This window comes from Daucus carota, chromosome 7, assembly GCF_001625215.2.
Source record: "Daucus carota subsp. sativus chromosome 7, DH1 v3.0, whole genome shotgun sequence".
Classification (NCBI taxonomy): Eukaryota; Viridiplantae; Streptophyta; class Magnoliopsida; order Apiales; family Apiaceae; genus Daucus; species Daucus carota.
Window position 1 is genome coordinate 22,327,197 of NC_030387.2, and position 60,270 is coordinate 22,387,466.

General features: G+C 33.2%; 7 protein-coding genes and 1 long non-coding RNA gene across 8 annotated transcripts in view; 6 read left to right on the top strand and 2 right to left on the bottom strand.

Annotated features, from left to right (window-relative positions):
• LOC108196266 (serine/threonine-protein kinase PBS1) overlaps positions 1 to 8,040 on the bottom strand; it is an 8,482-nt gene extending 442 nt beyond the window's left edge. The window contains exons 1-5 of the mRNA XM_017363474.2: positions 7,598 to 8,040; positions 6,981 to 7,186; positions 4,181 to 4,370; positions 619 to 1,010; positions 1 to 523 (exon numbers count right to left, since the gene is read on the bottom strand). The exon at positions 1 to 523 is cut by the window's left edge and continues 442 nt beyond it. Coding sequence (XP_017218963.1) covers positions 44 to 523; positions 619 to 1,010; positions 4,181 to 4,370; positions 6,981 to 7,186; positions 7,598 to 7,721 — 1,392 coding nt within the window. The 5' untranslated portion in view covers positions 7,722 to 8,040 and the 3' untranslated portion in view covers positions 1 to 43. The remainder of the gene's footprint in view (positions 524 to 618; positions 1,011 to 4,180; positions 4,371 to 6,980; positions 7,187 to 7,597) is intronic.
• Positions 8,041 to 14,936: 6,896 nt separating this feature from the next.
• Positions 14,937 to 17,274, top strand: LOC108195599 (exocyst complex component EXO70C1). Its single transcript, XM_017362579.2, has one exon. It carries the CDS (start codon positions 15,270 to 15,272, stop codon positions 17,148 to 17,150), a length of 1,881 nt encoding a protein of 626 aa, XP_017218068.1. The 5' UTR covers positions 14,937 to 15,269; the 3' UTR covers positions 17,151 to 17,274.
• An 11,918-nt stretch (positions 17,275 to 29,192) lies between these two features.
• LOC108194728 (uncharacterized) lies at positions 29,193 to 31,580 on the top strand. The gene has a single exon (XM_017361672.1). The coding sequence runs from the start codon at positions 29,193 to 29,195 to the stop codon at positions 31,578 to 31,580; it is 2,388 nt and encodes a 795-aa protein (XP_017217161.1).
• An 8,365-nt stretch (positions 31,581 to 39,945) lies between these two features.
• Positions 39,946 to 40,681, top strand: LOC108195541 (glutaredoxin-C5-like). The gene has a single exon (XM_017362513.2). It carries the CDS (start codon positions 40,013 to 40,015, stop codon positions 40,433 to 40,435), a length of 423 nt encoding a protein of 140 aa, XP_017218002.1. The 5' UTR covers positions 39,946 to 40,012; the 3' UTR covers positions 40,436 to 40,681.
• Positions 40,682 to 40,847: 166 nt separating this feature from the next.
• LOC108195419 (leucine-rich repeat extensin-like protein 4) lies at positions 40,848 to 42,538 on the top strand. The gene is made up of 2 exons (XM_017362380.2): positions 40,848 to 41,490; positions 41,574 to 42,538. The coding sequence occupies exons 1-2, from the start codon at positions 41,247 to 41,249 to the stop codon at positions 42,341 to 42,343; spliced, it is 1,014 nt and encodes a 337-aa protein (XP_017217869.1). The 5' UTR covers positions 40,848 to 41,246; the 3' UTR covers positions 42,344 to 42,538.
• Positions 42,539 to 43,731: 1,193 nt separating this feature from the next.
• LOC108194729 (auxin-responsive protein SAUR36) lies at positions 43,732 to 45,069 on the top strand. The gene has a single exon (XM_017361673.2). The coding sequence runs from the start codon at positions 44,406 to 44,408 to the stop codon at positions 44,865 to 44,867; it is 462 nt and encodes a 153-aa protein (XP_017217162.1). The 5' UTR covers positions 43,732 to 44,405; the 3' UTR covers positions 44,868 to 45,069.
• A 919-nt stretch (positions 45,070 to 45,988) lies between these two features.
• Positions 45,989 to 51,699, top strand: LOC108196694 (uncharacterized). Its single transcript, XM_017364097.2, has 10 exons — positions 45,989 to 46,359; positions 46,546 to 46,718; positions 46,851 to 47,009; positions 47,296 to 47,445; positions 48,975 to 49,118; positions 49,645 to 49,801; positions 50,252 to 50,424; positions 50,911 to 50,966; positions 51,144 to 51,246; positions 51,421 to 51,699. Exons 1-10 carry the CDS (start codon positions 46,125 to 46,127, stop codon positions 51,508 to 51,510), a joined length of 1,440 nt encoding a protein of 479 aa, XP_017219586.1. The 5' UTR covers positions 45,989 to 46,124; the 3' UTR covers positions 51,511 to 51,699.
• A 1,185-nt stretch (positions 51,700 to 52,884) lies between these two features.
• Positions 52,885 to 56,176, bottom strand: LOC135147768 (uncharacterized). Its single transcript, XR_010285581.1, has 3 exons — positions 55,888 to 56,176; positions 54,199 to 54,456; positions 52,885 to 53,085 (listed from the first exon to the last, which is right to left on the bottom strand). It is a non-coding gene; the product is annotated as an uncharacterized LOC135147768 (long non-coding RNA).
• Positions 56,177 to 60,270: the final 4,094 nt, after the last annotated feature.

Consider the following 60,270-nt stretch of genomic DNA (forward strand, 5'->3'; position numbering starts at 1 on the left):
AAGAAAATACAAACAAGAATTACAATTCATTGTACAACAGATGCTACCCGTTATTAGCATCAAAACTGCCTTGTGCGCTTTGCCTTCTTTTGTCTCTCAAATTCTCTCCCCACATTTTAGCCTCTGCGACAGCTCGTTCCCTTTCCAAGTCCCGGTTTAGCATCCGGGCAGTTTCTCTTGGTGAGTCATCCTTCTCAGAACCTTCCAAGTCCCATTTGCGGCCTGATCCTCCACCAACATCATTCCTTAAAAATCTTCCACTACCTCTAATATTTTTCTCATCCTTATCTCCATTTAGCCTGTAGCCATTTCCAGGACCTGAGCTAGGGTCATATGCCTGGTTTGCAAGATAAGATAAAGCAGTTACCACATCCCCAATAAGAGGACGGGCAGCTGCCTGTTCCTGGATACACATGGAGGCCACAGCTAGTGCCTGGTATAGCCCTCGCATTGGATACTGACCTTGGAGCCTCGGATCGGCCAATTTCGCAAACTTTCTGCGGTCATTGAACAGAGGTCTGGCCTGCAGTTACATCACATTGATAACATAAATATACATCCTTATTCACACAAAGAGAACAAAAAGGTTATACTTGAAGCCTTTATTATATGGATTACCCATGTGACAAGGTTCTGCTGTCCTTGTGGTTGAGTACTGTCAATAGCTTTACGTCCGGTTATAAGCTCCAAGAATACTACACCAAAACTGTAGACATCAGATTTTACTGTCAGTTGTCCAGTCATGGCATACTCAGGAGCACAGTAACCGTAGGTTCCCATCACCCTGGTGGAAACATGAGACTTGTCTCCGGTAGGGCCAAGTTTTGCAAGTCCAAAGTCAGAAAGCTTAGGGTGAAATTCTTCCTCCAATAATATATTGGACGATTTGAAGTCCCTATAGATGACTGGAGGACTTGCCTTGTCATGGAGAAACTCTAACCCTCTGGCTGCACCAGCTGCAATCTTCATCCGTGTGTTCCAGTCTAAAGATTCTTTCTCTGGCGGAAGATCTGCACAAAATTTAGGAATTCAAGGTGAAGTTTTCGTAATAAATAGCAGGCGGCACTTTTTTAACATAATCTAGAATGGAACAATCTGTTCACAGATATGAAACAGCATGGTAAAGTCTTCAACCAACAAGTTAATGCAAAACAATAAATGTCGATATCCCCTTCTTAATCTATTTTTAGGCTGCAGGACAGGAAAGGGAAGTATTTCATCCGGTATATACAAGTAATGGGCAGTGATGAGATGAGATTTGGAAGTTATCCTTCCCATTTCTTTTGTTTATTGGAAACCAATACGGAGCAAATAGAATAGTTACATGTCCACTCACAAATAGTAGTAGGCTAATAGCTAAACAATGATTGTGATTGGTGAAGATCACAGACATGTCTTTTACCAGCAGGATATCAATGTGTGTTCATTTCTGAAACAATCTGAAGTTATGATGCTAAAAAATAGCACTCCTTCAAAGAATGGTCCATTTTAGCACAAATGAACCCCATGTGACGCTTGCACATGGTTAGTCAAATTCATACTTGTAAAAAGTAAAAAGTGCGCCGAAGTGCAAAGGGCTTCCTGGGGCTTAAGCGAAAAGCGTATGCTTTTTTGGAGAGAAGCTCACAACATATATATAATTAATATATAGCTTAAAGACAATATAGAAACACGAATACTAGGATATTAAGTTATGTCATATTTTTAAGCACCATCTTCTTCGCAAGAAATCTCAAAATCATCATCATAATTTGTATTTGGATGGTTTTTCTCCACAAATTCAATCTCTTCCTCCTTATCCTCCTCGCAATTATCGTATCTTATCAAGTCGCCTAGTAGATTATGATCTTGCATTTTCTACACTTAAATTTGATTGTGACCTAAAGGAGTAGCAAGATTCTCCATACTTCTTTCCATGTTATATTATCAATTTCAAGGTATAAAAGCTCCTTATCTTCGTAATATTCATCTGAATCACCATCAAGCTTTCTGATCAATTATTCAGTACAATCATCAATATTGTTCAACAAAATACAAAAACTTAAGATGAGTCTTCTCTTCTTAATATTCTTTATTGATAAACCCTAATTCCTTGGTGGCTATGAATGTGAGCCAAAAAAGTCTAGTTTCAATTATAAAAATTACAGTTAGCCAAGCCTTTAAATCCCCATTTAATTATAAAATCTATTGTTTCCTGCTTCTTTGCAAAAGGTCACTCTTCGGTGATCTCGTTTTAGACCTTTTTTGAGCTCAAGCCTAGTTTATTGAAATCCGCTTATATCTTATGAAATAAAGCTCTAACTCAAGGCTTCATTATAAAAATGTGGTATAACTAAGAGGCCTAGAAGCATAACAAGATTATAATTGAAACATGATAACATAAGTCAAAAACACATTACATTGCTAGACTTTATCTACCACTCATTTCTTAAACTGCAACTCACACATATTAACTACAACTATAACATAGTACAACCGACTGCTCGTTCTCATACCTCCTCACTTCTCATTCATTTTGATTAATAAAATTTCAAATTTCAAAAATAATTAATTTTTATAATTGAAAATATATACTCCCTCCGTCCCACAATACATGTCTCTTTTGGAAAAAATTTTTGTCCCACAATACATGTCTACTTTTAGTTTCCAATGCAAATATATTGCAAATATTTCAAAATTACCCTTCTTGAAAGTTGTATAACAATTAATGTAGGTTGAATAAGAGTCTACATTCATGCATTTATTAGGGGTAGAGGTGAGAAAATTTTATCTAATCAATGCTTTCTTAATATGCGTAATTTTTTCAAAAGAGACATGTATTGTGGGACGGAGGGAGTAATATGTGTAATACTAATTTTAATATCATTTACTCAGAACATCTTGTTTCAAATAATAACAACCGCAAGATACCTAAACATCAAATTTAAACCATAATCGCAAATTCCAAACTACGAAAATATATCATTGAAAATGTTAAAACTAATTCTTCGAACCTCAAAATAACAAATAATGGTAAGTATAAGTTGTAACTATAAAATTGAGAAGCGCGCGCACACACACACACACATATATATTATCATACTCCAGAAGTACAAAAGTTATCTCGTTAATATATACATTCAAATATTATTTGAATTAAATTAAGATACTATTTTAAATAATATAGTTTCTACATGAGTAGGCATAGCCACAAGATTAATCTAGTATGATATATAATTGTACATAGATGGACAACATACAATATGTGGAGGTTGTGTACTCTAATGTTCCCTTCTCTTACTCCCGTCCCTCCCTTCCCTCATTCAATGTAGTCAATAAGTCATCCATTCATCATATTGCACCGCAGAAAGTATCCAAAATTAAAATTTTGGGTCTTGGACAGGAACAAATATATGAATTTTAATAGAAAATCAAAACAAAGCCCCTATCTGCACTTGAGGCCACAGTTTTCCATGTTAAAGATTAGTCCTATCTGACTCAAATCTATGTCAGTCAACACCATCAGATTTTAAATCTCAGTGGTCCATTTGGTCCTTGTTCATAGTCAGGCGGCGTTTGGCTAAACTTATTTTCCAGAAATAAGGGCTTATTTCTGAAAAAAGGTACATATAACTCTACTTTTTTTCTAAAATAAGCTCTTATTATTTTGCTAGATATCAAAAATATAAAACACATTCTTAATATTTATATCTAAAAAAATTATAAAAATATACACTTTTAAAAATAAATAAGCCCTTAAATTTTTCAAAATAAGTGTGCCCAAACAGGGCCAATATCTGAGTGTACTTGTGAGCGTGATAATTGCCTAAATAGATAGCAACTCATGTTACTTGTGTTTCTGCGGGAGCCCATTTCGAGGGCGCAGTACCTTGATGGAGCACTCGCTTGTGGGGGTATTTTTGAGCAGCACCCCTGGAAGGAAGTTTAGTCTAGTTTCTTCTTCTATAAACATTCTCTTGTAAAACCTTATAGGAAAAATCATCAAAATTGTGCAGTTGGGGAGCACGGATCCACATATTCATGTCAAGTTATTGTTTTGTCTATTTGTTTATTATTTCTAATTCCGCCTTGATTTTGTGTTCACTCTTTTAGCAACAACATGTTAAGCACAAATTATTCCATCCAACAACCTAATGAAAAAAGATTAGAATGAACAAAATATAATACATTAAGGTTTTACCATGAAGGTGATCTTCCAGCGATCCTAGTGGCATAAACTCATACACAAGAAGCCGTTGATCCCCGTCAGCACAGTATCCAATCAGATTGACAAGGTTAGGATGATGCAGAAGGCTCAGCATCAGCACTTCGACAAGAAATTCCCTGTTACCCTGAAGCCCATTTCTATCCAACTGTTTCACAGCTACAACCTGTAAAGGAAATTCACGTTTCTTTCAGTAAAAAGCCATTGTAAGATGATACAATTGAATTGCATGCACCTTAATGATCAGAATAAGATCAAGCATACGGGTTAATAATTATGTGAATAAGGCCAGCTTTAACAAAAAGTTAAGGAATAAAGTTATAAATGAGTCATGAGAAGTTCAGTGTATAAAACATCCTAGCAGTAATTAGCTAGCAATAAATAAAGAAATTCTGGCAATGCACAGTATTGTTATCCAATTACTATTCTGGATACACACAGTGTAAAGAACTGATAACAGTTATAATGTCCTTGATAACACTAGATGTTTTAATATATATGATAAAGCTTAGTGCACAAGAACAGATAAAGCACAAATAGTTGCACTTGCATGGTTGTGACTCCTAAGCTTGAGAAATTGAGCAATTTACAGATTCTGCTAATTAACTAAAAAATAATGTCAAATCCATATAGGACTAGACCTGGCAATTCGGATAATTAGATCGGTTTCGGATTGGATCCACTTCGGATAGGGTCAAATTTCAGTTATCATATATTTTGATACAGTTCAGATCTGATATAATTCGGTGCGGGTCTAATTTCGCTTATGCATGAACCCGTTTTAGTTTCGGGTCTAATTTGAACAAAAATCAGATAAATCTTGGATTAAGATCAGATCAAATCCGGTTTGGATCTTTTTTATAATTTTCTTACTTTTAATCATTTATTCTCGAATCAGAAGTTGATTTGAGTTAATATTACAATAATCTTGACTTATCAACATATTGAAATAAAGGTCGTTAATACGTTTGTCAAAATATAGTTATACCTCAAAATATTACCCAATAAAGTTATAACCACAATCAACCAATAAATTTTTTTAATATTGAATTGGCAAATAAGATAAATATTATGGCTAAAAAGTTTAGTGAAAATATTTAGAAAAAATCCTTACGGTTAACATCTACTAAATTTCAAATGAACATCAGCATATGAATTATATAATATTTATTTTTAAATTAATATTTATTTCTTTTTAGATTACAATATTTTCCAATGCCTGCAAAATTCAAATCAAATGTCATTCTTAATTTGTTATCATTACGCCATGTAACTATGTAAGGCAACATTAATAAAGTAGCGCTAACTTAGAGGTATTTAAACCAATTTAGGTAAAATATAAAATACTAATTAAAGATGAAATTATATTTTATATATGACTGATCTAAGTCAATTAAGATAGTTTGATGGTAATCAGGTTCAACAATGTTAAAACATCAAATATAAAATACAATACTTCCATTCTAGTACAATTATTAAACTAAAAAATCACCCAAAAAAAAACATGTACTTCAATTCATATTCGATTGGGATAAACTTATCAGTTTCGGGTCATCATCGGATATAGTATTTTGGATTAATTTCGGTTTGATTCGGATCAGATTAAATCATTTTCTGGTCATTTTTGGATTGGACTATATTGAGCGAATATCGGATTATATTGTTTCGGATTCGGTTAAATTTTGAATTATCAAATTCAAATACAAATTCAGATCTTGATTCCATATATTTCGGTTTGGTTTTTCCAATCCATGCCCATTTTGTCGGGTATAGACAGGACTAAAGTAGTGGTGATAGTGTAAATTATAGGACTGACACGACCTAGCATACCTACACAGAAAGTACTCATAAATCAAAATGCAAAAAGGGAAACATATTGCAACTACATCTAGAAAGTAGACCTATACGTTAGGGTCAGAATACCAGGTGAGTGTAGTCTCTTATTTCCATTATCATTCAATTAGATAACAACTAAAATGCCTTCTCAGTGGCACTTAACTAAAAGAAATGCACTATCTAACATTTCATGTCATGTCTTAATGATTAAATTGTTTGAAGGTGGTACTCATATGAGATAAGTTGATGAGAACCTTTATGGGATCCCAAAAGTACAAAAAGAAATAAGCACATGATAACAAGGCCTCGCAAGTGAGGCTGGTTTCCTACCGATTTGCTTAAGCCAATCAACACAAATTTTAAAATTAATTGTTTTCAAAATGTATAACATCTTTAGCACTAAACATTCTGAGATAAAATCCCCTTTCACATTACAGGGTGACTCAATTTTATCTAAAGTGAACCGAATATAATAGCAGAAAAGCATACACAACTAAGCAAGTAGAGAATCCTTTTCATTGCTGACAAACACTAGTAGAAAAAAGACTTTCCGCGTCGCTCTTTTAGCGTCGGTTAAAGACAGAACCGACGCTGTCTCCTACATTTGCTACGCCACTTAACCGACGCCTTAGGGGTTATTTGACCGACGCTGAAAGTCCAGTTTGTACTAGTGAAAATTTATTGGACAACAACAAAAACGGAAAGTAAGTGCAACAGGCAGGAGAACAGAACCAGTACTAGAGGATATAGATTGTAAAATGGAGACAAAAACTATTTTTGTTTGATCATATAATACAAGAGTTGTAACAGTAACGTAAATTTAATGCTAAAGGATATTCCATTAATGGCACAGATTGCTCATACATGTATAGTGAGTGATCTTTAAAAGAAGATATTCAAGGTCTGTAAGACGTTAATTACCCACTACAAAGGAGTTTACCTGACCCGTGCTTTGAAGCCTTCCTTTATAGACACGGCCAAATCCTCCTTCCCCAATAAAGGACTCAGGTCTGAAATTGTTTGTTGCAGCTGCAAGCTCACGGAAAGTAAATGTTTGTGCTGCAATTTGAGCATCAGCTAGTTCCTTGATACCATTTTGTTCCCTCTTCGCACCAACATTACTTCTAGACTTAAGCCTATCAGCTCCTGAAAGTTCCAACAATCTAAGTAGTAAAGATCCAATTGGGAATACAATTAAGATGCCGGCACAGTTGGCCTGTATCCAAATAGGCACGTCGTGTATCTAAAATCAATATTCAACTCACATCGAAGTTAATGAAGCTGAGTAAGAATCTAACACAAGCTATAATCTTAATAGCCCAGAAATCCTTTGCAGTTAAACAGATAGTTAATATAATAGGCCTATAAGTCAATACTGATCACTAGGGATTTAATCACACAAATAAAATCAATTGGGTGATCAATTAAAATGACATACCAAAATCACTGAAAAACCCAACAAGTAATCAGAAAAAATCAAAATAGCAGATCAGATCAATCAACAAAACACACACATAAACACACAATCAAACTCACAATCACAAAATGAAGACTAACCAGAAGATAATCTAGAGATGTTGGTGGGTTGTGTTGGGTGACCATCTTTAAGACCATTTGCCTGCTGTTTTTGAGGATTCAACGTCTCCTCTTCCTTTGAATCAAAGCAAGGAAAACAACCCATCTTCCAACAACGTTGTATATATCTACTATATCTATATATTACAACAACTCCAAGTCCCGGATTAATCAAGAACAAGACAAAGATTCTTTCTTTAGCAATACTTATGAGCAATCCTTATACTTGTGTACTAAATAAAAAGCGATGAGCAGCACAATACAACAAGTAGTTGATTACATTTAACAGAGTAGATCAAAGAATTGAGAGCAAAGTAATAACGCAACACCGCAAAATTTATGAGATTTAAGTGCTACAGAGCTCAAGCCGGCTTTGCTTTGATTTGTTTTCATTACATCTACATATTTATATCTCACACATGTATGTCTGTATTCCTCTCCTGCTACAATCTACATACATACATTTCACAAAATGTATTTTCAGATTTTCCTATAATTATAATATTATATCATAAATAAATTAGATACTAATAAGAGGCTAAATATGTATAAATCCATTATACGATATAGCATTCTATAATTTTTTAATAATGCGCTTGGGCTAAAATATAATTATATATATATATTTATTAACATGTATGTAATTATTATTAGTTTTAAATTATTAAAACTGAGTATAAATACTAATTATCAATCAATCATAATATTTAAAAATTTATGAAAACAAAATTCAAAGAATACTATAAAAACGACATAAAACATTGCAACGTTTGTATTTTCATTTTCTTCCGAATGTGAAAAATATTAGAATAGTAATAAATTTTGATATATATTAATTTTACTAACTTCAAAACAAAGCTATATAATATTAAACAAAATAATATTAATATCAAAAATATTACACTTAACTATTAAAACATCGAATAAAATTTTAACTTTGAAAAGAAAGTGATACATAATTAATAAAGAATCATAATTATATATTAATTATAATGAAGCACATATGTGTCAAAAATTATATAATTTAATTCACAAAAATTAACATGATTATATATATGTTCTAATCTATTTTTGATATTATATATATATTTTTAACTTTTACGTGTATATAAGAGTATATAAGACATCAAAAAATAGTGTTCAGATTTCAATTTTTGATACATAAAAGTATATGATAAATTTAGTGTCGGCTATGCGTTTTCATTTTATATACATGAAAATACACGATATAAATATATTTTTAAATAAATAAGTATATTTTCATTAAAAATTATTACATATATAATATATATACATGTATAAATTTTATATACAATTGTATGTAAGTATAAAGATTTAATATATATTTCATAAAAATGTATTTTTAAAATATATTATGATTAATTTTATTATTATATATACTCTCTCTTCCCCTCAATTCTTTACGTGACTTTTTGGCACGCTCTTTAAAACTCATTTAATATGTAGTTCTTTTATATATTATTAAAAAAAATTCCTTAATAAAAGTTTGATATTTGAATTTTTATTCAAAAAAAAGTTGAAAAATGTTATAAAACTATGCTTTAGAAGAGTCTCAAAATATGTACAAACAGTGAATTACATGGAAGGATGGAGGGAATATATAATTTCTTACACAACACTTTGCGAAACGGAATGAGTTCGAGATTAGTTACACAATTTTCAAACAGATCAAATAAGAGTTTCTTTTTCCAGATACATGAAACACAAAATACACAAAACGACACAACACGTGATAGGTGTATTCAAAAAGAATAATATGATTATGGTGATATTCTTGATAATTAATCTGAAAAGTGATATTCTTGTATAAATATATAAAATGTTGAAGGTATGATATTTTCATCATTATTCATATTAATAATCTATATTATACTATAATAAGCCAACATGGTATAATTTGTCGTCGTACAAAATTTTGATTTGGTCATGTTGGTTTGGTGATTCACTTTATAACTAAAAGTCTGCTACACTTAGGGTTCTCATAGTCTTACATCTCTAAACAGTTTGATATACTACACGATAAAAACTCCACCATTATTCTTTTAAATATAATTAATAATTAGTTAAAAAATAAAAAAATAAATTAACTCTCATTAATATATATTACTATCATATAATAATTAATAATTAGTTTAAAATTATATAGCCGCCCATGCTTTGCACTGGTTTAAGGCTAGTTTATTAAAATTTAATCTCATGCCAATACCGTGTACTTCCTCTTGTCTATTTTAACTAGTGAGTTGAATTGCTTCGAAAAATAAGTAAAAAAAAGGCAGAAATCTTTTAAGACAGATCACATAGAATACGGGCCGTTTGGCTGAATTTAAAAAAAATAACTTATTTTTTAATGTAAAGAAGTGGATTATAAGCGAAAAGTTAATGTGAATTTAAATTTATAAGTTATTAGAATTGTTTGAATACCGTGATTTATAAGTTAAGTATTTCTATTAGAAGAAGTTGTGGTCTAGAGAAAAAACTAGCTTTTCTCACTTTTTTTTTGAGAGCTTTTAAGCCTCAGTATAAGTGCTTCTATTGATGTGTCAAACAGTTTCGATTAAGCAGAAGCTAACTTCTATGTTGAAAAAGCCCAGAAGTTAGCTAGCCAACACCCACTACGTCATAACAAGATCAACTGTAGATTCGATATCCCCATCAGTGATTCAAGATTATGCGCCCGTCTGTTTAATAGAAGCTGCTTCTAATTTCGGTTTTTATTTGACCTTGTTAATAAGTAGAAGCACTATTAAGAAATTGAGAATGTTAGTATTTTTTTTCAGAATTTCTACTTGTTTTCCAAACATTTTATTAATTTATTTATTCCTCATTTCTAATTCATTTATTTATTTTAAGCAAGAAGTCGTTATTTTTAAACTCCTCTGCCCCTAGATTCAAACAACCAGGCTCATTATCTGAGACATGAATGATTGTTGAATGTGGACCAGGTTTACAATTAGCATATGGTGATATCTTGATGGAAAATGGAAGTGTGAATGCATGTATATTGTTGGGGCATAATGGCCACTTGAATAAGGGATTACCAATCCTGGCCACATAATTCTACTCCTGCGTAATACGTTACGTGTACACGGACGTGTATTGTACTGATAATCCGCTCAACCTCCTCACCGCTCGCACTGCCCGTCACCGAATCGCTTTCTACAGATAACTAGTTGAGAAGCCGCGCGTTGCGGCGGCCTATAAAAATTATATTAATAATTTAATATTAATATTTGTAGAATAAAATAATTTTGTGGATGTCTACAAAAGCTATATTAACGTTTCAAAATTAATATTTGTAGGATAAAATAAATTTTATATTATAAAAATCTTGATGTAATACCAATACTAATGTATAAAATTGCAAAATTGGACTATAATTCATGATGAAAAATTAAAAATAAATTTATACACGTAATTAACAATTTAAAGCACGACGAAACTTAATTTTATTTGTGTGTTTTTTTTTTTGAAAAGTAATCATGTTCTTACATTGTCCCCTTCCGCCAATTTTTTTTGATTGATTGTGCACAAAAACATCTAAATTAAATCCGTAAGGTTGTAGTATTGAGAGGGAGGAGGTTGTGTTTAGATGATCTAAAACTTTACGATCTATAGGGGTATTTATAGGTGCAGAGAGACGTGTGTGCTACTCTTTCTCATAATTAAATAATCCGAAACAAAACCAGATTAAAACTTTCAAGCTACTATATTCCATAAATAATCTGAAACAAAATCAGATTCTGAAACTTGCTTCTAATATACCCAAAACTAAAAAAGGTAGTTCTAACTTTTGATATTTTTCATCCAAAAATTCCAGAAAATTAGAAAAATAGAACGGAGCGATGTGAGAGGTGCCACCTACACGCACGTCGCTTCTCCACCATATTTTTCTGTATACAAAGTAAATCATATAAAAATTAATAACAAACATGTCCGATGAACAAAACAAATATTATAAAAGAATAACCAACACACATACATCACTAATAGTTATTTATTGGTATCATCCATCAATATCATGTCAAGACTATATTTCTTTCCCGTGTTTGAATTTGTCGGTATTGAGAGAGAGGAACTTGTGTTGAGATGATCCAAAACCCTACAATCTATAGGCGTATTTATAAGTGCAGACAGACTTGTGTGCTACTCTTTCCCATTATTAAATAATCTCAAACAAAATCAGATTAAAATTTTCAAACTACTATATTCCATAAATAATCTGAAACAAAATCAGATTCTGAAACTTACTTCTAATATAACCGAAAGTAAAAAAGGTAGTTCTAATTTTTGATATTTTTCATCCAAAAATTCCAGAAAATTAGAAAAATAGAACGGAGCGGTGTGAGAGGCGCCACCTACACGCCCCTCGCTTCTCCTTTATATAAGTATATTGATATATTGATTGTAAAATACGAATGGATTAGAAATTGAATTTTTATTAACCGCTTATTTATATATTAATCGTGGGTTTGATTTTAAATATGACTAGAATGTTAGGAGTTGTCCCACATCAGTTGTGTGAGGGACATAAAACTAGAATATAAGCAGTTTGAACAACTCCAATAGTACAAGGCTTTTTTGGAGGTGCCCAAAAACAAAGTCGTGCGGGCTAAGCCCAAAGCGGACAATATCGTACTATTGTGGAGTTAGGCTCACTTAGCAGCCAGACAAGTGGTATGAGAGCCAAGTTAATAAGTTGATCTTGAGGTTGCGGTCTGTAATTGTGTGATGCGGGGGAGGCTCTCCAGAACTATGATTAGAGGTCTTGGACGGCTTGTGTCGAAAGTCTTTCCGACAAAGGTGGTCGGACGGTGTGTCCCCGCAAGATGAGGAACCGATAAGTAGCGGCGGTATAAGAGTCACAAGATTGGTGGTTCTTGGAAGGAGGAGTTGTTAGGAGTTGTCCCACATCGGTTGTGGGAGGGGCATAAAGCTAGAATATAAGTAGCTAGAACAACTCCAATTAGTACAAGTCCTTTTGGGAGGTGCCCAAAAACAAAGCTGTGCGAGCTCGGCCCAAAGCGGACAATATCGTACTATTGTGGAATTAAGGCTCGCTTAGCTAGCCCAACAAGTGGTATTAGAATTCAGAGCTAGGTTGGAACGGTCCGTGACAATCTCACATGAACTCCAGAAAGGGCCTACGAAAAGGCAGAGGGGCTGCCCAGAATGGGCTAACGATGAGGCAGGTGGGCCTTTCCAGTTTGGGCCTAGGGGAAGCCAGTTAGCTAGACGGACTTCCAGTATGGGTTTAAGGGGGAGCCCGATCGCACATCAGGAGGCGTAATTCGACAAGTGTCGAGCCCGATGTGTGAGGGGGGAGATTGTTAGGAGTTGTCCCACATCGGTTGTGGGAGGGGCATAAAGCTAGAATATAAGCAGCTAGAACAACTCCAATAGTACAAGGCCTTTTGAGAGGTGTCCAAAAACAAAGCCGTGCGAGTTAGGCCCAAAGCGGACAATATTATACTATTGTGGAGTTAGGCTCTCTTAGCAGCCCAACATAGAATTGAATCACAATACAAAATATATAATATACAATTTATTTTACATGATTTTATAAATATAAAATAATTATATTAGTAGCTTATTGGTAATATTGATTTACATTATATCAATTACACTTAATTCGTATACATTTTTTGCACTTGACTCGGAGCATGTTTAAGATCTCCGTTGTTAGATTTAAGTCCGTCGGAGTCATACGCGACGGGAGGTGTATGATAAAATTATACTATCATTTTTATTGTCAGGTCTACATACACGTAAATAAATCGTATTTCGGGATATAATAACCGCTACAAGAGATTTCATTCATCAAAAAAGATTATCATCCAACTGAAAGACGTGCAAGATATCTCCGGCGTTTAGATAATAATATTTTAATATTTGAGAGAAAAAAAGCCATAAAAATCTTTACCAAAGATCCTAAAAAAACAAACGAAACAAGAAGAACATAAATTCATATATAAACTTATATACATTATACAAATTATAAAAGATAATATATCCAAAAATAAATTAATTCTAAAAATGTGTGTATATATTTTCTAAAATAAAAAATAAAATAAAATCTCAAACAAAGGAAGATCTTTGATTAGACACTAAAATAACCAAAATAAATAATTGCTTCTTAGAAGCCGAACGTCATCACTTATGGTCACCTATGGATGGTACAAATACGCCTCAAACAATGCACAATTAAAATTTAAATCGTTTAAAATCATCAATAATGATCACCATAAAATGTTACTAAATATTCATAAAGAATATTTATGCAAGAGATTTAAAAAATCACAATTATCTGTGGCAAAAAAAAAATCACAATTATCCATAATATTAACACATGAGACAAAAAATATCAAAATAAACGGTAAATTATCAAAGTCTAATACCTAAACATACCAAATTAGGTCAAAACATATTCCTATAAAAATTAACCAAATAATTTGATTCCTTCCAATTTGAAAAAATATTGCACATAAATAAACATAATATAAAAACAAAGTCATAATTAAAAATTATATTCAAATCATAATAAATTAGTCATCAAAAGAAACATGCACCTAAAGATGTTAAAAACTAAAACATGTTAAAATTATATCATTAGTTTTTATAAAAAGTTTATTTTTCAGAAGACTTGATACATATATAGTTGAATCAAATTACATGAATCACGACTTCGCATTAGAAATTTATTCAATAAAGCACAATCACTTTTTGATCGCGGTTGAGAATTTCATTAGTGGATTGATTGAGATTTTAGATTTTAGTACTCTTTCCGTTTCAATTTACATGTACACTTTCAAGAAAATTTTTTGTTTCAAATTATTTGTTCACTTCAATTTTCAATGCAAAATCATATTTTCAAAGTTAATTCTACTCCACATATCTCTTATTTATATTTCCTAGATCAATTTCACTCCACTTATTTTGATCATTTAATGTAATTAATTTGTGAAAATCCACTTTTTTTAAACTGTATAATTTTTTTAAAGTGGACATCAAATTTAAAACGGAGGGAATACTAATAATCTCACTCCGCCCCAAACTAAATCGCATGGACTCACTGAGTGCTCCACTCAGAATTCAGAACTTCCAAGCTACAAAAACAAAATCGAATTTTCTATGGTGTGCCAAAGGGCACACAATAATCACTAACTCCCATGAGAATTCTAGCTTTTGATTGGTGGATAGATAATAAATGTAAATGGCCCCCTGCATTCACATCAATTTCACCGATCAAAACAAGCCATTTTCATGAAAGTTGGTGCTTATCGTGTGTCTTTGGGCACACTAGAAAGAACGAAACAAAATAGCTTCTCTCATTTTCAAAAGTATCTGATCAGTTCCCAAAACCACAAATGCGATATTTTCGATGACCAATGTAATGTCCCCCGAAAAAGAAAACGAAGCTTGAGAACCGGGTCCTCGCTCAATCAACGCCTGTAATATATCCCGACGTAAACAAACAAAAAATTCATGCACACTATTCCTTACCTTGACAGCCACAGGAAAACAGACAAACACAATCCATCAACTTCACAATCCAAATTCCATCCATTTCTCATCCCTCTCGATCTCGATACGATCCTTCTAATCCCTCTCGTCACCTGGTCACTTTTTAAAAATCATGGAGAAGAACCAGTCTGGAAAATTCGGTAGTTTTACTCGCATTAACGGATACAAAAAAAATGATTTCGCTCTCAGCCCGAAAACTCCTTCCCCCAGGAACCATTCGGCTCAAGACGATGAAATCCTCCAAGAATCACATACTCATACTGAAATCGTCGATACCGAGGATTTTCGAGGCAATGTCCAGCAGCTTTCTGCGGAAATCGATGAGTTTCTCGATGCTCTATCCAGTTCTCCCCCGCCTGATGTCCCTGACTCTGTCGAGGCCTTATCGAAACTCGTCGAATCTCGCATTGCATTGTACACAACTTCTCGTCATAAATTTGGACTAACCACGACTCACGAAGGAGAAGAAGAGGCTTTTATTGCATCCGTGAAGCAAATTTATAAATTAACCAACGCATTCACTGAATTCTCCTCTGACGACACCAACACGTCCCTGAATCGGACGAGCGCCGTTCTGCAGAAGGCGATGATGTTCATCGAAGACGCGTTTTGGAACCTGCTAGAAGATTCCAGGAAGGACTGCTGCTTGATTTCGAAAGCGGAGGAGGATAATATCGAGAAAAAACAGATGGAGAAGCTCTACATTTTGGCGAATACCATGGTCTGTTCAGGATACGAAACAGAGTGCCAGCAAGTCTACACGCTCGAAAGGCGAACCGTTTTTAAAGATGAATTAGAAAAACTCGGGTTCGAGAAATATAACATAGAACACATTCAGAAGATGAATTGGGACCTTCTAGAAGGAGAAATTGCGCGGTGGTCAACTGTGGTCAAGCATTGCTCCACAGATTTGTTACCAAGAGAACGTAAGCTCGTTGATTCCGTCTTCTCAGATTATCCTTCTATTAGTTGGAACCTTTTCGCGAACCTTGCGAGGACGGTCTTGATTCAGCTCCTTGGTTTTGCTGAGGCTGTGGCTATAACGAAAAGCTCAACTGACAAGCTGTTTAAATTTCTTGACATGTACGAAACTCTACGTGATCTTATTCCCGCGGTTAGTAGTGATTCTGGAGAGGAATCGGAGAATGAGCTCAAGTCTGAGATTGAGAATGCCAGAGATAGGATTGGCCAGGCTGCTGTCAATAGTTTTACTGATCTTGAGAACTCAATTAAGAACGATGTCGCGAAAACCCCTGTCCCGGGGGGTGCAGTGCACCCCTTGACACGTTACGTCATGAATTATCTGAAATATGCATGCGAATTCAATGATGCTCTCAAAGACATATTCGAGAAGCACACAAAATTCGACAGCAGCGCTAGCGATGAATCATCAGGCAGTACCTCGCCTTTTTCTCAACGGCTGGTGCAAGTCATGGATTTATTGGATGCGAACCTGGAGGCCAAATCAAAGCTCTACAAAGATCCGTCCCTGTGCTACATTTTTCTAATGAACAACGGAAGATATATATTGCAGAAGGCCAAGGGCACGGCCGAGATCCACCTAGTGATGGGCGATACCTGGTGCCGAAAAAGATCAACAGTGGTTAGACATTATCACAAAAGCTATCAAAGAGATACATGGGGCAGGCTATTGCAGTGCATCAGTCTTGAGGGGCTGCAACAGGGGAATGGCAGGGTCTCGAAGACGGTTCTGAAAGAAAAGTTCAAAAATTTTAACACCATGTTTGATGAGATTCACAAGACTCAGAGCACTTGGATTGTAAGCGATGAGCAGCTTCTGTCTGAGCTGAGGGCTTCCATATCAGCAGTCGTAACTCCGGCATACCGATCATTTCTGGGAAGGTATAGGCATGTATTGGATGGCTCACGATCACATGTAGAAAAATATATAAAGTATCAACCAGAAGACATTGAGACATTGATAGAGGAGCTTTTTGAAGGCAATGCTTTGTCCATGGCAAGAAGGAGATAATGAATTAGTACTAATCATCGTCGAGCAAGCTGGTGTTTTTCGGACATTATGCTAACTTGGCTTACACTGAGTACATACATCCATCTATATGTTCATTGTAATTTGTTAACCTGTTTCAATATATATAGAACCAAGCAATCAGAAACAACCTGTGTTATACTCAGTTTGAATGAAATATCAATTTGATTTGAAGAGGTGCTAACAAAAGATAGATTGTATGACTCCTACAAATTCGTCAAGTAATCAGTCATCTAAAATCTCAACTAAATCTTATTTTTTTTCAGCAATCTCCTTGTTCATGAGATTGAACAACAAACATAATTACCGGGGATATATTAATACTAATATTTAAATTTAAAATATTTAAATGATTCGTTTCCGATTAACTATGAAATATTTTTTTTTATAAATATGACCAAATCCTTTTAGTCCATGTAGTCGGAAACATTATTGATAACGACTTTCAAGTTTCATGACTACGATTTAACAGGGTTTAGACTATTTCAGAATGGTCTAAAATCACGTCTTCGTATATTTGATGAACACTGACCGTCTTCTATCTTACGCAAAAAGACACAAAAATATACACGTATACTCACCGAAACTCACCTTCAATAACACAATACACAATCAATTTATGCTTAATAATCAACAAATTAAATCCTAACACATACATACATTAAAGTTTCGGATTAATTATCAAACTCATCACTGAAGTGGATAAATGGTATCAAACTCATCACTGATCTCCACGGGTCTCAAGTGGCTCACTAAAGTCGCTTAATGATATCAAACTCATCACTGCCGTTAAAAAAACTAACGGATGTTTAGACGGAATGACACATTGGCTGTAGGCCTGCCACATAAGTTTACATGGAAATAAAGTATGCAATTTTTTTATTAAATTATTTTTAGGATATAATTATCTAAATAAATGCATGGAACTAAATTTTAATATATAATTAACTAAACAATTAAGATTAACTTTTATGTTTTTTATTAAAATTATAATTATTTTTGAATAATATTGAAATGTTTTCTCTTTTAATAATTATAATTATTATTGTTGGCAAAAAAATATTTTTAAATTTTCTTTTGGAGTTTCTTGTACCAAACAAAAATATGAAAATAAAAATATATGTAAATTTAACATATGAAGCAGCATACATTGTTCGAATTTCCAAAAACAACCCATAATGTTTAAAGGTTAAATGAAAGATGGATCCAAAAACAAACATTGTTCAAGCTCAATTAATTAAAATGTTAATCGAATGAACACAAGTCTAAGAAATATCAGTGAACCTAGAATTAAAATGTTAAACTTGTCCTGCAGTTTCTCCATTGTTATGCTCTCCAAGTTGTCCCATAGTCATATTTTTTTGACATTTGTTCTTTCGCTCTCAATGTTGTTGACGCTTCGTCTCTTCTCCCGTGTGAAGCAGCAGTGCGTGTCTATGTATGTAGCTACTGTTGACATATGTTTCACTCTTGTTTACTTTCTTTCTTTCTATTTTCTACTTTTTCTTTTTTCTTTTTTCTTTTCTTTCATTTGTTTTTCTTCGGTCTTTTTTATTAACGTGCCACGTCAACCGCCAATGTGTCATTCCGTCTAAACCTCCGTTAGGTTTTTTAACGGCAGTGATGAGTTTGATACCATTAAGCGATTTTAGTGAGTCTTCAGTGATGAGTTTGATACCATTTGTTCACTTCAGTGATGAGTTTGATAATTAACCTTTAAAGTTTCATGTGCATGTGCATGTGCATGTGTAACACCTTTGTGTCGATGTGACAACGAATAACCTCGGCTAACTTCAATCTATCTCTTCTCTCGTCCAAACACAATTATCTTCTTTCGGTAAAGATAGTTTTGATTATCCCGGTAGAGTCTAAAATCACGTTTTCACATTTAATGAACACCTCTATCCCACCCTCTTCTCTCTTATGCACAAAGACACAAAGAAAGATATGCATAAACACTAAGAAACTCTTTCGAACTCGCCGAAATTCATCTTCAATAACAACACAATACACAATCAATCTATTCTTAAAAATTAACAAATTAAATCCCAACATAAACATACATATGTATATACATACATACCAGTTTTATATGCATGCATAACACCATCGTGATGACGTGGCCATCGACAACCTCCACTAATTTCAACCTCTCTTCTCCGATCGAAACACACTTATCTTCTGCAATATTTGTTTTCTCAACTACATGCATATTAATAAACACTTGAACAACAACATAATGCACACCACTAAATCTCCTTTATAACAACACCTAAAACATTCGAATTTCATCACCAACAGCATCTCTTCCTATATTTTAGAAAATTCATCTCGAACAATCTTTAAATCCCTCATATTTACTTCCCGAATCACATATATAAGCTTTAAGTTCATAAAATATTTAGGCTAGTGGCTAGCAACATGAAAATACTTGCCACATAGGTTGTCATATAATTATATACTAGAATAGTAAGAAAATGCAACAAAAAAGCACTACACAAATATGTTAGGAATAATTTCTAAAATATAAAAAGGTGTGTTAAGTGTGTGAATATATTTTGATGGATTCATGTTAATTTTTTTTAGATTGTTTGTGTTAGACTGAGACTTTGATATACAGTTTATGGGACCTTACCGTAAACAAAGCTTAAATTTTTCGAGAATATTAATTTAGATGGTGAAAGTATTGATTTAGTTATTATCATTTTATAAAAATAAGTATAATATACTTTCACCTTTTATATATTTTGAATAAATTTAAATTAACTTATAATGTTTTAATAATTAAGATCTTAGAGTATTGCTTATTAAGTGAGAGGGTTACATTGTAATTTGGTCACTCAACTGATCGAAAATTTGAAATTAGGACATCCAACTCAAAAAACTTTCAGTCACATCATTTTACATTTTAAAATTTTCATTCGGGTTATTGATTGTTACACTCAGTTAAAAATTTGAGGGAAAACTGACTAAGCTTGGTGACTTGACTTGAATACATCTATTGTGTCATGTACAGTCAGATCAAGCAGCATTTTGGTCACTCAACTAACTACAAACTTGCAATTGGGTCATCAAAATCAAGAAACTTTCCTTTAGGTTACTGATCACAATATTCCTTTAAATTGAAAAAAATAAACGAACAAAGAGCTATCCAACAACGGTGAGTGACCTGAATGAAATTTTTTAAGCATATAAAGATATTACTGAAAGTTTTTTGAGTTGGATAACCCAATTGCAAATTTCTAACTAGTTGAAAATTTATTTTCATGAATGATGTGATGAAATAATGTTGCATATATATTAAACAAAATACACAAAAGCTAAGCATGACGTCTTTTATTTTTTAGTTAAAATTAAGATTAAATAAATATCTAATTCAAAGTCAAATAAGAGTTTCATGATTGAAACGGTCAAGATTGACCACAAGATATGCAATCTGCGAACCACATTTTTGTGGAAGATATCATATAAATTTTTAATAAAATAAAAAAAGGTAAGCATAAATCTTTAAAAAAATCAAAAAAATTCCATTTACGCTAAACGAAATTGTAACTGTCGCTTAATTTTATATTCTGAACTCCATATATATAGTCTAGTTAGCAATAGCTTCATATATATAGTCGTTTTAACGAGAGTTTATTTATCTGGTGATCACTGTTTTTTTTGTCAGATTTAGTAATCACTATTATTTAAAAAAATAATTATGAATTTTTGAGTTTTATATATCGCATACATGTTTTACATATTGAAATCAAAATAATTTTTTTTATTGCCGAACGTTATCATTTACAACATGATGGATTGACATGATATCTAACGCACATACATATAATTTGAATTTTTGATAATAATCAGGTGAAGATATTATAAGAGTTCAAGCACTGGAGTGTTGTTCTGATACTCAGGTAGAATGTACGCCAGGAAGTTACTCAGAAGAAAGTTGTAATCAAACGTGTGTGGACATGTGTGATGCTATAGAAGGAAAATGCAGGATTGATGGCGGTGTGCAGTATTGTCATTGTATTTGTAACTGATATTATGATTATTATAAGATAATAATGATGATGATGTGCGGTGTCATCGAAAAAAAATACAAGATGTAATTGTTTTTATTATGCAGAATAAAGAGACTATATTATCAAAATTATAAGCTCATGGAATCATAACTTTAATAATATTTATTATTCTTTAGGATATTTTATAATGTAACATTATTTAAGAAAAGGTAACTATTAAGAATTCTATATCAAAGATAATTACGGGGGGCAAATTTACTGAGTAATAGGTAAAATTGAGTAACTTAAAAATAAAAGATCAAGTCATTTATATAGAAATCGATGCATAAGATTAAATTAGGTATACACCCTTAACATTGATAATGAATAGTTAAAGAATTGACGTGACACATCTTAATATATATATATATATATATATATATATATATATATATATATATATATATATATATATATATATAGAGAGAGAGAGAGAGAGAGAGAGAGAGAGAGAGAGTTAAGTTCTATGGAGTACATAAAAACATTGGAGTATTGTAGTACAAATCATAATTTTTTAGTTTGATCCTATATAATATCTTTGATTATCCAAATTTTGATATAATCTATCATTTATAAGTTGTCTTACACATAATTGTCAATTAATCATTAATATCTTTCAACTTTAACAAGTATTAAGATTATTATTCTGCTTATTAGATATATTGCAGAACATAGAGTCCTATGATTTATAAAAGTAATTATTCTACCATTTGATCACGATGTTTATGTTGTAGAAGATAATGTGCAGGTTGTCAAATATTTACAAATATTATTGGACAAAAAAAATTGAAATTTAGATGACTAGATTACATTTTATCAAACTTTGTACTCCAATACTCCAATTTTTTTGTACTCCATAGAACTTATATATATATATATATATATATATATATATGGCATTACTCAAAACAGAACACCTTTACAAGAAGATCAAAGAAGAACACTTAAGAATCGAATATAGAATCTCATCTAAAACTTGAATTAAATTCTAATTTTAAGCTAATCAATCTTTTATTATGAATAACTATAGTATCTAACATGTTTACCAATAAATATGGATTAAAAATAACATGATTCTATGTAATATTAATCGTCTAAAATATATATATATATATATATATATGATTTTATTCTGGATTCTTTTATAGATTCTATTATAGATTCTATAATATTTTATATTAATAATTTGGATGAGTTTGGATGTTTGATTTCATATATCAAGTTTAATTGGTGTTTAACTATGCGATTATGATCTTGACAAATAATTTTTTATGAAAAATAAAGTGTTATGATAGTGTTCTGTGTTGTTCTTTTTTTAAAGTAGTCTGTGTGGAGTGCAACCCTATATATATATAAAAGAAATATCCATATGTATAAAATTTCATTTCCCCTACCCACTAGCCCAAAAAATAATTTTGTTTTGAAAATTCATCAAACTAAAATAAGATATAAAAATTTATTTCTCCTTTTTAGAAAAATAATTAACATAATAATAAAATAGTTTTTAAAAATCCTGATTATTCAATAGTACTTTTAGCATCTTTATTACTTTAGGCTAGTGATCAAATACAAACTAAAAACATGTTTCAAATTCACTATTTACAGCTACAGGAGTCACTAGTTTATGCTGCATTAATTACTACTTTATATAATAAAATTTGTAATTTTTATTTTTTATAATTGAAAAAATCTACTTATCTTAACTATTAGTTGTCGACTATTGATGATCAATTATGATAATAGGAGGTCCATGATGGTAGGAAGTGATGAGAGGAGGCGTGTGATGGTAATAAGTAGTCGCTAATTATAGTAAGTTATGGTGGTAAGCGGTCGCGACTAATCGATAGTGATGGTACCCGGTGGTATCCAATCATAAAAAATGCTGGTAATGATAACAGGACGTCCCTCATTGTAGTACGGGTGAAGATGATGATAATATACGTTGTATAAATGTGCATGTATGTATATATAATTTATTAGTCGCGAGATATGCTTTATAAATTAGTGACTTGTGATGTATAAATTGTGATTTATGTAGTTTAAAATGACTAGATACTCAGTTGGATCAAGGTTGCTAATTTTTCATTTTATGTTCTTCATGATTTTATATGCTAATTATCATCGTATTTATGCGTGTTACAGAAAAAGTTTTGTTTGCTGCATTATCATCATTTGTTTATTCCCAACAAATCTTTGTTTGGCGAATGCACTCATTTGATTATATTAAAATATTCATATAGTAATATATATAATATATAAATATTCTTTACGAAAATATAATTCAAATATTTTTAACATGTAGTTTGTCAAGATTGATCGAAAAGTGTTAAATATATATGAAATTTATTTTCATGAATGATGTGATGGAATAATGTTGCATATATATTAAACAAAATAGACAAAAGCTAAGCATGACGTCTTTTATTTTTTAGTTAAAATTAAGATTAAATAAATATCTAATTCAAAGTCAAATAAGAGTTTCATGATTGAAACGGTCAAGATTGACCACAAGATATGCAATCTGCGAACCACATTTTTGTGGAAGATATCATATAGATTTTTAATAAAATAAAAAAAGGTAAGCATAAATCTTTAAAATATCAAAAAAATTCTATTTACGGTAAACGAAATTGTAACTGTCGCTTAATTTTATATTCTGAACTCCATATATATAGTCTAGTTAGCAATAATTTCATCATAAAAATTCATACAAAACAAACAAATATGCAGATAACAAGATTGCAAATTGCATCATCGTTATTCATGGCTTATCTTATATTCTTCACAGGTTTATGCTAATTATTACTCCCTCTGTCCCTCTAGATTGTTTACACTTTCCTCTTTGGGATGTCCCTCTCATTTCTTTACATTACAAAACTTTCCTAAAATAGTTAATGGGTCCCACCATTTTCCCACTTTTTCTTCCTTTTCACACTACTTTTACTCCACTATCTCCCTTTTATATATTAAAAACAATAGGTCCTACCACTTTACCCACTTTTCTTTCACTTTTCTACTACTTTATACATATTTCTTAACCTCCGTGCCCAAACTCAATGTAAACTATTGAGAGGAACGGAGGGAGTATCATTTTGTGTGTTAAGTTAATAGTACCATTTGTTACATTTTCACTTATTTGCATAATCAATATTTAGTTAACCTTTATTCTTTATATAGTATAAGTTCCATTATAAAATTCATTTTTGTTAAAATAAACTGAAATCTTGTAGCTGATATATTTCTTTTGTATAGACACTTTCTACGTTTTAACGAGAGTTTATTTATCTGGTGATCACTGTTTTTTTGTCAGATTTAGTAATCACTATTATTTAAAAAATAATTGTGAATTTTTGAGTTTTATGTATCGCACACATGTTTTACATATTGAAATCAAAATAAAGTTTTTTTTTTATTGTCGAACGTTTATCATTTACAACATGATGGGTTGACATGATATCTAACGCGCATACATATAATTTGAATTTTTGATGATAATCAGGTGAAGATATTATAAGAGTTCAAGCACTGGAGTGTTATTCTGATACTCAGGTAGAATGTACGCCAGGAAGTTACTCAGAAGAAAGTTGTAATCAAACGTGTGTAGACATGTGTGGTGCTATAGAAGGAAAATGCAGGATTGATGGCAGTGTGCAGTATTGTCATTGTATTTGTAATTGATATTCTGATTGTTATAAGTTAATAATGATGATGATGTGCGGTGTCATCGAAAGAAAATGCAAGATGTAATTGTTTTTATTATGCAGAAGTAAGAGACTATATTATCAAAATTATAAGCTCATGGAATCATAACTTTAATAATATTTATTATTCTTTATGATATTTTATAATGTAACATTATTTAAGGAAAGGTAACTATTAAGAATTCTATATCAAAGATAATTATGGGGGGCAAATTTACTGAGTAATAGGTAAAATTGAGTAACTTAAAAATAAAAGATCATGTCATTTATATAGAAATCGATGCATAAGATAAAATAGGTATACGCCCTTAACATTGATCATAAATAGTTAAAGAATTGACGTGACACATCTTAATATATATATATATATATATAAAAATATAAAAGAAATATCCATATGTATAAACTTTCATTTTCCCTACCCACTAACCCAAAAAATAATTTTTTTTTGAAAATTCATCAAACTGAAATAAGATATAAAAATTTATTTCTCCTTTTTAGAAAAATAATTAACATAATAATAAAATAGTTGTTAAAAATCCTGATTATTCAATAGTACTTTTAGCATCTTTATTATTTTAGGCTAGTGATCAAATACAAATCAAATCTTAAATACAGCGGCGGACGTACACTATGGCTGGCAGTGGCCGTGGCCCCCGCTAGGGTCTCAGCATAACCTCTAATATATATATATATATATATATATATATATATATATATATATATATATCTATTTAAATTATAAATCCTACTACACTTTTGGGTACAAATTGTCTACTTTGTCCCTCTGTTTTTTGTGTATCTTCAGTATATTGCCACTCTATACGGCCTCATTATACGGTATAAACACGTGGACACTGCTCAGCCACACAATTTCTCATCTGCACAGCTCATCTACACAGATTCTCTGCTTACCACTACAGTTACGTTTCAAAATTCAAAACATTGTGCTCTAACCTCTCCCGCGTGCGCTGCGATTATTTCCGCCGTCTCGCCCTTTTCACGCATCTTGGCAGCTGTTCTCCACCTTCTTCTCCGAGGCTTGGTTTTATTCAAATTTGAATCCCGCTGTGTGTATCTATCTCTATCCCTCCTTACTCTCATATATTCATCTCTCTCATATTGTAGTATATATTTATTGATGATTGATTGTTTTTGCAGAAGCTTGATTCAAGGATATTTTGAAGAGTATAGATTTATGATTTGAAGCGCAGCTGTTAAATCAATTCTCCGATTTTATCTCTCTCTCGCAGGAGTTGGTAATCGCCCTACCCCTCTCTCTTTGTTAGTATTTTGTTCGAATATATATTTTTGGTTTTTTTTTTCTTTTTCAATTTGATGTTGTTTGATATGGCGAGTTTATTTTGAGATGGATTATTGTGTTTTATTTGTGGAGAACAACTATTTGATATAAGTTCTGAGAGAAACTTTAACTATTTTTTCTGAATTTTAGATTTTGAGTTATATAGAGATATATGTTAGTTTTGTACACATAGATGTTGTGACGCTTTATTCACTAGGTGTTTGACAAAATGTGCCAGAGAATTTTTAGATTTTGAATTTCCATTTCATATATTTTTCTTATGAACTTAATTTCGTTTAATATTGTGCAGTTTGTGTGTTATTCATATGTGTTTTAGGATAATCTTATGTTATGATTTATGTTATGATGTGTCTGAGGAAGAAGCAGAGAAGAAGGTTAGTTCCTGTGATTGAGTTCGAGAATTATATTTTTACTCTTAACTACTTAAAGTGTTTTTGGTAATATAGAACTAAAAGTTTTATTTGATCATTTTTCTTTCCAGGCAATGACTGAAAAGATTGACCGCATGGAACTTGATTTTAAATCCCGAGACAAGGCAACTGGATTTTTATCACATTCTATATGCTACTATATGATTATCTTTTAGAAAATTGATTGTGTATAAGATTTATCAACAATTTATCAGCAATTCTGAATATACTATATACTATAAAATTAGTTCATATTTACTTTCTTTTTATGTCTGAAAATATAGTATGCATTTTCTGTTGATGCAGGGGATTTTCTACTTGGTTGAAATATGTACTTGGTATGGCATTTAGAAGAGACGACGAGCCTTTCAAGGTTTGTTTACTTCTGTAAAATTGGAATCTGATGATATATCGGGATATGCAATTTTTGTAATTTGTTTAATGATATTAAAATAAATGAAAGTTCCAATGCAAGGATTCACCGAAAAATTGTCTGCATGATGATGTCCAAATAATTGTTTAAGCCTCAGGGTGGCCCAATTATAATGTCTCAGTTCATCTTTAATAATGAAGGAATTGTGTTATTGTGTAGATGCGTTCTAATATTAATTTGCTTTCATTAGACATAGTCTAATAGTTTAATTATATGTGGGATCAATTTGTAGTTAAGGATATTTAGAAGATGCCATAGTTCCTGAGTAGGAGCACTTGATTGGAAGAATCAAATACTAACTACAAGAGGAATGACTGTTCAGACTGTTAATTATAAAATCGAGTATTTTAATAATCGTAGTCTACACGAAGCACAGTAACATGTTGGGCATCATGAGGCATGGTGTAAGCTGGCACAATCCAACCATAACGGCTTAACATGTTTGAGACTTTGAATTCATTGTGTAGGCTATGATTTTTCGGAGAGAATTCATTGTAATTTTTGGCACAGATATTGATGGCTAATTTCAAATTTTTAAAACAACTCATTTTTTATTTTATAATGAAAAACAACTAATATTTGGGTCTTGCATTACTTATTTTAAAATACAATATAAATGTTTATACTATTTTTTGTACCATTTTATTTCTATAAATTAAATTTATAGTTATATATATTTGGCCATTTGGGTCAAACATATCGTACCAAAAATTGAAATAACGAGATTATCTCTATTATCAGATATTTTTCAGCTTAGGATTTAATAGATCAGAACAAGAAATAGAAAAAATAAATATAAAATAATTTCTATCCAAAAACATAAAACATCAACTCTAATCAAATACAAATTTAAGCAAACATATTTTTTTGAAAAACATTAATTTAGAACGCCCATGCGGAGCGGGCAAACATACTAGTATATATATATAGGCAAGTGCTCAAATACAAACTCCTTAGTGTACAAACGTACAAACAATCACTAAATGACTTGAACAGAATCACTAAATGATTGAACAGAATCACTAAATCTAGTGGGGGGGGGGGTCTGATGGAGAGATAAGGGGAGGGGAGCACTTACGGGGCGGCATAGCCGAGTGGTGGTGCAGCGCGGCCGGCGGCAGCCGCGACGCCGACGCGAGAGCAGTGCTAGAAACACGATTGAGGGAGATGAGAAAAGCAGTGGTGAATGTGTGTGTTTGTGTGTGTATAGCACTAATCGGTGAGCGAACAACCAGAGAGAGAGAGCCGCTGGCAGTGGTGGTGGTGGTTGGTGGTGGGTGGTGGTGAGAGAGAGGCGTTGGGCAGTGGTGGATGGTGGAGAGAGAGAGAGAGAGAGTGGCGCTGGGCAATCGCGGTGGGTGGTGGTGGGTGGGGTGGTCGTGGTGGTGGTGATTGGAGGTGATTGTGGTGGCGGTGGTGATGGATGTATGTGTATTTGTTAAATTAAAATCTGCTAATCACTAAATATTAGTGTCATAATCACTGGTTTGTACGTTTGTACAGTAAGGAGTTTGTACTGGAGTAAGACCCTATATATATATATATATATATATATATATATATATATATATATATAGCCTTTACTTGGTTAATATAGTTTATCAGCCCCCCCCCCCCCTGTTTGAATTATGTAAAAGAATAGTTGGCCCGATAAGCAAAAATAGAGGCCTAATATATACATAAAAGACCAAGCCCTATATTCTTTAAATCAAAATATAAGTAAAAGAATGAATTATAAAAATTAGAAAAGCTATAAAAAACTCCCTGACTCCCGAGGCTCTGCTTCAGTGCTTGTGCTTCCGTCTGGCGTCTGGTAACTCAAATCGGTGACTACACAACAGATTCTCAGTACTTTTACATCTCTACATCTACATCATCACCAGGTAAAACTTGACATACTAATTTTGATATTTTGATTGGAGTGATTATTAATGAATTGCTTGAATGGTATTAGTTCAATTTGATAATTTTTGCTCGTTATATTATATTTGTGTAGTATGTGAAAATTGTGATAATATAATCTAAAATTGCAAGGTTGTTGTCTTGTTGAATTGATAGCATATAATTTGGTGTTATTTTCTTATCTTTCCCGGTTTAATAAATGGGAAAACCCCCAACTATTGAAAGATTTTTCAAGAGGAAAAATTCTGAGCCTGAGGTTAATAATCAGGAGACTCAGGCTTCAAATAGTCCTCTTAATTCCAATACTCCCATTGCTGTGACTGTTGAAAGTCAATCTAGAAAATCTCCAAGAATCGAAACATGTGTCAATTCATTAGAGCGAGATCCTGGATTACGACCTCCAATATGGGATTATCCTGTTGATAAGCGTGATGAAATTAGAAGAGCTTATATCAAGGCTGGCCCATATCAAATTATTCTTTCAAAATATCCAAAATCCAAAGAAAAGCATCCGCGAAGTTTCCAATCATCATGGTTTAAGTTATTTCCTTCATGGTTAGAATACTCTCCCGAAAAAGATGCTGCATTTTGTCTACCTTGTTACTTGTTTCGTCCACAAGGAGGGCCTTCTAATATTGGTGCATTTTCGATTAATGGATTTCAATCATGGAAGAAAGTAAAAAATGGAAAAAATTGTGCGCTTTTGACCCATGTTGGAAAGGATTTGAATTCTTCTCATCGCAATGCAGAACGAGCATGTGATGATCTTATGAATCAAGAAATCCATATTGCTCAAAGGTTAGAGAAATTCACATCTCAACAAGTTCAAGATAATCGACTCCGCTTGCAAGTTTCAATTAGTGTTGCTAGGTGGCTAGCATTTCAAGCTATGGCGTTTGGAGGTCATGATGAGACCAAAGATTCATTGAATGGTGGAAACTTCAATGAATTAGTTAGTTTCATAGCCTCTTATAATGACAAAGTAGAAGAAGTGGTGTCAAATGCTCCAAAAAATACGACATATACATCACCAAGAGTGCAAAAAAAAATTTTAAATGTCTTTTCTACTAAAGTGAAGAATGCTATTCGTGAAGAAATTGGTGATGCAAAATTTTGTTTGATTGTTGACGAAGCTCGAGATGAGTCTAAAAGAGAACAAATGTCTATAGTGCTGAGATTTGTCGACAAAAATGGTCACGTTCGAAAGCGATTCTTTGGCCTTGTACATGTTAAAGACACTGCAGCACTGACATTAAAAGATGGAATTTGTTCTATTTTATCTCATCACAGTCTTGATATACAAAATATAAGGGGACAAGGTTATGATGGTGCAAGTAACATGCGAGGAGAATGGAATGGGTTGCACGCCTTATTTCTGCGTGAATGCCCTTATGCATACTATGTTCATTATATGGCTCATCGTTTACAATTGGCACTAGTTGCTGCATCAAGGGAAATTATTCCTATCGAACGATTCTTTTCCAAGTTGAATGTAATCATCAATATTGTCGGCTCCTCATGTAAGCGCAGTGACCAATTAAAAGATGCTCATGCTTCAAATATTGCCTATTTACTTTCAATTGATGAGCTTGACAGTGGTAAAGGTAAAAATCAAATTGGTACTTTACAAAGAGCCGGTGATACTCGTTGGAGGTCTCATTTAAAATCTGTTTCAAGTTTGTTAAATATGTATAGTGCTACATGTGAAGTTTTATTGAATATTATTGATGATGGAGTCACATCTGCTCAACGAGGAGATGCAGATGCTGCATATGAGGCACTGAACTCATTTGAGTTTGTTCTCATTTTGCATATTATGAAGAAAATTCTTGAGATAAGTGATTTACTTTGTCAAGCTTTGCAGCATAAATCTCAAGATATTTTAAATGCAATGCAGCTTGTTTCTTCAACTAAGTTGCTAATCCAGAACTTGCGAAATGAAGGATGGGATGGGCTACTTTCGGATGTGAAGTCATTCTGTGAGAAGGTTAGTATACCACTTCCAAATATGAGTGATAGGTATGTTGGAAGGAATGGAAGGGCTCGTCATCAACAAGATCATTTTACGGTTGAGCATCATTACAAGATTGATATTTTTCTTGCTGTGATAGACACTCAATTGCAAGAGTTGAACGATAAGTTCAATGAGAAAACAATGGAGTTGCTTGTGCTTAGCTCAGCGTTAGATCCAAAGGAGATGCGTATATCAATGAGGATTGATGATATATACAAGTTGGTACAAAAATTCTATCCACAAGATTTTGCAGAATATGAGATGGCTCAACTAAAGATGCAATTTGAGCATTTCAGTCATGAACGTCAACATCCAATGTTTGAATCATTGTCTACCATTTCTGATTTGTGTGAATGGTTGGTAAAGACACGAAAAGCAGACGTATATCCTCTTGTATATAGAGTGGTGACTCTTATTCTAACACTTCTTGTTTCTACGGCAACAACGGAACGATCATTTTCAGCTATGAGTCTTGTGAAAAATAGACTTAGAAACAAAATGGAAGATGAATATCTCTCATATTGTTTGATATTGTATATTGAGAAAGATATATTGCTCGTAGTATTAGTTTAGATGCTATTATAGATGATTTTCGTGACTTAAAAGAGCGACGCTCTCAATTTTAATGTATCGGAACATATTTTTATTTTTATGTAATTTCTTTTGGCCCCCCTGGAGACACTTTCTGCGTCCACCCCTAATTAAATACAAACTAAAAACATGTTTCAAATTCACTATTTACAGCTACAGGAGTCACTAGTTTATACTGCATTAATTACTGCTTTATATAATAAAATTTGTAATTTTTATTTTTTATAATTGAAAAAATCTACTTATCTTAACTATTAGTTGTCGACTATTGATGATCAATTATGATAATAGGAGGTCCATGATGGTAGGAAGTAGTGATGAGAGGAGGCGTGTGATGGTAATAAGTAGTCGCTAATTATAGTAAGTTATGGTGGCAAGCGGTCGTGGCTAATCGATCGTGATGGTACCCGGTGGTATCCAATCATAAAAAATGCTGGTAATGATAACAGGACGTCCCTAATTGTAGTACGGGTGAAGATGATGATTATATACGTTGTATAAATGTGCATGTATGTATATATAATTTATTAGTCGCGAGATATGCTTTATAAATTAGTGACTTGTGATGTATAAATTGTGATTTATGTAGTTTAAAATGACTAGATACTCAGTTGGATCAAGGTTGCTAATTTTTCATTTTATGTTCTTCATGATTTTATATGCTAATTATCATCGTATTTATGCGTGTTACAGAAATAGTTTTGTTTGCTGCATTATCATCGTTTGTTTATTCCCAACAAATCTTGGTTTGGCGAATGCACTCATTTGATTATATTAAAATATTCATATAGTAATATATATAATATATAAATATTCTTTACGAAAATATAATTCAAATATTTTTAACATGTAGTTTGTCAAGATTGACCGAAAAGTGTTAAATATATATATGAAATTTATTTTCATGAATGATGTGATGGAATAATGTTGCATATATATTAAACAAAATAGACAAAAGCTAAGCATGACGTCTTTTATTTTTTAGTTAAAATTAAGATTAAATAAATATCTAATTCAAAGTCAAATAAGAGTTTCATGATTGAAACGGTCAAGATTGACCACAAGATATGCAATCTGCGAACCACATTTTTGTGGAAGATATCATATAGATTTTTAATAAAATAAAAAAAAGGTAAGCATAAATCTTTAAAAAAATAAAAAAATTTCCATTTACGAGAAACGAAATTGTAACTGTCGCTTAATTTTATATTCTGAACTCTATACATATAGCCTAGTTAGCAATAACTTCATCATAAAAATTCATACAAAACAAACAAATATGCAGATAACAAGATTGCAAATTGCATCATCGTTATTCATGGCTTATCTTATATTCTTCACAGGTTTATTCTAATTATTATCATTTTGTGTGTTAAGTTAATAGTATCATTTGTTACATTTTCACTTATTTGCATAATCAATATTTAGTTAACCTTTATTCTTTATATAGTATAAGTTCCATTATAAAATTCATTTTTGTTAAAATAAACTGAAATCTTGTAGCTGATATATTTCTTTTGTATAGACACTTTTTACGTTTTAACGAGAGTTTATTTATCTGGTGATCACTGTTTTTTGTCAGATTTAGTAATCACTATTATTTAAAAAATAATTGTGAATTTTTGAGTTTTATGTATCGCACACATGTTTTACATATTGAAATCAAAATAAAGTTTTTTTTATTGTCGAACGTTTATCATTTACAACATGATGGGTTGACATGATATCTAACGCACATACATATAATTTGAATTTTTGATGATAATCAGGTGAGGAGATTATAAGAGTTCAAGCACTGGAGTGTTGTTCTGATACTCAGGTAGAATGTACGCCAGGAAGTTACTCAGAAGAAAGTTGTAATCAAACGTGTGTGGACATGTGTGGTGCTATAGAAGGAAAATGCAGGATTAATGGCGGTGTGCAGTATTGTCATTGTATTTGTAACTGATATTATGATTGTTATAAGATAATAATGATGATGATGTGCGGTGTCATTGAAAGAAAATGCAAGATGTAATTGTTTTTATTATGCAGAATAAAGAGACTATATTATCAAAATTATAAGCTCATGGAATCATAACTTTAATAATATTTATTATTCTTTAGGATATTTTATAATGTAACATTATTTAAGAAAAGGTAACTATTAAGAATTCTATATCAAAGATAATTACGGGGGCAAATTTACTGAGTAATAGGTAAAATTGAGTAACTTAAAAATAAAAGATCATGTCATTTATATAGAAATCGATGCATAAGATTAAATTAGGTATACGCCCTTAACATTGATAATAAATAGTTAAAGAATTGACGTGGCACACACACACACACACACACACACACACACACACATATATATATATATATAAGCCCAAAAAATAATTTTTTTTTTGAAAATTCATCAAACTGAAATAAGATATAAAAATTTATTTCTCCTTTTTAGAAAAATAATTAACATAATAATAAAATAGTTTTTAAAAATCCTGATTATTCAATATTACTTTTAGCATCTTTATTACTTTAGGCTAGTGATCAAATACAAATCAAATCTTATATACAAACTAAAAACATGTTTCAAATTCACTATTTACAGCTACAGGAGTCACTAGTTTATACTGCATTAATTACTGCTTTATATAATAAAATCTGCAATTTTTATTTTTTATAATTGAAAAAATCTACTTATCTTAACTATTAGTTGTCGACTATTGATGATCAATTATGATAATAGGAGGTCGATGATGGTAGGAAGTAGTGATGAGAGGAGGCGTGTGATGGTAATAAATAGTCGCTAATTATAGTAAGTTATGGTGGCAAGCGGTCGTGGCTAATCGATCTTAATGGTACCCGGTGGTATCCAATCATAAAAAAATGCTGGTAATGATAACAGGACGTCCCTCAATGTAGTATGGGTGAAGATGATGATTATATACGTTGTATAAATGTGCAAGTACGTATATATAATTTATTAGTCGCGAGATATGCTTTATAAATTAGTGACTTGTGATGTATAAATTGTGATTTATGTATTTAAAATGACTAGATACTCAGTTGGATCAAGGTTGCTAATTTTTCATTTTATATTCTTCATGATTTTATATGCTAATTATTATCGTATTTATGCGTGTTACAGAAAAAGTTTTGTTTGCTGCATTATCATCGTTTGTTTATTCCCAACAATTTTTGGTTTGGCGAATGCACTCATTTGATTATATTAAAATATTCATATAGTAATATATATATAATATATAAATATTCTTTGCGAAAATATAATTCAAATATTTTTAACATGTAATTTGTCAAGATTGACCGAAAAGTGTTAAATATATATGAAATATATTTTCATGAATGATGTGATGGGTGGATGTTTCATATATTAAACAAAACTGACAAAAGCTAAGGATAACGTCTTTTATTTTTTAGTTAAAATTAAGATTAAATAAATATCTAATTCAAAGTCAAATAAGAGTTTTATGATTGAAACGGTCAAGATTGACCACAAGATATGCAATCTGCGAACCACATTTTTGTGGAAGATATCATATAGATTTTTAATAAAATCCAAAAAAAGTAAGCATAAATCTTTAAAAAAATCAAAAAACTTCCGTTTAAGATAAACGAAATTTGTAACTGTCGCTTAATTTTATATTCTGAACTCTATATATATAGCCTAGTTAGCAATAGCTTCATCATAAAAATTCATACAAAACAAACAAATATGCAGATGACAAGATTGCAAATTGCATCATTGTTATTCATGGCTTATCTTATATTCTTCACAGGTTTATATGCTAATTATTATCATTTTGTGTGTTAAGTTAATAGTATCATTTGTTACATTTTCACTTATTTGCATAATCAATATTATGTTGACCTTTATTTTTTATATAGTATAAGCTGTATTATAAAATTCATTTTAATTAAAATAAACTGAAATCTTGTAGCTGATATATTTCTTTGGCACATACACTTCTTACGTTTTAACGAGAGTTTATTTATGTGGTGATCACCGTTTTTTGTCAAATTTAGTAATCACTATTATTTACAGAATAATTATTAATTTTTGAGTTTTATGTATCGCATTCATGTTTTACATATTGAAATCAAAATAAATATTTTTTTTATTGTCGAACGTTTATCATTTACAACATGATCGGTTGACATGATATTTAACGCGCATATATATAATTTGAATTTTTAATGATAATCAGGTGAAGATATTATAAGAGTTCAAGCACTGGAGTGTTGTTCTGATACTCAGGTAGAATGTACCCCAGGTGGTTACTCGGAAGGAAGTTGTAATCAAAAGTGTGTGGACATGTGTGGTGCTATAGAAGGAAAATGCAGGATTGATGGCGGTGTGCAGTATTGTCATTGTATTTGTAACTGATATCATGATTATTATAAGATAATAATGATGATGATGTGCGATGTCATCGAAAGAAAATGCAAGATGTAATTGTTTTTTTATGCAGAATAAAGAGACTATATTATCAAAATTATAAGTTGATGGAATCATAACTTTAATAATATTTATTATTTTTTAAGATATTTTATAGTGTAACATTCTGTAACAAAAGGTAGTTATTAAGAATCCGGATATTTTATATATTTGGGAGATATTGATCCGTGAAAAATGATAAACAAATAATAGAAGATAGTAAAAACCTCTAGTAAAAGTCTTGGATTGTAACTTGTAAGTGAGAGGCATGTTTGATCGATTACACATACGCAGAAGACAATGGTAAAATAGAAGGGTTTGTTTGGGCACACACTAAGAGCGGAATTTTACATGTTTGAAAGATTTTTATTGGTGTGGTGGTGTATATACAGGGAGTTCACCATTATTAAGATATGAGAGCCAATAAAAATTGTTATACGCAAAAATATGAATCTTAATCATGAAGACCCGGTCCATGAAAGAAGACTATGATGGGTTGACAACTTTGAAATTGACCAGGCTCTAGGTGTCCATGCCGTAAAATGTGGGCGCGCCAAGATATTGAAGACCTTTCTAACTATGAACAAGATCAATGATTGAAGGGCATAAGGAGACATATTATGCCTGGGGGGACACTCTTAGGTGTATATGGGCTCTACTGTTAACTTGTCGAAGACTCTACCTTGTAGTCTGAGGAGTTGCCCTCCTTGGGAGATAGAGAATGAAGATTAGAGGAGGCCTTGCTCTGTAGTCTGGCGAGTTGTCCTTGTCGGGGAGCTTGTGGAACCTTCTCGAAGATACACCATGGAAGGCTCTATCTCTGTAGTCTGGCGGGTTGTCCCTGTCGGGAGTAGAGAAGCGTCCTTGCATTTGGGGTAAGTTTTGGATGCTCGAGAGTCTACAAGGCCCAAGTCTAGGCCTCATTGTATTGGGCCCCTTTCAGGAGGAAGATAACAGAAGGGGAAACTTAATCCTATTAGGTTTCTTAGGAGAAAAGAACTACGTACTGGCTTGATCCCCTATAAATATAGGGGTACGTAGGCAAACTAGGATACACGAGTGGAGAGCATCTAGAGGCAACTCAAAACCCTAATCTCAGCCACCCCTAAAATTTCATCACCTCCGCTCAGCCACCGTCACAGATATTGATTTCGGTCACGAACCTCGAATTTTGTTAACTACTAAATTCCTCCGTCAACAAAAATCTTTCAAACATGTAAAATTTCGCGCTTAATGTGTGCCCACACACTAGAAAAACCGAAAAAAGTAGGGTTGTTCATCAAACCGCCCACACCGCATAAACCGCCCGCACCGCTCCGCACCACACCGCAAAATGCGATTTTTCTTTTTCGTGGTGCGGTTGCGGGTTGAAATTTTAACAAACCGCGCGGTGCGGTGCGGGTTGCGGTTTGATATTATACAAGCGCGGTTCAAACCGCACCGCACCGCAATTTTGTAATATATAAAAATATATCACATGTAATTATAAATATATATATATTATATAGATGGATTATTTATTATGATGTTATCTCCTATGTGTGTATGTATATGTTCAAGTTACTCAACTTAATTTTAATAATTTTACGATACAAATTAAGGTTAGTTTTAAGATGACAAATTAAATATTATAATTATATTTGTTTTTATAAAACAACTTCTTAGTGTTGAAATCTTTTCATCTTCATCATTATCGTACTCATATTTTAGTTTATATTTCTTTTGATGAGTAACTCTAAATTAGTGTTTGTGTATTATAAAATTAAAAGCACACATAATTTCAAATTATATTTATATTGTCATTAGAAAGTATAATTTTTTTGAATTTATAAACCACGCAAACCGCATGAACCGCACCACACCGCACCGCAATTTTGTGGTGTGGTTTATGCGGTTTTTATATCACGCGGTGTGGTTGCGGTTTACGAATTTTCTCAAACCGCATACGCGGGTTGGTTCGCGATTTTAGGAAAAAACCGCACCGTCCGCACACCGCGAACACTCCAAGAAAAAAGAAGGTAAAAGAGAGCAGAACAGTGGAGAAGACAGATGGTAGAATTGAGGCGGAGAAAGAACAAGGGCGTGTCTGCTCTAGCCTCTAGCTAGATCGAGTGCATGCATGGGTTAAATCCTCCGCCGTAAAAGAACCCACTTTAACTGATAAAACTCCCAACCAGTGCATGCATGCCTTCATTTTCATTGGGAATCCCAAACGTGTCCCTGCTTTAGGTAGGCAACTGCACATTCACAAAAGTAAAACAGAGGGGAGAGGGGAGAGAGATCTATTTCTGCAGAAACATAAAAATTATTGACGAGTTTGTGGCCGTATTTGGAAGTCAGCGGTTTGAGAAAAAATTAGAGGTTTGGGGTGAGTTAGAGGTTTGACCATTTCAATACGCTAATGATAGTGTTTGATAGTTAGCTGATTGAAATAGAAGTTTGACCTCAAAAAACTAATTTTCAAAAAGCTACTTTGAGGAGTTTTTTGGGTTAGCGGTTTGATGTGTCATAAAAAGCTAATGAAACAGCTATTTACCAAACAGTTTTACACGAAACCGCGAATTCAATCCGTTAGTCAAAATATCTATTTCAATCCGCTAGTCAAAACATCTAATTCAATCCGTTAACAGCTAATTGCTAATTCCCAAACAAGGCCTGTGTTTTATTCTCTGGCCACATGAGAGTAGGGGATAGAGTTGACCTTTTCATTCGTTTAAAGTTGTCAATGTGCTTCACATAGGCCGAGCAGATGCCGGATTATCGGAGGAAAGGATGAGCTCGGATAATTTGTAACTATGAGCTTGGCTGGGTATAAATGCAAGGTAAAGTGAAAAATGTTGTATGTCCTTTGTAATAACTTAATGACAAAATTAAATTTATAAATAAGTCAAAAACTAGTTCAATATGTACAACATACTTTTTTTCATCAATTTATTTAATTTTATTTATGTTATTAATAAAAATTAATCATTATTCAAATAAACATCAATTTGTTATTTTTATTATTTCATTTTTAATAAAACTTATGCTACCCAAACTGACTCTCCAAGTAAATTGCTAAACACAAGCGTCACATTCAGAGCCAAAATTGAATTGAACTACCGTGTCAGTGTTTGGTTGGGAAGAATGAAATGATTAAAAATAAATAAAAAATAGTAGAGGCAAGTTGGAAGTTTTGAAAAAAAGATGGAGTAAATGTAAAATTATTATGCCAAGATTTGAGAACAAAATGAATATAAGAAAAGATTAAAACATTTCTTCTTGAATGTGAATGTGTAAGAAATGAAATAGAAGAAAATATATATTCATAATATAATATATAAATCATTTTATTTGTGCCATGAATACAACATAAATACAAAAAGAGTTAAGTTAAATTATTGAAGTAGAGGGACGAGGAGCAGGAATAAAGAACAAGACTACAAGAGTACATTATTAAGTGGCGGACGATAGCGCTGCTGCGTGCAAGCTGAAACCAATCTCATATCTTTCGGATTCAACTGTAAGAATCCCAAGTACACGGATATTCATATTATATATCTCTCTCTCTCTCTCTCTCATCTCTCTCGCACACACATTCTGCTTTTACAGATGACGAGGGTGGTGTTTGTGTCCTGCACAAGTCAACAGCATTTTGTCTACTCCCTCAGTACTGTTTCCGCCGCCTTCCACAGTTGTGCCTCCCGCATCTCTCATCAAAAGCACCACCCACCTTTTCAGACTCGTCCTTTCCTCTTATCTTTATCACCATCTTCATTTTACTATTCATTCCCCATCCTCTTTTAACCAAAATCCACGTACATTTTGCACCCACGCCTCCCGACAGCCACAGACAAACTCCCCACTTTCACGACACTCAAACATCCAATCCCACAAAAATTCCCCTATAAAACCCATCCATCATTTCACTCATATCATTCATCACTCATTGCAAATCACAACATTTTTTACTCACTTCTCGAATCATTCGAAAATGATGTATTACAAGTCTAATTCAGACTCCTCTTCGTCGATAACATGGGAATGGCATTATGATTATTTGCCAACTTCGAGGCAAATATCGAATTCGGATCCGTTGGAGAGGATAGTGAAGCTGGTGTCTCGGAGCGCGGTGGTGATATTCAGCCGGAGCAGCTGCTGCATGTGCCATGCAGTGAAGCGCCTCTTCTGCGGGATGGGAGTGAATGCGACTGTGTATGAGCTGGACCAGGACCCTTTCTTGGGCAAGGAGATTGAGAGGGCTCTGCTCAGCTGGCTCGGGGACTACTCCAAGACTAGTGTTCCGGTTGTTTTTATTGGGGGGAAGCTGGTGGGAGCTATGGACAGAGTCATGGCGTCTCATATTAATGGGACTCTGGTTCCTCTGCTTAAGGAAGCTGGAGCTCTTTGGCTCTGATCTGTCTCTTCAAGTTTAGTGAATCAACTAGCTAGCTATTTGTAGCTTAATGTATTTAGTTATCTATGTACTTCATGCTATCAGAGGCGATCAAATGTATTAGTATAATTAACAAATTATTAACCCTGTGAGGCTGATCAGCTAATTATTAGGCCCATACAATCTGTTGTACTGTATAGAGAAAGCTCAACTTATTATGGAAATGCAAGTTGCCTGGTGCCTAAATAATAGTAACAAATTTATACACCGATTTGACAAAGATTTGAAATATCGTTGATTTTTGAAAACCGATGGAGTGCATTGTTTGTGATAAATGGGTCAATTCCTGGGGGCTGGGAAGATGTTGGAGGCCCACATTTTTCCTGACAAGATATTGGTGACCCAGAAGTCACTTATCCTGGAGAATAAGTTAGTATTGATTCTTCAAAAAAAAAAAAAAAAAAAGAAGTTAGTATTGAGATAGGCATGTTAACTCAGCAGGTATTGATTAGTACAGAGTCATGGAAAGCATGGAACAGGATCACAAGCATGTTCATAAATTCTATAAATGATCTCAGTCTTTGAGAACCGGTAATTTTCAGAGCTTTCGAGACCGAAAAGGCGAAAACATTCAACTCCCCACCAGTACTGCCCGTGAATCAAATTCATTCTTGCTCGTTGTCATGATAATGATTTCATCTCGATTTATCTAAAAACAAAAAGTTGTTTCAGACCACTGATTGTAGTTGGTCCTAACACCAAACTAACTACTCACGGGCTCATTCATATGTGAACAAGACAAAAACCCAACTAATTCCAGTCTATATAATATATGCTTCTTGCAGTACTAATTAAACTGCGAAAGCTTCTCAAGGCGCCGTGGCAAATTAATCTGAATTCCGAAAAATCCGCTTCAATGTATCCCATGCTTCAATTGGTTTCTCTGTTTCTTATTTCCCTGGTCCTTCAGGCCTCAGCACAACCGACGCCCTCGTCGGATATCACTATTGTCGGTGCTGTTTACTGCGATGCCTGCTACAACAACTCCTTCTCAAAACAAAGCTACTTCTTGCCAGGTAAACGACATCCTAGCATTGTAGTGTAGACGATACTTAAGTAAAACCATTTATACATAATTTTTTAAATTTATCGTGATCAGGCGTGGATGTTCACATACAATGCAACTTCAGAACAAACTCCCCGGGCACCAGAGAGGAGGTGAGCCTCTCAGTTGACAGAAGTACCGATGCCTATGGAATATACAGACTCGAAATTCAATCCGTTGAAGGAATGGACTGCACCGCAGCCTCCATGGTCCAGTCGTCGTGCCAAGCAAGCCTAATATCGTTACCGATCAATACAGCCTGCACTTATCCGGGCATAACAACCACATCCAGGGAAATAACGCTAAGGTCGAAGCAGAACAACAATCTATGCACTTACAGCCTAAGTGCCATGACATACAGACCCCCAACCAAAAACGCAACATTGTGCGGAAATGATCATATAGAGGCTAAAAATCTAGCAACAGACTCGTTTCAATCCTCGAAATTTTTCTTCTCTCCGTTTAACTGGCCTCCTCTGCCTCAGCTCCCGCCCTTGCCTCAGCTGCCACCGCTGCCACCTTTGCCATCCTTCCCGCAATTTCCTTTCCAACCACCAAGCTCAAATACACCCGCACCTCCACCTCCGCCTCCACCATCTTTACCTTTTCCATTTGCACCGTCAATATTTCCTCCGAACCCCTTCTTGCCTTCAGCTCCACCTCCACCGCCACCTGCATTCAATTTAGCTGACCCAAGGACTTGGTTTCTTAACAATCCTTTCATATCCCGGTCTCCACCTCCACCATTTTATCGAGACCCGAGGACTTGGATACCAATCAATTCTCAGGAACTGAAACATAACGCTCAGAACCAAAATCCCTGAGGAGAAGATGTATATACTTGTTACTCTGCTTCCTATATAATTCATAATTATTGCATAATATTAAGGTCACAATTACGTGACAATGCCGATATTAAAATTTTATACATATATAATTCTACAAATGATTTCTGCATTAGTCCGAAATAAGAAACACTGCAGTATGAATGTAAACCAGCATATCATATGATTCATATCTTTTAGACATTAGAATTGCAGAGCAACTGATCTGTAACTAAATTCTAAAGTTTAATGTAGGTCACTTGTCATACGAAGATCATCGAACTCTGACCCCAAACCAAATCAAAACCAAAAAAACCTACTTCCATAATCTGAAACAAGTAGCTTATCCCAGTTACAGTAATGTAAATTGAATAACAGATTGAGCACATGACGTGTCGCTGTAAGAGTATAAAAAACTCAATAATTAGATGACTCTGGAACATAAGGATAATGTTTTATTTTAGTATGTCCTCAGTTTGATGCTTCTGTGTTTAACAGTACTGGCTCTTCAGGGTTAACTCCATGTATTTTCACTGTAAAATCTAAGCAAGATTTGATTCCAGTTTGCGTCGTCTAATTTTACTCCTAATATAAATTCGGTGCTAACAAAATTCACCAAGTAATAATTCAATATCACTTCAGGAATAAGATGCAGAATATATTAGCAATAATTTTACCGTGGACTTCCAGAAATCTATTTCGTGTAGCTTGGAAACAAAAATTTGAATTAGGTATTCATGTTTCTTTACATTTAAGACCTATTATTGCTCGTGCAATTTGTGATCCTCTTTCAGGTCAACTGGCTGCAAAAGCTTTTACTCGAGGAGGCGCTCTTGGCCCGGTGAATGCCAACTTAGTAGTTCTCAATATGTTATCATTAACCTTTTCACTAAGGACACTAGTTTTCTTTAGACTTTAGCTTATAAAATTGGTTCGAATTTGTTGAGAATCAAATGAGGACAAAAACTATAATATATTGAAAATGTCAAAAACGTCGCCTACCATTACTAGGACAGTGTTATTTGTTGATCCGTTCATCAGAGCAACTCCAACAAGGGTTGTCAAGACGCGGCATGGCATTGGCACCCAACTAACGCGCCAACCCTGAGAAGCTCAGCCTCTTGTCCTATTAGGATCAAGGACAAACTGTGTACTGCATAATTTGCAATAAAAGTCAGATTTTAAACAATACATTTTGTCTGTGTTTGTGTCATGCCATTAAACAACCAAATATTACACGTCAAATCCGCTTTGATTGGTAGTTTGAAAAACGTTACAAAAAATGTAGTAGGAGAATCTAGAGATCAATCCACCCACTAAAAGTTGTTTGTCAATTTCCACGAGTCGTTTTAAATTCATGGACTCTGGCCACTTCGGTCATGTTGTGGATATATTACATAACTCACCAATAATTCTAATAGTTATATGGCTCTTTGAGGCCACCTTAGTGTTGACAATTTGCTCAACTCTGTTTTCAGAGGTTTTTTATATCAAGCTGAGGTTTTATATTTGATTAAGACTTTAAATTGCATCTCTAACCATTTGCAGATGCATTCAACTCCCTCTGGAATTAACATCTCGAATTTTTTTTGATTCTTCAGAAACAAATATGTATAAGCATAGTTGTCTTACAATACTTTACCTTACCTGATTAAAGCTTTCATCTTTGGTTTGATCTTGTTTTTCGCTTTTTTTCTCTGAATCTTTCGAATGATCATGATTTCGGTGTATAGTATGATTAATACAATGAGACCGATAATGAAGATCATGCTGTACTTGGCTTACGATAGAGGTTAAGTGATCAGACCTTGTTTGCATCAAGCTTTGTGTTAGTTTTTGAATCAGTTTTACTTTTAAGTAGCTTAAATTCTCAGAGTGCTTGGAACTAGATGGGTTTTTTTCCCTTTTGGTTCTTCATATAATTAATCGAGATTTCTGTCCAAAAATTTGCTTTTATTCATTCACTTGTCATATGCATGATGTTTTCTTGATTAGTTAGTTTTGAGTGGTTGTTCGAATTGAATCTTTCCTCAAAGATCAGATATAAAATTATACAATTATTATGGACTTGGTTAAGGCGAAAGAGAAGAAAGGCCTGATCATCAAGACATGGGAGCGATGCAGATCTTTTGGTGGTCGCAAGAATTACTCATCACAGATTCGTCGTCCCCTAGTGAAAAAAAGCAAGTCATGCCCACAATTAGAGTACACACCAGCAAACAAGTATAATTGTGGTCAAAAACGCGTAAGCGTCCCTGAAGGATGCTTCTCAGTGTATGTTGGACCTGAAAAGCAGAGGTTCGTGATCAAGACGAGGTACGTGAATCATCCACTCTTCAAGACCTTACTCGAAGAAGCTGAATCTGAGTACGGGTATTGCAGTGATGGACCTCTTGCACTTCCATGCAACGTGGATATTTTCGGAAAATTGTTATTGGAGATGGACTCTGATGAGATTCATCAGAAGGGATGCCATTTCACCAGAAGTGTTAGCTCATATCGTGTCCTCAGCCACCCTATATAAATTTGTTGTGATTCCAGTATCTTTGTCTAAGCGTTATAGTGATTGTACAAAATACGTCGAGTCTTTTCTGTAAGAGTGTTGTGTATGCAGCCTCAAATTGATGAGCTGCTTGTACTAATCGTAATCGTTATTCGTGTGCATCTGGGCTAGTTAATTAACTGTACTAGCCAGCTACGCAGCTTATGAATGTGTGTTTCTACTATCTAGTCTCTATATGTGTATTGGACGGATTTGTTTAGATGGCTGCAGCGGTTTTAGTTCATTTGCATCAGTTCATACCGTTAGAATATGATCCTGGTAAGCCCTCCTCCTCGTAACATCTTGGAGTTTTAGGAGAATTGATCACTTAACATGGTATAAAACTCGCACCTTGAGGTTCAGGAGAATTGGTCACTTAACACATACATCTACATAGGTCAACTTAACTGATTATCAAAATACATGTCGAACATAAATATGATATGCCAGGTAGAATTGCATCAACTGAGGTACCAGCGATGATTTTAAGAAATTGAATGGTATGATTGGTATATAAGCAAGCTGGCAATAACAAGCAGAAACAGCCCTGAAACTAGGCTCCGTTCGTTTTCTGCCCACTCTATATGTTCACTTCACAAATCTAACACTCTAAATTTTGTTAGTCATTTTCTGATCACCCCAAATGTCTGACATGTCACATGACCAAAATATTTAGCGGATTTTTTTATTTATTCGACCCTAACAAAAACCAACACTCAACAGATATATGTTTTCATCCATTTGCATCGGTTCGTGCATCCACAGAAATCCACTAAAAAGTAAATATTATTTTCTGTCTTTTTAATAATGTTTTTGACACATTCCTCAATAAAATTTGCTCACTTAAAGTTATCAATCTTTTTAAACAAATATAAATGAAAATAATTACGAATCAAAGTAAATAATTATGAATAAATATGAAATTATAAAACGCAAACTTTTCTATTGTAAAAGGATACCGAACTGTACTAATCCAAAAGAGCCCAGCATGTTTCCATGTCCAATAATAAACATGGGCCGGTTGCCCACTAAAAATAAGTCGACGCTCGAGTTGACTCGTTTGAACGTAACTCAACTCTGAACTCGAAGTCGACTCGGTGATTTTACCCTGGTCTGACTTATTACATGAACTAGAACTACAGTTTGTCTGAGTTCGCAGCAAAACAGTGGAAACTACTCTGAACACAAAGTGAATAAAATAGTTGCAGCAACTAGAACTCTACAGACTACAAGTAGAGAATGTCAAAGACGTTAGTAGATGACAAGAGTGAGAGCGTGAGCTCACACATCATCGTAATACACAATGCCGTGATCGTGACTATGAATCCTCAACTCGAAGTTTTCCGACACGGCGGACTCGCGGTGGAAGGTGACATCATCAAAGCCATCGGTCAATCCGATCATGTCCTAAGTCAATTCTCTCATCTCCCCTCTGCCCAATTCATTGATCTCCACGGCCACTTCCTACTCCCTGGTTTCTATTCTCATCTCGTTGCTTATACGTCTTACAAATTAATTAGTATCTGTTTAAATAAATTTGTGAGCGAGAATCGAACCCAGAACTTGAGACGACAGAGTATAAGCCTTCCATCTCTCATGGATTTATATTAATTAAACTTGCTTGTATTGTTTTTAACTATGTAGTTGTTATAATTGTTAGGGTTGATTAATACGCATGTTCACACATCTCAGCAATTAGGAAGAGGTATAGCTGATGATGTTGATTTAGTCACTTGGTTACATCATCGTATTTGGCCTTATGAATCCAACATGACTCCGCATGATTCCTACATTTCCACTTTACTTTGCGGAATTGAGCTTATTCACTCCGGTGTATGTCTCTTTATTTTATGTATGCTCATTATATATATCTTTGTCTGTTTTAAGACTTATACATTGATTTTTGTAGAGAAGTGCGGCTGACTATGCCTAATTTCGTTGTTCATTTTGAATTTGAAACTGCAGGTGACTTGTTTTGCGGAGGCGGGAGGTCAGCATGTACCAGAAATGGCTAGAGCTGTTGAGTTACTGGGCTTGCGCGCCTGTTTGACCGAGTCTATCATGGACACTGGTGAGGGTCTACCTGCCTCTTGGGCTATCCGAACCACTGATGATTGTATTCAGGTAATTGTTTTTTTCTTACTACAGTTTACCTGTCCTTGTAGTGTTTGTAAGATGATATATTTACTTTGCGAAGCTTGCTTCCGACCTTATTGTATATACGATCCATTGATGCATCCTCATATCTATTGGACTTTTTCATTCATGTCCAAGTTATGCTCCCACTTACATTAAATTTTTTTATCTTCTTTGAATCATGTTTTTGGAAATTATGTCTCTTCTCGGTGTCCATTATATATATTCAATAATATCTGAGACAGCTATTAAATGCCTTTCTTTGAGAGGACAGTCCCAGAAGGAATTGTACAAGAAGTACAATAATACAGCAGATGAGCGCATCAAGATATGGTTTGGGATAAGGCAGATCATGAACTCAACCGATCGTTTGCTTCTTGAAACTAGAGATGCAGCTAAAGAACTCAAAACTGGAATCCATATGGTAAATCAATCTATCCTGGTTTCCATTTCTCAATTTTTTCTTAGCCGTTTGTTTTAGATGATATTACTCACTGGCTATGCATTGTGAAGTGCTCTTACAAGTTACAATGAGGAACTATACTATACTATGTTTTGTCCTGCTGAACATGAGAATTCCACATACTGAATGCAATTGTTCTCCCTTCAATTTATAAATTCATTATGTGTTAGGTTGTTTAAAATTCCAAGTGGATTAGAGTTGGTCCTCTATGTTCTTTTAAATCTAAAAGGGTTTCTATATCATCAAGAAAAGTATTCTACTTGTAAACTGTCATATCTTATTAACTGGAATACAGATAGGGCGGTCAGTAGATCGATCATTTTAAAATGGATATGGCTTGGTCATTTGATTCCTGATCCAAAAAATACACATCAGATAATATATGGATTGTACATGTATCACCCATAAGCCATGACCAGGTCCGTAATAGGCAATTAACTAGTTTCGTTTAGTTTTCGCCATGATTTTAAATAATTTAGCCTAATCTTTGTTTAGAATAACAAAAAAAAATATCTATCATCTTTTCTCAAGCCATTCTCTCCCTCTCTCCATTATAAATCAAAGCAGTCTTTTATCTCCTTCTACAGACTACTTATTTTATTTATTCTACTCTCTTCACCTCTTCACTTCAACTTCATATTCATTTAAATCCCTACCACTAACCCCCAAACATAATGGTTGTATCACTCTTAGATATAAATTCAATGTCTCAACAAGTGCAACCAGGCTATCATTCTCAGATCTTATCTACTCACACTCAGTTACTTCGTTGTCCTCGCTTCATTTCTTGTATTTGATCCACAGTTTTATTGGTGTGGTATTTTATGGGTGAATTAAATATATGGTCATCACTAATAGTGTCATATATAACATAGCAGTGTCCAGATTATTGAATAATGTTATTCCTTTTCTTTATCGCCCAAATTTTTGCTATTATGCTGCACATTGTTGACCATTTTCTTTTCGTTGTAATTGTGAAAATCGTTTTTGGATATGCTCCAATGCAAGAGAGGATGTATCTGGATTACTCGTGCGATAGAATTGGATGGCTACTGCAGTTTACAAATCACTGTTAAAATTACTTTTCACAAGTAATCAGTCTTTTTGGAGATCGGATTTCTCTTTAAATGGAGGACAGACTGTGTGCATACAATCCAATTTGTAAGAAGCCTGATCGCTGAACCGATCTAATAAAAATATATAGCTTCAGTTCCAGATCTCCCCACTTTGATCCAAACCTGGACAGTGATAGGCTGATAGCCTTATGTTAATCGGTAAATTGGCATTATGCTTTAATGTATCTTCAGTTAATTGGAGCAGTTTGTTTGTCACTATCGTTTTTTTTTTTATCTTTTTACTCAACCTTTCTATAATATTCAACAACTAGCCAAATTCTAGAATTTATAGGGCAAGTAAACAAATGATATTTTCTATGGAACGATTTTGTCAATTGGCAGTTAGTCATGATCTCTTAACTTGGATTTTTTTAGCATGTTGCGGAGATAGATTATGAGAACCATGTTGTTAGAGACACTCGAAAGGTTGATTATGGAACAGTTACATACCTGGAGAAAATAAAGGTCCTCCAGAGCAACTTGCTGGCTGCTCACACAGTTTGGGTGAATGAAAAAGAGGTAATGTCAGGTTTATATATACAGTCTCTACTGGCATTGAATATTGTGGATTTGGCTGGTTGTAGAAAAGCTAGATCATCGTCTTTACTCCTATATTCAGGTAATATAGGGTCTATTTTAATCTATCTTGCATGAAAACCAACCTTTACTATTTTCCTAGGTATCATTAATTGCCTCCAATTTTGGCTATCATTACTTTGTGTTGTCATGTTCAATGTAACAAAATTAGATAAATTTGCTGACTGGGAACGAGGTAATTAGTCCTGTTAAACTTTGAGAATAATCTGCTAGTTGTGAGGTATATACAAACTGTTAAACTAATATACTGAAAGTCATAAAATGTACCAACAAATTATATTTTATAAACATGTTTGTATATGTTGGTTTATAATATATAGTGTGACCTAATTACTATAGTAGCTCTTTTGTTTGCAATTAATTTAGTGGTAAATCTGTTAATGCAAGTACCTAGTTATCACACTACCCTTACCATAACTCTTATTTTTCCTTCCCATGTCTCTTTCAGATCCAGATGCTTTCAGAAGCTGGGACAAAGGTGTCTCATTGTCCTGCCTCGGCCATGCGCATGCTTGGATTTGCACCAATTAAAGAAATGCTTGATGCAAAAGTTTGTGTATCTTTAGGAACAGATGGCGCTCCATCAAATAATAGAATGAGCATTGGTTTGTTTTAGTTGACATCCTGGTTCTTAATCCGCATTATTTTCGAACTTGTTTAATTAAGAAGTTTTATGTATTGGTTCTTTGTCCTTTTAATTTAATTTGCTGTATGTGCACATTCTATCACATCCAATTTACAGAATCAATGATTCTGTGTTGAGGATAGAAACATAGCACAAGTAAAATAGAATGCATAATTGTTAAAAAAATAGCTAATCTTATATGCAAGTCTTTGACATCACTTTTACCACTACAATCAACATAAGGTATATGATTGTCTTGAAAGAGAATAAATCATGAATCACTACTTAGCAGTCACTCGACATGCCGATCTTATCACCAGATCTGAATAGAGTATAATCATGTCAATGAAAAACACCTTGGCATGCCATGAATAGTGTTAAATTTTAAATATAAATTTTTTAACAAAAATATTGTTCTTCATCTCTGCAGTTGATGAAATGTATCTTGCTTCTCTTATCAACAAAGGCCGTGAAGTTTATTCAAAAGGAACCACTGATCCTACAGCTCTTCCTGCGGAAACAGTTTTACAAATGGCAACGATAAATGGGGCAAAGTCAGTACTTTGGGACAGAGAAATAGGTTCTCTTGAAGTTGGGAAAAAGGTGTTTAGCTTTAAGCTTTAATATATGAGCTTTTAATATTTTTTTGGACAAAATGTGCTCGAGTGCTGCCAGGATTCACCTGACAGAACTTTCTTCTTATATTTGTTTTGCTTTGGGAAAATATGTTTCTTGAAATACTGCAACTTGATTAGGTTTAAAATATATTTTCTGAAATAATATTTTGTTAAAGTCACAGGTAACTTGTCTAGGTGATGATACTGTTAGATTCACTTCTCAAATATTGGCACAATTTCTGATTGCGTTAAGTTAGATTAACAATTTTATATATCTGTAAAGGGTATGTTTAACGAAACAGATAATTCCAATTAGCTAAAAGTTGCATTGACTCGTATTGTTTTATATTACGTTTTTCCTCTCGCATGTTAGACTTTGACCTTCAAATTTCATATCTTTCCCACTTTATCTTCTCTTTGTGAATCCTAAATATCCTGCACCTGTTATTGATTTTGTGCCTTTATGCTACAGGCTGACATGATCGTGGTCAATCCTTTCTCGTGGACTATGGTTCCTTTTCACGACTGGTATGACTGCACAGAGCACAGTATATTTTTCCTTTTATCTTAATTATAGAACTTAGAAGACATTTTTATCTTTTGCGGAGCCAGGCTGCCAGCCTTTTCTAAGTGAGGTCCTAATGCTTATCAACTGATAAATAAACTTAGGCATTTGACACTACTTGAGTCTAATTATTAATGCAGCATTTCCAGCCTTGTATATTCAATGAGATCTGAAAACGTGATATCAGTTATGTGCAATGGGCGCTGGATAATGAAGGATCAGAAAATATTAAATGTCAATGAGGTACTTCTTACTAACATAAATCCCACATCTATGAGATTACAGAAATGCGACTAGATGCTTTTATGTATTTATCACTGATAATGTTTGATTGTTAATCATGCACCGGGTGCCATTCTAGATGAGGTTTTAATTAAGGGGGCTACAGTATTTAACACGGAAACATCTTGTGTGCAGGAAGAAATTATTTCGATGGCGAGATCTGCCTCCACTGAACTCTTGAAGAGGGCAGGCAATCAGATTCCAAGTAAAATGAATTTTGTTTAGCTGTCGGGTTTCAAGTATTGCTTAGCAAATTCTCAAATGCATGAATTATTAACTTCATTGTATCTTTTGTTGTTGTATTGATGATTTGTAGTTTTTGTGTTTTGTTGTATAAAGTTATAGTTTATGTCTGTATTCGATTGGAATTTTAATAGATTGTTTTTTATCAATGAATTTTAATGGATTGTACTATGTGATTTTGATTTTGTGTGGATTCTTGATAAAATATCATAGAGTTGATATATAGAACCTTCAGGATTTAAGTACAATGTTTCGTAATCCCATGAATTTTGTTGGGATTTTAAAAAACTTAAAATAGGTCGAGAAATCCCACGAAATTCTATCATTTTATGAAATCCAAAAAAACAACCACCATTTGAATACTATCAGATTTTAATGGATTTAAAACAATCTCAGTTAAATACCATCAAATTTTAAAGTATAATTTAAAATCCCAATTGAACACCACCCGATTTTATGGCATAATTTAAAATCTCAGTTGAATACCTGAAATTTTTAATGGATTTTAAACAATCTCAATTGAATATCCTCAGATTTCATGCAAAAAAATCCTTTGAAATCCCAATTTAATACACTCCTGAATTTTTAAAATCTAAATAGGGAAACTCCTTTTTTGGGATGACAAATAATTTTTTTAATATAATAATAATAATAATAATAATAATAATAATAATTGTATTGTTATAAAAAGATTTTTATTCTGGTTGAGAATTTGTAATGTAACAATTATTATATCAACAGAATTCAAATAAATCATATTGATATCTAAGTCAAATTCACGTAATTACCATAAAAACGGAGTAGGACGATGCAACACAACAAACTAACGGGGGTGTATTCGATTGGGATTTTAATGGATTGTTTTTAGTCTATGAATTTTAATGGATTGTATGTGATTTTGATTTTGTGCGGATTCTTAATAAAATGTCGCAGAATTTATAGGATTTAGGTACAATGCTTCAAAATCCCATTGATTTTGGTGGGATTTCAAAATACTTAAAATACACTGAAAAATACCACAAAATCCATCATTTTCTGAAATGAAAAAAAATCCATCAGCATTTGAATACCATTAGATTTTATTGGATCTTAAACAATCCCAATTGAATACCATCGGATTTTAAAGCATAATTTAAAATCTCAATTGAATACTGTGACAGCCCTCAAATCCGGGGGTCTGGATTTGGTGCCAATAAAATAAAAACAATTTAAATCCGGTAAATTCTGAAAGAAAGTAAAAACAAATATTTCAAAACCCTGATTTTTTTTTTCTTCTTTTCTTAAATATGGTTTTGAAGAGAGACAAATTTGAACCTTTTAAAACACTTTTGAAAAACTGTATTTCTGAAAACCAAATAACTTAAAACCTGAAGCATTAATAAAAGGTTTAATTGGAAACACTTTAACCCCCTAAAAACAGGATCGCATCCAGGTTACAGTATTGAAATCAGAAAACACCCAACCTGATCTCTGATGTATAACTTAACCACTTGCAATCCTTGCAGCTTAGCATCACTCTCAAGCGCAGCCTAATCAGTAATTCATCTCTGTCCTTAGCTGAAAGGTTTAGAATTGAAAAGCAAGAATGAGCTAAAATGCTCAGCAAGTTCTAGTAGTAAAATAGTTTGTATAAAGATAATTTGCAAGGTTGAGCTATGAATCGCTCAGCAGTGCCAACTTGAATAAACGAGAGATATAATCGAAAAACATTTTATAAGAGCAAGAGTATAGAAATCATGCATGCTTTGAATATAAAGCAGTAAACCATCATTTGACATAAAAACCATGTATGCTTTGAGTATAAAGCCTTAAGTCATCATTTGATATAAAACTGGAAATCACCTTTAACTAGCATGCTTTTAAAACATAAGAGATCATATCATTTTTAAGCTCAGAATTTTTCTCTGGCATGCTATAAGAGAATTGAATCTCAAAACGAATTATCAGATATATTCGGACGCTAACAGGTGAAGATAGCTGATCAGTCTATCAACACCGGACGGCGATGAGGCCATCACGAATAAATGTTCCGGAACCTAAAGACTAGCTAGGTCTTTAGCACGCTGGACTAGGGGGTTTAACAATGTGCACCACCCCGACTTAGCCTCTTACGGAACCACATGCTGGGTCGTTATCAAATTACGGAACCTCTTACGCAGCTCCAAATAGAGATATCTGATCCATTTCCAGTTTCCAATTTGATTTGTATCTATCCCATTTTCAAAACCATTACATGATATTCATGAATCAATACCATGTCTCAAAGAATTATACCACAGGTTTAGCAATGATAATCACTAAACATTTTCCAACACATCAAAAGTTTAGCAATGATAATCACTAAACATTTTCAGAATTAAAATCTCATTCGGGATAGATAATCACAAGATACTATTCCCCTAAACCACATTTTAAAAGATATTGAAATCCATAGAAACAGGGGAATACGTACTTAAAACATTTGATATTTGAGATGCATTCTTGCTCTACTTTATTAATATATAATCTGAACCACCAGAGATATGGTCAGAAGTACTTGCAGAGATTTTAAAATATGAATATGGACACTTCTTTTGGATAAAAGAGGAGTATACTTGATCTTTCAAATATAAGAGAAAGGTAGGAATACTTGCACTTTCAAATATATAAGAGAGAAATGAGAATACTTGCCTTTGGTCCTTAGCTTATACACTCTTAGCTAACATCCTTATCTTATTCTGCTTTCTCAAGACATCACCCTCAACTATTCCTGATTCTCTGCTATGGCGCTCATGCGGTTGCTGTAGCCTGATACGAATCTTATCTAAGTTCCGTCTTGATCCCCAACGTCTGGTTCTACTCGTCTCGAACAATCCGTAACTACTGAACCGCTATACAACTCTCACCTTTTCTTGCCTTTGCTTGGTATCACGCCCTTAATGCTCGATCCTATTATAAGCAAAAAGATACTACTTTAGTATCCTTCCGAAACGACTATCCTATTTCTACCCTTTCGTGATATATATATATACATATATATACATGTCACATTATATAGCACATAACAAGTAGCACACGTTATAGTTTTACAACTTACAACCAACTCAGAATATTATTTAACACGAGAACGCGTAACTTAAGTTAATACTTCTACAGAAAATTCGGCATGACCTACTCGTAAATAGGACTATCCCCTTGTTTTCAAATCAATCAAATCAAGCTCTTTAAACTAAATAAAATACTAATATAAAGAAAATCTGCCTCGACATGCAGTAAATCACATAAGAAAAGTACCTGCCCCGACATGCGGCACCTAACACATAATGATAAATAATCCGCCCAGACATGCGGCACCTAAACACATAATGATTGAAAGAAACTAACAGCTTATCTTTAAAACGGAAAGTAATTCAATATTAATACATTATACTATCAAGAATAACACTCTAACATTTAACACGTAGCACTTAGCAGGTATCACATATTTCCATACATTTACTTACCACTTACCATAATACTCAATTTAGATACTATTACAAGTTGAATTAAATAAGCATAGCACTATAATTGTTTAAGATATCGCATATTTATATTATTAATATTATTATTTACTATTATTACTACTAGTGGAAGTAATAATAATAATAAAGAATAATACTAATATTTATTAATATTCGACATCCTAAAATTACCAAGTAAACACAGTTTCACACATTAACAGCAACAATAATGCTATGCAGTACTGCTATTACTACCAAATCACATAAATATTATTTATAGATTTTATAGAAATATCACAAATCAGTAACTATGTAAATTTGATTAATAGTCCGATAATTATAGGATACACCCCCGTATAATTTTAAGATCTAAATTTTATTTAAAAATCGGCCAGTACCTCCTCTATATATCGGACTACCAGTCGATATCATATCGACACAACAAATCCCAATAACCTGTAATCAAACTCCAATAATCCAAATTACAAATACCAACCAATCCACTAAATAATCCCAACAAATTTATAATCAATCCGAACAACTTGCTTTATAACTACTATCCAAAATTAATATTCAATCCAACGAACCAACAACTGAAATAATAAATAAAAATCGTATAAAAATCAGTTTATGACTCGAGCCACTCGAATAATCTACTCAGCCACGTTTAGTCAACACACGGCCAACCCGGCCCCACACGAACACATACCCACACAACACACGCACACACAGAACGCACACATACACCCCCCGCACCAATACACACCTCTGTTACACACATAGCCGCACACACTAATACACACACGAGATACACACACTCACCCCAGCACACACTCACGCACTGATTATACACACAGACACGCAGCACATATATGTATACCTATACACAGCAGCAAAACGACGGGAGAAAGGGGTGAGGCCGGCGGCGAGCGAACCCGCGACCGGGAACAGCGGCCGGAGACGCGGCCGGGCAGAGATTGCCGGAAGGCAGCGAAGAAGGGCGGCCGAGGGGGAAGAAGCGGAGAGAAGGAGATGCGCGAGGGAGAGAAAAACCGAGAGAGAGAGACTGAGGTTGCGTGGGAGAGACGAAGGAGAGTGAGAGAGCGAGAGGCGGTGAGAGATTGTGTGAGAGAGAGTGTGGAGAGAGATACAGGTGAGAGATTGTTATTTTTGGTGTGAAAAGAAACAGAGTTGAACTGATTAAAATGGAGAGGCTGCCACGTTTTACAAAATAAGCCACGTACCCCTTTTGGGGCCGGTTCCGGACTGAATTAACAAATTAACAAACAAACTTGCAGATAAAAATGATCCAGATAAATACCGAAATAATTTTAAAAATCTCAAAATAATTGAAAACATATAAAATATGATTTTCATGATTTTTGGATCATTTTTGAAATTAGTAGAAACACCCCACTTGAATCTACACAGAAAATCATTTAGAGCTGAATAATTAACGAAACATCAATTTATGAATTTTATAAATCTCTAAAAATATTTAATGAAATTATAAAGCGATAAAAATGATTTATTGCATATAAAATTGAGTATTATGGTAAGTGGTAAGTAAATGTATGGAAATATGTGATACCTGCTAAGTGCTACGTGTTAAATGTTAGAGTGTTATTCTTGATAGTATAATGTATTAATATTGAATTATTTTCCGTTTTAAAGATAAGCTGTTAGTTTCTTTCAATCATTATGTGTTTAGGTGCCGCATGTCTGGGCGGATTATTTATCATTATGTGTTAGGTGCCGCATGTCGGGGCGGGTACTTTTCTTATGTGATTTACTGCATGTCGAGGCAGATTTTCTTTATATTAGTATTTTATTTAGTTTAAAGAGCTTGATTTGATTGATTTGAAAACAGGGGGATAGTCCTATTTACGAGTAGGTCATGCCGAATTTTCTGTAGAAGTATTAACTTAAGTTACGCGTTCTCGTGTTAAATAATATTCTGAGTTGGTTGTAAGTTGTAAAACTATAACGTGTGCTACTTGTTATGTGCTATATAATGTGCCATGTATATATATGTATATATATATCACGAAAGGGTAGAAATAGGATAGTCGTTTCGGAAGGATACTAAATTAGTATCTTTTTGCTTATAATAGGATCGAGCATTGAGGGCGTGATACCAAGCAAAGGCAAGAAAAGGTGAGAGTTGTATAGCGGTTCAGTAGTTACGGATTGTTCGAGACGAGTAGAACCAGACGTTGGGGATCAAGACGGAACTTAGATAAGATTCGTATCAGGCTGCAGCAACCGCATGAGCGCCATAGCAGAGAATCAGGAATAGTTGAGGGTGATGTCTTGAGAAAGCAGAATAAGATAAGGATGTTAGCTAAGAGTGTATAAGCTAAGGACCAAAGGCAAGTATTCTCATTTCTCTCTTATATATTTGAAAGTGCAAGTATTCCTACCTTTCTCTTATATTTGAAAGATCAAGTATACTCCTCTTTTATCCAAAAGAAGTGTCCATATTCATATTTTAAAATCTCTGCAAGTACTTCTGAGCATATCTCTGGTGGTTCAGATTATATATTAATAAAGTAGAGCAAGAATGCATCTCAAATATCAAATGTTTTAAGTACGTATTCCCCTGTTTCTATGGATTTCAATATCTTTTAAAATGTGGTTTAGGGGAATAGTATCTTGTGATTATCTATCCCGAATGAGATTTTAATTCTGAAAATGTTTAGTGATTATCATTGCTAAACTTTTGATGTGTTGGAAAATGTTTAGTGATTATCATTGTTAAACCTGTGGTATAATTCTTTGAGACATGGTATTGATTCATGAATATCATGTAATGGTTTTGAAAATGGGATAGATACAAATCAAATTGGAAACTGGAAATGGATCAGATATCTCTATTTGGAGCTGCGTAAGAGGTTCCGTTATTTGATAACGACCCAGCATGTGGTTGCGTAAGAGGCTAAGTCGGGGTGGTGCACATTGTTAAACCCCCTAGTCCAGCGTGCTAAAGACCTAGCTAGTCTTTAGGTTCCGGAACATTTATTCGTGATGGCCTCGTCGCCGTCCGGTGTTGATAAACTGATCAGCTATCTTCACCTGTTAGCGTCCGAATATATCTGATAATTCGTTTTGAGATTCAATTCTCTTATAGCATGCCAGAGAAAAATTCTGAGCTTAAAAATGATATGATCTCTTATGTTTTAAAAGCATGCTAGTTAAAGGTGATTTCCAGTTTTATATCAAATGATGACTTAAGGCTTTATACTCAAAGCATACATGATTTTTATGTCAAATGATGGTTTACTGCTTTATATTCAAAGCATGCATGATTTCTATACTCTTGCTCTTATAAAATGTTTTTCGATTATATCTCTCGTTTATTCAAGTTGGCACTGCTGAGCGATTCATAGCTCAACCTTGCAAATTATCTTTATACAAACTATTTTACTACTAGAACTTGCTGAGCATTTTAGCTCATTCTTGCTTTTCAATTCTAAACCTTTCAGCTAAGGACAGAGATGAATTACTGATTAGGCTGCGCTTGAGAGTGATGCTAAGCTGCAAGGATTGCAAGTGGTTAAGTTATACATCAGAGATCAGGTTGGGTGTTTTCCGATTTCAATACTGTAACCTGGATGCGATCCTGTTTTTAGGGGGTTAAAGTGTTTCCTATTAAACCTTTTATTAATGCTTCAGGTTTTAAGTTATTTGGTTTTCAGAAATACAGTTTTTCAAAAGTGTTTTAAAAGGTTCAAATTTGTCTCTCTTCAAAACCATATTTAAGAAAAGAAGAAAAAAAAAAATCAGGGTTTTGAAATATTTGTTTTTACTTTCTTTCAGAATTTACCGGATTTAAATTGTTTTTATTTTAGTGGCACCAAATCCAGACCCCCGGATTTGAGGGCTGTCACAAATACCATCAGATTTTGTAGCATAATTTAAAATCCCAATTGAATACCTCGAGATTTAAATGAATTTCAAACAATCCCAATCGAATACCCTCGGATTTCATGAATGCAAAAAAATATTTTAAAATCCCAATCCAATACACCCCTCTAAGTCGAGAATGAAGTCACTGTCATTATGTAATAAAATAGTCTATATTAGTAATAAAATAGTCTACAAAACTATACTTTATAATAGTTTCTAAATACGTGTCGATATATTTGGTCTTTTAACATAAATAATCAATGATGATAAAAGAATAAATATTTTTTATGAAAAAAAGCTTTAAACACGTGTTTGGTACGGATAATTAGTATTAAAAATAATTTTTACCGACTAATTTCTAGCATAATTAAATTTCTAGCATAACTAAATTTGGGAACTAGATGCAGTAGAAATTCGATTGTTTAATAACCGACTAATGCATAATTAATATTTGAATTACAGATGCTTGATCTCATATAATAATGATAGTTATAGTTAAACTTTATTAACTAATAATTTTAATAAAATCAATAACGTTTAGTCACCCCGGAATATTATAAAAATTCATAGAGGTATTACTAAATTGAGAGAAGGAAACTGTTCTATAAAACTTGTACAACAAATTATTATACATCTTTAAATGTTGTACCAAATATTATTTTATAATAATAATATACACATACATGATAAATTTTAATTAGATATAGGATTTGAGAAAAAATAGAAAATTTGAATAATATATCGCTTTGAACATCTTCCGATTAAATGAAAATAAAAAGATAGAAATAGTCCCGTTTGGTTTGCTAGTTGCTACTGTTAGAAAAATACGAAGTGAGGTCATGCGTGAAATACTACGAGCTAGGGGTGAGCATCGGGCGGTTTGGACGGTTTGAAGGGTCTAAACCAAACCAAATCGAAATAATCGGTTTTTTAAAATCTCAATCCAAAACCAAACCATTATGTTTAAAATCCAAACCAAACCAATCCGTTTAAAACGGTTCGGTTCGGCTTGGTTTCGGTTTAAACCGTTTTTTATATGTAAAACAAAGTTAGCTACAAAATTAAAATTTAACTTGAAAAATAAGGAATGAAAAATTCAATTTATATTTTCTATTTAAATCATATTTAAAGAGGATACATGAATATATTAGCTTGATAAATAAAAAAGAGACAGAAGAAAATAAAAAAAAAATGTGATTCGTATACTTTTATAAAAATATAAATAAAAAGAATGGAAACATAATACATACATCAAAATTAATATCATAAAATAAAATAAATAATATTTTTACAGAAAATCTTTACTAGGATACCTTTTATATATTCAAGATTCTACATTTTTTTGTAGATTATA

Bases quoted from the DNA above. Each gene is read 5' to 3' on its own strand.
- LOC108195599 (XM_017362579.2), top strand. From the start codon at position 15,270: ATGGAGAAGAACCAGTCTGGAAAATTCGGTAGTTTTACTCGCATTAAC.
- LOC108194728 (XM_017361672.1), top strand. From the start codon at position 29,193: ATGGGAAAACCCCCAACTATTGAAAGATTTTTCAAGAGGAAAAATTCT.
- LOC108195541 (XM_017362513.2), top strand. From the start codon at position 40,013: ATGATGTATTACAAGTCTAATTCAGACTCCTCTTCGTCGATAACATGG.
- LOC108195419 (XM_017362380.2), top strand. From the start codon at position 41,247: ATGCTTCTTGCAGTACTAATTAAACTGCGAAAGCTTCTCAAGGCGCCG. The intron at 41,491-41,573 runs GTAAACGACATC...TATCGTGATCAG, and splicing joins ACAAAGCTACTTCTTGCCAG to GCGTGGATGTTCACATACAA.
- LOC108194729 (XM_017361673.2), top strand. From the start codon at position 44,406: ATGGACTTGGTTAAGGCGAAAGAGAAGAAAGGCCTGATCATCAAGACA.
- LOC108196694 (XM_017364097.2), top strand. From the start codon at position 46,125: ATGTCAAAGACGTTAGTAGATGACAAGAGTGAGAGCGTGAGCTCACAC. The intron at 46,360-46,545 runs GTTTCTATTCTC...TATAATTGTTAG, and splicing joins CGGCCACTTCCTACTCCCTG to GGTTGATTAATACGCATGTT. The intron at 49,802-50,251 runs GTTTGTTTTAGT...TCATCTCTGCAG, and splicing joins AAATAATAGAATGAGCATTG to TTGATGAAATGTATCTTGCT.